Raw genomic sequence first — 54,447 nt, forward strand, 5'->3', positions numbered from 1 at the left:
TATTGCGAGTTTATTGATCTACATCCAAAAAAATATCCTTAATTGTTTGTTTGGTATTTCATCTCCTCGTCAAGGTATGCAACTAATTGAGGATATTCTAATATAGTGCTATAACGGCATTTTAAAATCGCATGTCTAATGTCTCCCCAGGGTGCAAATGTGTGCTTTGCATCTAGAAACAAATTTGAATTTAAACAGGATCCAAACAAATATTTCCACCAACTGCACGATCTGGAAGGCAGTGTATTAATGTGGAGTCCATATTGTAATAAAAAGTAGACCCCTTGTGGCGATAAAAGGAAACAGATGCAGAGAGCTTAACGTGCTTGTCAGCCTGCCGAGGGTTGCACGGTCCGAGCGCACCGAGTGGGAGGCGACAACCTGCACCGACTCTCTCTGAGACGCCCTCATAGTTGTTAGCTGTTTGTTGTGGTCGGAGGAAGACATCAAGAAGCCGCAGGGGGAAAAAAAAAATGGAAAATGAGAGCAGGAGGAAGATGAAGGATAAATTTGGCCTGAGGCGGGACATCTTTAAGGAGTTCCTGGCGGAATTTCTGGGGATATTTGTCCTGATAGTGAGTACCTCCCTCTGCACCTGTCATCCAGCTTAAACAGCCGCTTTAAAGATGTGAACCAGTATGCTAATAAGGTGTCAAACTGGGTCTCTGGGGACTCTGACTGCTGTCTCTCATATGTCTCTATTAACAGAGAGGATATTCCAGAAATAACAGTCTCTCTCTTTCATGTGCTCAGATGTAATTTGCTCCTGACAGACTGTTAGTAGGAATCATAATAAGATATGACTGATATGGGACTGTTTCATTTCCTCACCACTCACCCAAAAGAGAAGGCCAACTGGTCCACTCATTTTGAAGGATTATAAATATATTATATCTTTACTTCACAATTATGAACTTCTGAATAACAATAAATATGAGATTACATTAATTAAAACGAGTAGTTCACTTTGCAGGACAGTTCTTTTAACCTGTTTTCATTTCATTCATTTAAGGAGATGTCTGCTTTTAAATTATTGTGTTGGTAGTCTGAAGTGTCCCCGCCTCCACCTGTAAACCCTGATCTCCACCTGTCACTTCTGCTTTAATGCCTGTTATCCACCATCAGAGGAGGGATGCAGCTTCCAACAAGGAACCCTTTTTGTTTTTGGATGACTGCTCACGTCTCCACACTTTTCCCCCCTCTAAATTACTTGTGCTTTTTACTTAATAAGTGGGGGATTAATTATTGTTTCGAGCTCCAACTTGGACAAATTGTCTATGGCAGTCGGAGGCTCTTGGTGGACAAGAGGGCTAGTGTTAATGGCGGGTATAATTGGAATAATTAAAAACAATGAGCCATTCTACCTCCACTCTTTGTGTTTTTGTTCTTGTCTGTTTCCCAGCTCTTTGGATGCGGTTCAGTGGCCCAAACGGTGCTGAGTAAAGGGGTTCTCGGGGAGCCACTGACCATCCACATTGGTTTCACTCTGGGAGTCATGATGGCCGTCTACATGGCAGGGGGGGTGTCAGGTAAAACTCACTCACATGTGCAGCTCATATTAATTATATATTTAAACCATTCACTTTCTTAACTACTGTAACTACAGATCCTTTTTACTCTCATGTATTCTGTAGATTATTTTTCTTCATTCAACAACTCCAGTTTAAACTTAAAGATATGGAGTTTAAAGTGACAGAATCAAAGAAAAACACACATTTTCATAATAAGACATTAAATCTAAGACACATTTGGCATTTTGCTTGAAAGAAAACAACTAACAATTAATAAATTATTCAAGTGATTGCTGATTAAATGTTTGTCAACTAATAGATTAGCCCCAGTGTTTCAGCTGTCTGTCAGCATGCAGTTGCAACATGAGTGCCAATTTGTTGCCAGTTTGTCTTCTCATTAGTTCAGTTGTTTTTTCTGTTCAATGGTTTCTTAGCAAAAGAGATTCAAGAAAAAACAACAACCGTATAGTTCTTAATATTTCAGCCTTCAAAAAGGTACAAAAACAAGCTGGTGACAAAGGTCGCCTCTCAGTGTTTGTTTGATGGAGATGCGATCTTTGGTCATGGATGTCGTGTAAACTCTCTGCCTTTGTATTGCACTTTCTCTCCTCCAGGTTACTCTGTGTCACTGTTGTCCCCATCTTCAAAGTATAAGTATATAACTATATACTTGCATTTATGTAGAGCGTAGCATGTAGTAAACCTCCTCTCTGACCGAGATCGTAAGAATTACTGATACGAATGTGAAAATGAGTGAAACCTGGTAAACCTGGTGGCATTATTTAATTACTCGCTCTCTAGTGGGCTGAATTTCAGCTTAATGGTGGTCAAAATGTGCTTGAAGGCTGGAGATATTGTGTCCTGATGTCCAAATGGGACACGCATTCCTCGAGGATTACAAGAAGAGCACTCTGTGCTTTGCCAGCAGTGATAGGGATAGTGTTAAATGTCACCGTGCTTCTCATGGGCTTTCTGAGCCAAAATGGTTCATTTATCAGAAATTAAGGCATTCGGCATGTCAAGGGTTGTACAGACTCCACGAGGTGTTGTATAGCTATTTCATCACGCCTGTGAGGAGAAAAAGCCTCATCAGAGCTATAACAAGGGATTAGATAAATCTAGTGGTGTCTGATGGCATAATTACTTTTTTTAAAACAAGGGGGAGCAGTTGGCAGCACCCCTGAAGCTCAATTCTACTATTACTACTACTACTACTACTACTACTACTACTATTATTACTACTATTACTTGTTTGGTTAATCTCTGCAAAACCTGAATTATAAAAGTGACTATTTGCAGTTTTATTAAGGTACATATCTGACTGTTTCTTGATTGTAAGCGGTTATATGAATGTAGTGGTCCTGGACGAGATAGTCTGACAACTAATTCACACTTTGGGTTTTGCACAAATTACACAAACAAGCTATAATATGTTAATTGCTTCATTTGGATTTTTAGCCATAGTTGGATTTTTTTGGTCACTTTGGGCGGGCTAACCGTTTCCCCCTGTGTACATTCTTTGTGCTAAGCTACGCTAAAGCACTGCTGGCTGTAGCTTTATGTTTCACAGACAGACATGAGAGTGGTGTTGATCTTTTTCAAGTAAATAAGTATTCTTTTAAAACATTTAAAAGTCATTTTAATATAGACTTATGTCTCTGTGAGTGGTTTAGAAGAACTGGTATGTTTGGTGTGTTTGAAGATGTTTAACACTATCTAGTAAACATTTTCAGATTGACTGGGAATTGAACATTATTTTGTTGATAGGATGATGGTTGTGATCACTCCGGATCATGGTTCAGGATCACTCGGGCTACATGTTTAATAAGAGGAGTTGTAAAGCTTCAGAAGAGTAGTAGAAAAGCCTGAGGACAGGGAGGTTAATATATGGAGAGCTTTTGCTGCATGACTGGGCCATTCAGCCCTGGGGTCCACCGCTCAGTGGGAAGCTTCTGTCCAACGACATCTCTGAAGATGATCATAGGTATTGGACTAATGAGCTTTACTGGGGCATGGGTCTCTGGAGAGGAGGGGGGTCAGGTGTGGCAAGTCTGGCTTTCTAGGCTTCCCTGGCAGGGCAGCCCCATAGGAGAAGAAAACACAATTGTTTTCACTTTGTAGTCTGAGATTTTAGATGACAGTATACCGTAAGTGTGACACATCATGGTCACTCTAATGACCTGCAGTCTACGTGTGCCTTAAGCAGATTTGAGCAGATTATGTCAGATGCAATTCAGACAGGCAGGTCTGGCTGGTTGTCGTGGGCAGTGTTTGTGAACAGGACGGGGAGATTAACAATGGGCGCATGGCTGATACCCCCAGTGGTGTTACCACATCAAGGTCAAAGCCAAGATCCCAGAGTGTTAAATAAATGACCCCACACTGCCATCACAGCCCAGTAACAATTGGCTGGAATGTGTTCAAACACGGCTCTTTGGGACAATGCAGAATGTCGGAAAACAGATCGACTCTGAAGGCACACAAACCCAGTGCCCTTTGTTTGAAGGTATCCCGAAACTTTTAAATGAATCAATGACCATCAGAAGGTTTGATCACTGTACGACATGATCAGCCAGCCTGTCTCTGAATGTTTTAATCCTCTGCACACTGAGTTTATCTCAGCTTGTAAGAGAAGAAACTTTTAAAACGTCTACCTCCATCACCTTGGTCTCAGATGTTTTAGATTTGTTTTAGTGCTGAAATTATTAATCAATCAGTTAGTCAGTCGACAGGTTCTGCTGCATAAAAAAATGTCAATGTTGAGTACAAGAGAGTACTACTTTACAGTGAAGAGAGAATGCTATTTATTTAACGAGGTAGAAGAATGCATGAAATAAAAATATATGTCTGGTTCTGCTGAATTAACTTTTTTTGGGGGTGAGTCTGACAGTTAAGTAGGAGTTTAATGGTATGCAAAATGCCAAACATCTGCTTGCTGCCTTTCTTTGTCTGAAGGGATAATAATCTGAACGTTTTCAGGTTGGCCAGACAGCACTGTCCTCTCTTTTATGCGTTGTGTAAATTTTATCCAAACAGTACTTCATTTTGCTGCTTTTTATTGCATTGTTCCAGGGGCACACGTGAACCCTGCAGTCTCTCTGGCCATGGTGATACTGGGGAAGCTGCCTCTGAAGAAGTTCCCTGCGTATGTGGTGGCACAATTTCTGGGGGCGTTTGCTGGATCCTGTGCTGTATACGTGTTGTATTATGGTAGGTTTAAATGTCTAAATATTATAACTACCAAAAAACTGTCTCCAATGTTTGTTAAATTTGGATATATTTGTCAGATAATACTGTTTTTATGAATGACTCATAAGAGGATCTTGTTGCTCATAACTCAATAAATTCATATTTATTGTCTCATTTTCCACAGATGCTTTGATGGACTTTACGAATGGAGAATTTGCCGTCACTGGTGAAAACGCCACAGCCAACATATTTGCATCATATCCTGCAAAACATCTGTCAGTCCTAAATGGTTTTGTTGATCAGGTAGGGCTTAAGACTTACTTGTAATCTATTTCATGATTTACATTTTATTGACTTTAAAACATCACTTATAGATAAAAAAAATTGGTTTTCAACCAAAAAACATGCATAAATTGTGGATAAACAGTAGATGTATCTTGAGTATGTGCTATACCTGAATAAGATTAAGCATAAACTACCTTAGGGAGCACTTGGAAGTAAAGAGATGAAGTGTTTCACAGTATTGCATTCCTACAACCAGACACTACAAAAATCCAAAAGACAAAAACAAACAAAAAAAAGATGTAAATCAAGAAAACCAGGCATGATATGCAGGTTATACATAATATAAAACCTGGTGTCACAAGATGCTAAGCTATAGATATTATAGATATATATTTAAGGACCTACATTGTAGTAAAGAATTGTTCTCCATTACATATAAATCTTGTCTAACGTACCCGTTAAGGAAATGGACTGTCTTATATACTTTTACAAACGATGTAAACTGAACGATAACATGAAAGTAAAATGTGATTTTGAGTCTCACGTGAAATATTAACTTTGAAGGGCTTTCCGTCTATTTTATATTCAATTATTGGTGTGAGATAGCAAAGATTTCCCCAACAGGAAACTTTGTGTACATGGAAATCACTAGAGCATACAGAGACGTGAGCTCGCATTGAGTGCAGTCGTGGGCACGAGTGTGAGAAGAAATGGACACGTGAATTGTTCGCGGATGTATGAACAATTCTGCCTCGATGCTGAGACCATCTGCTCCGGATGTGTATGAGGCGAGATGAGCATGTTAGTTTTTGTATTTGTGATATATAGCTGCTTGTTAGGCCAAGCATAACAATATATATGCATAAACAGAAATACCATTAGAAGTATAATCAATAAATTTACAGTTTGTTGTTATGAGTTATTACGACATTTGTAAAGAATAACAGTAGGTTCTTATGATGTGTTTTGGTATTTGGGCATTTGGATCACAGACTGGGTGTCTTAAAACCGTCAAATTAGAATCTGTAAAATTAAACAAAATAAACATTTTTAACTCATACTTGATGTATTATAATAGGTGAAATTACGTACCTCTGTACTATTTTTTTTATTTTAATTTTTTTTATCAACAGCCATATGGGGCTGTATATTAAAGCTGTCTTATATGGACTGAAACCAGGGGAAAGGGGAAGCCCCTTAATAAGCTTAGATAAAACACATGGCAGATGAGGGAGCTCAAAACCATCCTTTCAAAAGTAGCAATAAAAATAAAACAAAAAAAACAAAACGTTTTACGCTGAATACAACTGATGTTATGCTGAATTCCTGATGTGTCTGTTTTTAAGGTAATTGCAACTGGTGTTCTGGTCCTGTGCATCCTGGCCATCACTGACAGGAAGAATATTGGCGCTCCAAAAGGCATGGAGCCTCTGTGCATCGGCCTGATCATTATGGCCATCGGGGTGTCCATGGGTCTGAACTGTGGCTATCCAATCAACCCGGCACGAGACCTTGGCCCGCGGTTCTTCACGGCTGTGGCTGGGTGGGGCATGGAAGTCTTCAGGTACTTTTACTGATTGAGAAAATTAAACTTGGCTGCTTTCACCTGTTCAGTACAGTGTTTGAAAGTTTCTACTATCCAGAGTCATGTTGAGATTATGAACAAGAAGATTCATGAAAAAAAGAAAAAAAAAAAGAAAAAAGAAACAACTCAGTCCGCCTGCCTGGTCCATCTTCTGCTGCAACATTTACACTCACCAGCGCCTGAGACATAGTAGATGTGTGATGTAAGAAACCAAATGGCTGCTCTTCCTCATCCCATGTAAAGAGCAGAATTTGTAGCACCATCTCTGCTCTCTTGACAATTTGAATTAATATTTCAAAGACCTTGCGTGTATTTCCTGCATTTTGAAAAAGGGCTGTGGGATTTCAGTGAACAGGAAGAGATTCCATGCAGATAGATATGAAATATTCAGCGCTTCATTACTGAAATGGCACAATTGTATGTTGCTCAGTCTGGTTTTCTTCCCCTTGACATCCCAGTTGTGCTTGTAGTCCTACTTTGTGTTGATGTTTCGTTTATGCTCGCTAAAACATCACATCTTGATCAGATTATCATAAATTTTGCTCTTGCAGTTAGCTACATAAAACTTTTTAAAAAAACACAAGTTAGAAATTTTAGTATGTATGAACTTTGCCATCTTTTGTTAAAGGCTGTTAAGATTTGGACCACTTGAACACAAAAGAGGATGTACTGCCACATTAACGTTGGTCCGTCCATTCTTTAGCTAGACCCACTTACCCTTTAGAGCAGTGGTTCCCTAAATGGGGCCCCTGGATGCCAAAGGGCCCATGACACTTTGTCATGGGGTCTGCAAACTATTTTTAAAAATGGATTAATAATCAATAAATCTATAGTGACTCATAAAAATGTAATTTATGCACATAAAGAGCACTTCTGCTTTGCTGTGCAATAAATGAAACAGATCGTTAACCATATTCTCTCATGCTAGCTTTGAGCCAACAGAAATTCTGATATGTTCTGAAACATTATATCAATGTTGCTATGGCTACCCTGTCAATCAATCAACACCATGTCAGCCGCTCAGTAAGCTGTTGGCTATCTACCTGGACGGATGCTCACCACATTCCTGAGCCACAGTTGTCATCAAGTGACACAATTCCAATGAGTTGCATGCTGAGTTCGGCTTCATTGGGAGGACTGATGGGAGACGACAATATGTGATCTGTCTTCTGTTGCTGGCAAAGCGAAGCGAAGCGAAGCCAGCCAAGCTAAAGCTCCATCTAACAATACAACACCCGCAGCATCCAATTAAATCCTTTCATTAATCCTGGAGACTTTTCCGACAGAAGGGCATGAGCCAGGAAAAGTGAACAGCTGAGCTTGCAATGGTTTCAGAAGAAACAAAGTTATTTAACGGTTCAGTGGATTGAAAAAAGGAAGAAGCTGCACACAGTTGGAGAGAAACTCTATCCGAGGAGGTTAAACATCCAACCTGAGTTATGCTGCAGAACAACAGAAGAGGGAGTCACGGACATGTCTCCCCAGCTGATGGATCTTTACAGGTCCACCTGTCTGTGGACACAGTGACCTCACTGTGCTGAGCCAGCACTTCAGCTCAGACTTCTCTGATATGAACACTCATGTTTCAGACTGGTTGATCCTTTTGCAAGTCTCCATCAGCTGCTGAGTTATCCTTTGATCGGACACTGAAAGTGAAATTTCAGCAGGTGTGTTTTAGCCGCCCCTTTAATGGGATTATAATGAATTCTGAGGCTGTGAAAATTTTGCTCCTTTGTCTCAATCTGCGTAATTCATTCACAGGACAGGTTCACATCTGGAAACTTAAGTTGCACAAAGAAATTGGGAGAGCTTGTTTTGTCTCTGCTCTTTCTTTATCACCATGGTAAAAAAAAAACAAAAAAAACTTTACCTCACTTTGACCAACACTCCAAACTGCAGCCACAATTGAATAAAATAAAAAAAAGCAATAACACAGAGGAGGAGCCAGTCTAATGCCACTGAAATGCACATTTCAGATACTTTCTGTGTGCTGCAAACAGAAGAGGGGACAAGTTGCACCCGTCTCACTTTAACTTCGGACTTTGTCAAGAGTGCAAACAAAGCTGTCATGCTACATGTACATAAACTAAATGGTTCACCACAGCAGACTTTTTATACCATACTTAAAGAGGTCGCCTCAGAGAACATATCCAAGTTATAAAATCACACAAAGGTTGTCCAAGCAAACTTATAGAGTCCTCAGGGCTTTTGTGAGACCTGGACAGAAACCCTGCTGTTCTTCTTTAAACTGAGTAACACAAAGCAGAGTCTCCCTTCCTCCATGCTGATTTAAGCTTTAGTACCTGCAGAGACAAAGTGTGATCCCAGGAAAGTTAGAACCTCTTCAGCTGGTCACTCTTTTCAGGCTCTAATGATAACAATGACGATTCTATCAGCTGGACGGGCTCTTGTGTCAGTTCCAACTTTCTTTCCCCAAAATCTCTATAATAACGAAAAGGCACGTCAACTGTTGTGCCCTAAAATATTTGAATCTTTTAACATTTCCATTTCTGATCTAATCATCTCCTGGCATATTTCCACTGAGGAGCTTTCTCCGGTGAACTCATGCCAATTAGATGCTGTCGGATTCGAGCCTCCAGAGTCACGTTTAGCTTCTCCAAATGTTTCTTCCACTCTCCTCCAACCTCAACTGGATAAAGTCGGCGCTGTCCTGGTTTACCAAAACATCTTTGATCAAGCTCAAAACATGTTCTCTGTCACCTCTTAAAACTCTGCAGTGGAGACTTTCCAGAAGTAACTTTGTAGTTTGATGGGAGCTCTCCGCGGCTCTATTACTGTAACCTTCACTACCTTCTGACCGTACTACTTTCCGGCAGAAATTATAACTTTTTGTGTATTATAAAGGCAGCATTTACCTTTTTACCAAACACAGCTTTGGTTTGCTGCCTATTTCAGTTTTGATTGGTGGAAAGTACATGCGGTTTGTGCCTTTGCCCTCAGTACCCCATCATTGTTGGCCCTGTCCTGGACCAATCTGTTTAACCCCTGCCCCTGAAAGTGTCTGTGCATGTCACTGCTTAAATGTATTGAGAGTGGCTGATGTGGTTGTCAAGCTGAGAACAAAACACTGCTTGGATAATGATGGTGCCTTTATAAAGACCGTTTTAAGTGCAGATCTGATTTAAAAGTTCAATACAACTAATAATTTTCAAAAGCAGAAGTCTTTTTCGAACTTGAAAGTAACATTTAAACAGTTTCTCAGCTGTAACTAGCGCCAGATGGCTCGTACGACTTTACAAATATAAAGAAAGACTGCTCTAATGCACAGATAAACTCTTAGTATCTAAGTATGCACTAAATCTGATGTAATCTTTTACATTTATTATATCAACACAGATACTTAAAATGCAGTGTAATGTAAAAAAAAAAAAAAAAAAGCTTGAGTGAGGCTGCAGGATTTCTGTACATTACATTTCTTTTCAGCATGTACACATGGTTTCAATGTGACCCGCTGGGTGTCTGTCTGCTGGCCTGATCATCTTAGCAGCAGCTGTAGATTAAAGTCTATAATCCAACCACCTCCTGCCTCTAGTCTACTTCCTGAATGCAAACAGGAGAGAGAGATGACCTGTTTGGATGCTTGTTTACGCTCAGGCTTGTGCATCAGCTGTGTTAACTGCAGCCCTTTCACCTGCTTTAAAGGCTCCGTGCAGCCACATTAACCAGCAAAGCTCTAATCTCCCTCATGCAAAGTTTAAGAGTCTGGTTGAGGGGGGGGCAGAGTGACAAAGAGGACACATGCAGGAGGTCTAACAAACCGAGCTCCTTAAGACTTTACTGTAATCTCTGACTACAGTGTATAACTTGTTTAAGGTGGGATGATAGAAACAGAAACACAGACACGGTAGAGGCAGTGTACATAACAGTGCCGTAGCAATTTAATAAACTATTGGAGGACTTGCGAGAGACAGATTCAAAACAGAAATATCAGATGGGTCAAAAGTGAAGCAGCAGTGGCCAAAACATCCTGTCTTTAAGTCTCTAGTAAGGGTCAAGCTGTACTCTACAATTCCAATGTTTCTTTTATGCTTTAGTTTCTGGACCAGAACAAATATTACATGTTAACTGGTGGGATTAAGAGCTACAGGTAGATTTAATTACCTTTGGACAGAGTCGGCTAGCTGCTTCTTCTGTCTCCAGTCTTCGTGCCAAGATAATCACCTGCCGGTTCCAACAAAAAAGTATGAAACTATTCCTTTAAACCAATAATCTTATATTGTTTGTGCATAGTATTTTGTAACTGACGTGAGCAACTCTACAGTCAGCTGTCTTGTGTTGTTGTTAACCTAAACGCTCACATTTTAACATGGACATTTCCTGTCTCCATCCATCTACTCTATGACATGAGTGTTACATTGGACCCCCACCCCCTCTCCCCCCGGTAAACCTTTGCCCTCCATGCCTCATATTTTGTACTGTACACTATCTGTTAAAGCTGTGCAGTCTGATGCAGCTTGAATAATCGTATACGTAGCAAAGCTCCTTCAGGGCCTGTGTGTTGGACCGCTCAGCGGTGGGTTAAGGGTTAAATTGGGCAGGAAACTGTGAATAACCACAAATATTTGTTGTTAATTTATATTTCATCATAATGATTTATGTTTATGTGTCCTACCTGCAGAGCTGGAGGCTGCTGGTGGTGGATTCCTGTGGCCGGGCCGATGGTAGGTGGAGCAGTTGGTGCAGGCATTTACTTTCTCTTCATCGAGTTGCACCAGCGTGAGCCTGAAAAGCAGGAGAACAACGGCCAGGACAAATATGAAATCATAACTATGAGTTAAAAATTTTAAGGGTTGTAGACTGAAGAAACACAACAACAAACTGATGTAGAAAAGCAGTTTGAGATATTTACGCAACAAAAATTTTTTTTATACAAACCATTAACCTGAGAAACAGTTTCATGGTCATTCATACATATACTATATATGCATTCATGTTTTATGAAGCCTTTAAAGCCTCTTTGTGTAAAATGTGAGGTCTATCTGTGTGTCAGGTTTTATCTTTAGACCTCAGGCTTTTCAGAATATTACACCCTTGTGAGTTTCTTCTGCATCATAGTTGTGCAGTATTCTTTTTAATTTCTTCTTTCCTAACTGGGATCATCCTCTCTTGTTAGAATTGTTTGCCAAGTTTCTGTACAGTGTTTATATTTTTACAACTGTTGACCTAACAAACGGGCATTAAATAAATGTAGCACTTAACAAACAGTCGATTTAATGTGAAAATGAAGCAACTTATAATATTTTTAGCCATTATTGCAGATTTGTTTTGTGGAGCGACTTTCTTTTTCTGTTTCACTTCATCCTTTTTCACGAGTGTAAATTTGATGACTTATTGCTTTAAAGTGTAGGTTTTTTTAAATGATGCATTTATGTAGAAAATCCAGCCTTAAATAATTATACTGGTCTTGCTTACTTTTTCCACTCATGTTAGTAATTTTGTGACACATGAACCTTTGTTATGAAGCTGGATTACAAAATTTCTCATTACAGACAATCTATACATTGAAAAGCCATAACTTGACATAAAATTGCTTAAAAAATGTTTACTTTGTTTCCAGCACAGTGCTCAAAGTGGGCCGGCACTCACCGGGACGCAGTCCTGCATTTAGCTCTTAGGTGTACCGGGACATTTGCTTGTGATACTTTTTCCTCCAAATCAGCTTATCTGAGCCATTTATAAGGGCCCTACCTAAACTACATTTCCCAGGGGGCTCTATGTGACGCTCAGCTGTTGTGGTTCTCACTGGCTGTTTTCTCTGTTAATGCCAGTCTAACTAACCTTTCAATAATGTTGGCCTGGCTCCAAACGGGCACAAAGAGAACAAGAACAGAGTTGGATAATGACACAGCAGAGCTTCGAACATTGAATCCTTTCCAACTAGAACTAGGCAGGCCGGGAGCAGCAAACCAACGTTAGCACTACTTGCTAGTAGCAAAGAGCCTGTGGATGTAACATTAGTGTCAGCTAAAACACCAGCTGCTACAACTAACCCCAGAACAGATTCATTTTTTTACACTTTGAGCACTGTTTCAGCAAATACTTCTGCAAATGTCACTGAATTCCTTGATGTACTTTGTTTGAGTCGGTGCACATGCTGTATCAGGAGCAATATGCAAACACTGACTGTAACTGTTTACATTAAACACTCATCAGAGCTGAGGTTAAAATGTCTGATAAAACATGAGTTCAGAAAGTTCAACAGTGGAAATTGAACGAGAAAAGGAACAACACTGCTTGAAAATAGAAGAGTAAAGCACAATTTTGCAAAGACAACCCCAGTGTCAAAACGCTGTTTTAGAGTGAAAGGACTTCAACTTAGCCTTGAGGAATGCTGCAGGCACCACTCTCAGAAAACAGGAAGCATGTAGAAATGTTCTGATGTGAATGTGGATCTTTGTTGTCAGTTGAATGCATTCATTGTGAGACTGTATTTGTAGCGTACTAAATGTTGTTTTTCCGCAGCACAGTGGTTATGTAAAACACGAGACACGTATTTGGCACAGAGACAATCACTTAAATTAAGATTTTGTTAGTTTTACTTTTGTGAAAGAGAAAAGAAATGTTGGCATAAACATCAAAGAGTGATTTTGCTGTGATGTCCGGGATTAAATATGCAGCGCATTAATTGGTCCTGATTTCACCAAAACAAGTTGGTGTGCCCAAACCCTGGACTGTCTGTGGCCTCCGTCTGAATCTGAATAATTACAGCCCCAAAAAGCAGCTGGACTTTGTTACACTGAATCTACTCAGCTGTTTTTCAGTGAAATCGCTAATATTTTGGTACTTTTCTCACTTTGTCCTACACTTTGATGTTAATGCTTTTGTCTCGAGACGCAGGAAGAATATCTTGATCTTTTCGTCATTTTTGTTCAGTTGCTTTTTCCAACATACAGTAGTGGTATCCAAAGATTATCTTCTCACCTATCTGTGTCTAAATCACCAGTTTTTCTTTTACACTGCTCAGTGTATCTTAATATTGAATGAAGTTTGTTTGTTGATGCTTGCTATGTAGGTGTTTTAAAGAATCAATGATTAGAGATGTTACAATATATGATGGCACGATATTTTATGATATGCAAATGTGGAGATCTGAGAGGTTGCTTGTTAATAAATGTTTTTCAATTGAGATCAATTTATTTTCACTGCACGCTGAAATCTGGATTCTGGAAAATATAAAAAAAACAACAACAAAGAAATATTAAATAAACCATTACACTATTTGAGACAATTCCTGTTTTAAATCTCTTTTTTGATCCAGATTTTTTCAAATTCTTGAACCTGAATTCATGTTCTCTCCAACAGATATTTGAATGAAACACGCACAAATACAAATACATTGCTATCTATATGAGGACCCTTACTGATATTCCTGATAGCCCCTAACATGAACTTAAAACCCTAAAACCGAGTCCTAACGGTCATACGGCTCTTTGAAGGTATCAGGAGATGAGGATCGACCAACATGTCCTCACAAAGATAGCTACACAAGTACACACACACAAACAAGCTATGATGAGCCAATTGCAGGCACTATTTCTACAAATAAAACCTTCAGTCATTCTCAGGTTCAGGGCATTCATCCACGTAAACCTATGAATGATCATCAGCCATTAATACAAGCAGCAAAAGCACAGCAGAAATACATACAAATTTAATAGAGGACAAGTGAGAAACTTACGTAACTTCATAGAGAATAGATGAAGAGTGTTTTGCGGTTCAATGCTTTCCAAGCCCCCGTGCCCAGACATATAAGCAAATACACACACACACACACACACACACACACACACACACACACACACACACACACACACACATATGAACACACATGGGTCATCATGTTCGCTGTTCAAAACTGTTCACCTGCAGATGCCACATCACACATTAGACTTCAACCCTTCTGCTGCTGGACTGAAACAAGGATTTAAAGAACATGTTTTCAGTTTAAAAGTGTATTTTGCTCCAGCTTAAACTGGCAAACAGAAGAGGACACTCACTGAAGTCTGAACTATGGAAACGATGCATCTGTGCGTGTTTATATGTGTGTAAACGTTGACCTGATTTGAGACTTAGCAAAAGGCTCTATACTGACGTATTCTATAAATATATCTAATAGGGAAAAATACAGTGATTCATCAGTACTGCCTTCTACAGTATAACCCATCACACAGACGTCATAATATACACGCCTTGGTGTAAATGCATTTAAAGCTTTTATATATTACCTTAATCATAGAAGTCGACATAAGAACACATATTGTACAACAAATAGAACAGAGCGGATTTAATTGTAATTTGACTTAAGCGTTAAATAATGACACTCCATCATAGGCGAGGAATAATTTGAGATTACTAAGAGCTTGGCTGCTGTCTTAGATTGTCTCTCTGACATTAACTGTTGGATGGCTCAAAACTTTCTTCAGCTCAATAACTCAAAATCAGAAGTCATATTGTCCAATTCCCCAAACAATAACGCCAGTCTCATTGAGAGTGAACTTGGTCCCCTGTCTGCTTATTTAAAACCTGTTGCCAGAAACGTGGGAGTAATGTTTGACTCTCAGTTAAGCTTTGAAACACAGATAACAAAAAAAATGGTCCAGTCCTGCTTCCTTCAATTAAGAACCATCTCCAGAATCAAACCCATACTGTCAGACTCTGACCTGGAAAAAGTAATTCATGCACTCATTTTCTCTCGACTCGACTACTGCAACTCCCTCCTTTCTGGCATAAACCAAAAATCGATCTCCCGCCTCCAGCTAGTCCAGAATGCAGCAGCCAGGCTTCTTACTGGTTTTAACAGACGACATCACATTACTCCAGTTCTGGCCTCTCTCTACGGGCTCCCGGTTGGTTTTAGAATTGATTTTAAGATTTTGTTGATCACTTTTAAGGCCCACCTCGGTCTGGCCCCGAGCTACATTACTGAAATGTTAGCCCCATATGAGCCAACTCGCAGCCTTAGATCCTCTGGTGGGGCCCTTCTGGCCGTTCCAAAGTCGACACTTAAATCAAAGGGTGACCATGCTTTTGCCATTAGCTGCCCCTCGACTTTGGAACGACCTACCTGAGGAGATAAGGCTTGCAGAATTATTAACTTCTTTTAAATCACTTCTTAAAACACATTTTTATAGAATTGCTTTTAAGTGATATCGTCCTTTTATGTCCTTTTATGCAGTTCTTTTGTTCCCCTGTTTTTGTTTATTTTATTCATTTATTTATTTGTTTGTTTTCTATTCCATTTGCTCGTTTTGGTTATTTGTTTGGTTTTCTTGTATTCATTACCTTTGTGGCATGGTCTTTTTTGCCTCCTGTTTTCTTAAATGTTTACCGGTATTGACATTATGTATGACTATGCTTTGCTTCTCTGTAGAGCACTTTGTAAACTCTGTTTTTAAAAGGTGCTCCATAAATAAAGTTATTATTATTATTATTACTGTTTAGAAGAAATTAGAGCTCCATTTTAGATTTCTTCCTAGTTATTATTTTTCTTTTTCAAATTATAGAGCAAGTCAGAACAATTTAAAAGGCAATTCTCTTCAGGAGCTATAATTTGCAAAGTAACTTTCTGACGGATTTCTGACAATTATCAGACATAAAAACGTCAAAACAAGGTTAAAAGTCAACAAAATACAAGACAGTCTGCTGCTTAAACACCCAGTACACATTAAGATAATTTGATTCAATAAAAAAACAAAAAAAACAAAAAAATAGATGTTGATCCAGTTAAATTTGAACAGGTTAAGCCCAGCACAGAGGCGACTGAGCGTCTGTGTACTTGTTTGGAAAAACAGAATTCAGGTTTTTTTTTCTGTCCAGGAATTAAAAAGTAGTAGCAGACCTGCTTCTGTGTTGTCGAAAGGTCTCCGTGACCACTGGGCGAACACTAACCTTGTTTGTGTAGTGTTCTTGCTCACACCATTTACCGCACACAAACTGATATTTCAAAACAGTCCAGTTTAAGGAGATGTAACCTGTAACATGTAATTCACTGGTCATAAACACAGATGAGAATTGGGATTGAATTTATGAATAATTTCCTGAAACAGAATGCCCGAATGTTATTTATCATTAAAATGATTGATTTTCTGATCGCTGGATATAACTATTTATTCATTAGAGGTCAATGAGTTCAAACTGGAAATCCTTGTAGTACTGATGCTTTACTGTGTTGTTATGATACAACATAATCAGATCTAAACGAGTCAATGTCTCGGGTGTTTTTATCCACACTGTGTGCAGCACTGATCCATTGATGAATCACTTTTAACCCAGTTATTATTAGTTTGCACATGGTACATTAAGAGCTGCATTTCAACTGTTCAAACAAGTGTTGCAGCAATGGGAGAATTCCCACATTTAGTTCTTGGATGGACTCACTCGTTCATGTTTTGTCCACCGACTAAATTTTAGTCTGAAACAGGTAGTCCTGTAAATACTACATATATAAATATCACATATGTAAATACTACATATCACATAAAGAAAGGCATTTCTTGTACTAATAGGTGGACTTGGAAAGGGACTGAGTCAAGGATCTTAGGTCATTTTCTACCTTTGTGGCACACTCAGCACATTATACCACATCCCTCCCTGTCCATACCTCTACTCTTTCACAATGTGTTCGATCTACACAGCCCGGCCCCCAGCCAATCAGGATACGACTACATCCCCCTTATCCATAAATCGTTACTGTGGCTGTGCCCTCTCTCTATCTAAACAGTACAGTAAAATGATCTGATTTCAGTCCTTGGGACAGAAATGCTACTTCTTTGAAAGAACTTCTCCATCTGCAGACAAAAAGATCTCCCCTTCATAATCCACATTACCTGCAACTCCTGGTTCAGAAGGAGTTACCAAAGTGTCGGCATGTCAGTGGCCAAAATCCTGTTGTGTTTGCTCTTAATGTATCATCTCAATGAGGGGAAGAAAATCAAAGGAAACAGAGCTGGTAAGTATATATCAAATGATCATCCAAAAAAAAAAATGGGAAAAGGCAATTTGTTGCATTGGTTAAACTTCTTAATGAATGAATTGATAGATAAATGAAAAACCTAAAAATCAAGAATATAGCTGACTGATTGACAGTTTGGTGTTTTGTATGGAACTGGACTGGCAGATTTGAAGCACTTGGAGTGACAGACTTACAGTTTAAATATGAAAACTTTAGTACATTTTAAATCTAACTGTGTACATCCCAGTCAGCCAGGCCTTGCTGCCAGTTCATTCATTAGTTACATAGTAAATTATGTCATTTAAATCAAGCTACTGATGACAGTTTCCAAAAAGGGGGAAACAGACTACAAAGTAAAAACTGGGATTTTAGCCTTTTGAATTTAAATTTCACCTTTAAATTTACAAAGAATTAGTTTTATTTGAAAATGTTTGCATCTTTTTTTATCTGAAACTATATAGCACTGAGTTAAGTATTTACTATGAGATTTCAGTATTTCATGGCTTAGACATTACTCAGAAATATCCAAGATATACTGTCTGCTCTCCTCTACAATGCAAAACAAACCTCTGGTTTATATGAAGCACAGCTGCACAACATGTGCTTATCTATGACCTGACCCAAAACCTAACTCTTATAAAGATGAATTTTGACCCAAGTTGCACAGTCAAACAGTCCCACACTGTTTTTGGTTGTGAAAAAAAAAAAAAAAAAAAAAAAAAGTTTGTTTAAAACATGGTGCCTTGTTTGAATTAAGTGATATTCTGTGATTTCCACTTAGCTGTGCTTGACGTCCACAGCTTAAATGTATTTCATCTCAGGGACAACCCTTTAAATTAGATTAGATTAACAAGACTAAATCAAAACCTGGTAAATGGCTGGACCTTGTGTCAAAGTCAAACAGAGGACAAACAGTGTTATTAATAAAGAATACGATGCTGTAATACTTAGTGTACAGTGTGATAGTAGCTGTGGCTAAGATACATCCACAGGCTCAGTGGTGCTAACGTTAGCTTGTTGTTTCTGGTTGGGAAAGATTGGACTTTTGAAGCTCCGCTGTTTCATCGTCTGTTCGTGTTATCCTTGTTCCGCTTTGGAGCAAAGCCTGACATTGTCATTATTATCGGTTTGAAGTAAGGCAACAGAGGAAAGACAGGCAGGCGGGAAAGGAAATAGGTGAGCGTCGCGCAGTGCCCCCTGGGTAATGTAGTTTATTCAATCACTCCGATAACCTGATATGGAGAGAGGGAGGAGAGAGTGGCGGCAGATTGGTAATGTGCAAGAAAATCTCACATTCAACCAAAGAGTCAAATGCAGAAGGGCGTATCCTGCACGTATTGAGTACCGCCCCACTCAGACCACTGCTTTTTAGGTTGTAAACATGTTTTTGTCTGCCTTAGCCTCACCCTATATATATTTTGTGAGTCTGTTCAATGCCCTTGATTCAGATGGCATATCAATCAATTTGTCAAATCTTGTCAGTGTGAACAGTATATGAATAGCTGTTCTTTCTGTGGTCTCAAGTAGGTCTATTTTAAATCTTGAAAAATATATTTTCATGCATTACTTTAGAATTTTGCAAAAAAAAACATTTGAAAAATGTGTAATAGGCCTACTTGAATTATTATTTTTTTTTTTACAATTGCTGGGATTTATATTTCAGATTAGTTTAAATTTATTTCTCTAAAATTTCTTACAGTTGTCATTTTTCTTTAATTCTGTGTTTGTTACTCCATTTTGTCTCGTAACTCTGGGGTTATTACTGTGCAAATTTCACGAGCCATTTAGTAACAAGTTTTCCTTTAATCAAGTGTCATGTTAAGTTAGGCTACTTTTCTCTGTACTTAGCTGAGTTAAACAGAGAGCCGCTCCTCAGTCACCGCACGTAACACTGCTGCGTTTGTTTTTTCCATTAATGGCAAAGTAGCACTGTGCTAATGACAGTAAGCATTTTTTAAAGTACACTCAGTGTTTAGTCAGTACATGTTTTTTGAATTATAGTTTGTGTGTGCTCTGTTAGCAATGAGTCAGACTCTTTTTAATCGCTCTCCATGTTCATATTTGTTCAACCGTCATCACAGTGAAGAGAAGAGACACACCAAAGAAAATGTGGGAGTTATAAGCAGAGGGATGGAAGATGGATGATGGCTTAATGATAACTTCTATTACTTTCACTGCTGAGACGTTTTTATCATATCAACAACCAAAACTCATCTGAAGGCAAGTGTATCACTGGGTGTTTAGGCGCCTGGGTTTCTGGCATTCTTAACATTATCATTGAAGAAAAATAAATATGCTGAACATGAATCATTTACAAACCAAAGGAGATGTAATGATGAATTTCTTTGGATACGGATCTGTGATGTTTCCGTGGGAGCTTTCTGAGCTGTGGTTTCAGACATGGTGAGGGCGGAGAAGTTTATGTAAGAAATTTGGAGAAGAGTCTGGCAGAGATTCACTTGGAGAAACTTCTTGTGTGTCATCTGTGTGTGTCTGCCAAAGAGGTCTTCATGACCTGGAGGCACAGCAAAGTGCCTCTGAATGGGCGTTAGTCAGTTGAGAGTCCAAATTGGCCTGAGCAAGAAGTGGCTGTTGGGATTTTTTTGCGCATTTACTGTCAGATAGTAGTAACAATGCATGAATTAAAACACTTCTGCTCTTGAGTGGACAGATTAAGTGAATTTATTTGTAATTATTCACCTTAAAATAAACATAGCCAGTACCTAGGGATGTTCTGATATGCAGAGTAATCATGAAGAACAAACAGATAACTCTTCTGCTGTTTGATTTCTGCGTTGTAGTGGAAACAGAGCAGAGAGGAGTCCAGAGGGTGAACGAGCCGTACATCAGCGGTTCAATCTTCAGGCTGTTTTTGGGAGGTGAGGACACCTGCACACTGGACCCTCTGCAGCTGCACACTCTCACCTCCTGTGGCTTCAACAGCAGTAATCCCCTCATCATCATCACTCACGGGTGGTCGGTAAGGTCAACTCCCGCCTTCCTTACACTTCACTGACTTTAGCCACTGAATACAAAACATGGAGCTTGACTACAGGAAAGGAAACTTGTTCAAAAGCCTCAAATATATTTATATAAGAAATCATGGAGTGGACCAATAGAGGCATGCTGAAATACATGCAGAAAGTTAGTAAAATCAAAGATTAATGAAGGTACATTTATTTTTTTACGCTTTCACATTTTTAATACATTTTAATCTTTGCCTCTTGTTCTTAAGGTGGATGGTGTGATGGAGAGCTGGATACTCAGGCTAGCCACAACTCTGAAGACAGTTCTAATAGACGTCAATGTGGTGATCACCGACTGGCTGCTACTGGCTCACCAGCACTACCCCAAAGCAGCACAGAGCACCCGCACCGTTGGAAAAGACATAGCTCACATGCTGCATGCTCTTCAGGTCAGAGGAAAATTATGTACATTTTTGTGCATTTGAATGAAGAAAAACCTGCCTTATTTTAATCTACTGAAGAACCATGATAAACCACCTTGCATGTAAATAACCAAAATTTATTGTACATTTGATAAATCCCCAACAGGACCGGTTTCAGTTCCCAGTTAGAAAAGCTCATTTGATTGGCTATAGCCTCGGCGCTCACATCTCTGGATTTGCTGGAAGCTGTTTAGAAGGCGCCGAGAAGATTGGAAGAATCACTGGTGAGTTTTTTTCACAGTGTAAATGTATTAATTGTGCAATATTTCACATTTAGAATTTACTTGCCAAAATACACATAATTTGCAAAAGGATTATTTTTCAAATAACTAACGTATATGTTGTATTCGAAAACCAGCGGATTCTTGATTGCATGTTGCATCTGTCCAGGTCTTGATCCAGCTGGGCCGCTGTTTGAAGGCATGTCTCCCACAGACAGACTGTCTCCCGATGACGCAGAATTTGTGGATGCCATCCACACCTTCACCCATGAACGTATGGGCCTCAGTGTGGGCATCAAGCAGGCTGTGGCACATTATGACTTTTACCCTAATGGAGGAGATTTCCAACCAGGATGTGACCTGCAAAACATTTATGAGCACATATCCCAGTACGGGCTCCTCGGTATGATGAATACACACACTACAACACCTAAGAAAACGATGTATGACAGAAATATATGAACTTAAAAGCTGAAAAGTACACCCCACATATAATGACGTTTTATTGCAGTAGTGATGCAATAAAACAGTGCAGGTGAGGTTGGAGGAAAAGGTCCTCTGGTTTATCCTCTGGGGACTATATATATATATATTCACAGCAGCCATCACAGCATTTCCTTTATCGGTTTTTGATATTTTCACAATCCAAATGACATTGTGGAAAGTGGAGATTTGAGCTTAATGGCAGCATTAGAAAGATCAGCTGGCAGCTAAAATATCAGGATTCAATCTCTGTAAACCGGTTGTGGCTTAATTAGCATCTCATCCACAGCACAGGATCATGATATTTGAAGATTGTATAATTTTAGGTTGGTTGTGAGTGATTCCATCCAGTTACTTAGAAAAAAGAAGAAAAAAAACTAAACTTAACATTGTGATGAGACTAAACCTCAATAACTTTTTACATTTCTCCATTTTTTTCTAAAACAAATCCAGATAAAAACTGACAATTTTAATGAATATTAAAGTTCATTTTGTGTGATTAAGGTCTGTAATGAGGATTTTTTTTTTTTTTTTTTTTTTTTTTTTTTTTTTTTTTTTTAGATTAAAGGAAGTTCTTGTTCAGTCTTTTTCCTGACTGGTACCTCTGTGCCATTTACAACCCACCTTCAATCAGAGCAGGGTGTTCTGCTGCCTAAAGGCTTACTGCTTTGCCTCTTTGTGCTCTATCATAACACTTTTTTTTTCTTAATTGGTCTTGTCACCTCAAAACACTGGTTTAGAAGCCATATCTTGGGCGGCTGTTCATCTTTTGCTTGTTGACAGTTTCTCGTTCTGTGTTCAGTCAGATGCATTTAATTCCCTCCAGTCTAACAGAAGTGGCTCTGGGATTTTATTGCTTCTCAGTCCAAAACACATCCTCATAATGTGACAGTGAGAACCACATTAAAGCATCTGTCATCCTCAGGAGTTAATGAACAACATGTGCCTTTACTCTGTCCGTCCCTCTGAGCTGAGCTGCCTCCAGGCTACGAGGCTCTACTCAGACGAAAGGCCTTGAAGAGCAGACCAGTGTCAGGCATAATGAGGCACTTCTCAGAGATGTGACAGGAGAACAGGCTGATAGATGCCAGGATTTGGTGATAATGAACTCAATCCACAAATAATGGTCAGACACAGGGATTAAAGCCACACCATGCTCTGTTGAAAGTCAGATCCAAGTTGTTAAAGAAAATCAGTTTCAATTTTCACCATGTGTTTATTTCTTCCCGCAGGTTTTGAGCAAACAGTGAAATGTGCTCACGAACGGTCTGTCCATCTGTTCATTGACTCCCTGCTGAATAAAGACAAGCAGAGCATGGCCTACAGGTGCAGCGACAAAAACGCTTTTGAGAAAGGTGTCTGTCTGGACTGTCGCAAGAATCGCTGCAATACACTGGGCTACAATATCAAGAAGGTCCACAACGGCAACAGCAAGAGGCTCTACCTGAATACACGACCCCGGATGCCTTACAAACGTATGTAGCTGTCCTGATCAGTTCAACCAAACAGCCTAAACATACATTTATAAACGTCTTGTCATTGATAATAATCTCACTTTTTAGTCTTTGTTGACACCACAAAAATATTCAATATCACCTAAATACATGATTTGATTTTTCTAAAATATTTTAATAAAATATGTCCTCATCTTGTGCAGCCTTCTCAGACTTTGTAGCCAGAAAATAAGCCAGTAAAACCAAACAACAAGTGAATTCTAACAAGTCTTAACAACACAATGATTGTATAAAACAACCACAAAAACAAATTAAAACAGGATATTAAAAAAAAGAGCAAAGGCTCTCTGATAAAAGTATTTTTTTATTTTTGCCTGTGTAATCAAAGCATTATATAGCAAAGCATTCTCCTGTCGTAGAGCACCGTTGTTTTCCAAACATTTTCGAAACACCTCAGTGAGCCTCATCATGACATTCAGTGACATGTTGCACTATTATGATGAACATGGACATTAAAGTTTAGCTCAAGTCAGTCCTCCATACACTGTTATTACCCGTTTATTACTCCTACAGCAATAGATGCATATTAATGCGCTACTTACAATAGTTCCCAGTATATTAATATATGTACTATTTATAATATATGTAATATGTAATATGTAATAATATATATATATATATATATATATATATATATATGTGTGTAATTATATATGTAATGTAATGTAATAATATATGTACTTTTTTTTTGTTCTGAGTGACATTTGCTAACTGCTACACTAACATGCAGTAAACTATATATTGCGTGTGCATGTGTGATGCAGTTTACATCTTTAGTGAGAACACCTGTCTGGAGCTGGAAAATTCAGAGACGCACCAAAACACATTGTTAGTTTTGGTCTTTTGATATCATTTGCAAACAAAAAGTAAAATATAAAACAATATCAGTGTTATCCTGTAAAGCTGCTGTGTTGGTTTATAAAATGTAAGGCTTTGGTGCCCCCAGTGTTAGAATAAAAAAAATGCACTCCACACTCAGCCTCAACAGACCTGACCTGGGATCAGCAGTGGTGCAAAGCAACCAAGAACATTTACTAAACAACTGTTTATAAGACCAGTTTTGAAGTATTTGTATTTATGTTAGTTTACTCCAAGATATTTCTATGATTACTTTAGTTCATGGTTACTTTGCAGATTCATAACGATATAAAATATAATCAATAAATACATTATATATAAGGTCATTAAAGCCACACCTTAAACAGCTGCAGGAGAAAAGTATTCACATTATTGTATCAATAATTATAATCCAATAGTATAATACATTGCATTGTTCTACAATTGTCCAATCTGCATAACTCGCACATATATTTTTGGTACTTTATATTTTAATGTTGATTCTTTTGTACTTAAGTAAAAACATCCTCGTGTATGGGCTTTACATGTAATAGAGTATTTCTACACTGAGAAACAGTGAGATAAATGGGCTGAATATATAGAACATATAGATTACAAGTGACTCTTTTTGTATTATGATATAAAGAGATGTGACAGTGTGGCTTTTTACATAGTTTTGCAAACTGGCTCTCCGGCACACATCAAAACTTCGAGATTTTAATTCATATATTATGTGCACTTTTTAAATCACTGCATATGTCAGATTGACAAACGGTTCAGATAGAAAAAAAAAAAACAACTCTGTGTTGGCAGTCTTTTTTCTGTGATCATCTCTTTTTATCCTTCTGCTTCTGGCTCCTTTTTGCAGTCTATCATTACCAGTTCAGGATCCAGTTCATCAATCAGATGGAGAGGATCAAGCCCTCGCTCACCATCTCCCTCACTGGAACAAAGGAGGAGAGTGGAGACCTGGCCATCACCTTGTGAGTACTGTACCACCACCCCCCCCCCCCCCCCCCCCCCACACACACACACCCATCAGGCTTACATCACATCACATCTACACACACTCCTTGACACATGCAATATGCAGCTGGGCTCTCAACTCTACAAACAAAGAAAGCCAGTTAAGGAGAGCAGCTGACACACATGGAAACAACTCAAGCTGCTGCATGAAAGAGAACTATAAATGGGGATGATGGAATAAATAATTTAAACAAGACACTATTTCCTGACAACTGTATTATCCTTCATGTTCTGTGTAGCAAAGAGCCTCAGGCAAACCAGTGCAAGGAAGTCACATCTGCTGTCCTGCTTTAGTTGCTGTCCACCACAGCAGCAGGATTATAATGATAATGAAACTGTGATAAACAAACAGTGATGTCCAATTCAACTCTAATCGAACTTGCTCTGTTTCCATCCTTCCTTTTTAAACTCCCCACCAGCACTGAAAACATTTCAGAAAACACAACGTTCACCTTCCTGATCACCCTGGACCGAGACTTGGGGGAACTGATGATGCTGAAGTTGCACTGGGAGGGACCGGCTCTGTGGAAGAACGTGTGGAACCGGGTGCAGACCATCATTCCTTGGGGCAGGCAGAAAAGAAAACCACAGCTGACTGTGGGCAAAATCAGCATCAAAGCAGGAGACACGCAGGACAGGTACCTCTTGTTGTAACAAGGCAGCAGTGGGGGAAGAAGTGAAAACCTTTTACTCAATGTAAAAATACTCCAGTACAAGTTAACGTCTCACATTCATAATCTTACAGGTACAAAATCATCACCAATAACTGAAAATTTGCTTTACTCCACACATGCTGTCAGCTATTCAGCCTCTTTGTTGTGTTATGAGGATGTTTCTAGTTTCCTTTTTATACTATTTGTCAATTAGTCGTTTGATAATCTCTTTGAAGAGATGCTTGTTAAAGCTGTGTGTGTATTTTAGAGGGTGGTCATCAAAAACAAATGAAGTAGACATAATTATATTACCACTGTGATATGTAGTGGAGCAGAAACGTATAGCGTCACAACACAGAGCGAGTCACGTACACTACAAGTATCTCAGAAGTTCTCTATATGAATAAATGCCCTGTGCAGCAAGGCGGGAGGGCACAGAAGCAGCTGGAGTGACATTATTAGACCACAGGATCATCACTACATGAGTATTATTTATGAATATATTGAAGGCGGTGGTCACATTTCATGTAGAGTAAACTAATATATTGCTTCATCCAGATGCAACACGCCCTCTACAGTACAGCCACACCATTACGGCCTTTTAATGCCATCTAGTGGATTGTTTCCCCACACACAGAATGTGAATGGTTCATTATCAAGGCCTGACTCACTCCACTGTTCTCTCTTTGTTTAACCTGCCACATTGTCTTTGTTTTCTAGGACATCTTTTTGTGCCATGGCAGATGACGGACATGTCGAAGTATCTCAAGATAAAGCGTTTGTGCGCTGTAAAGAAGACACACCGAAACAGCGCAGAAGAAAGCACAAATTCAAGACTGATTTATCTGTGCAACAGACTGGAGATCTCCGGTGAACGGTCTGGAAGATCACTGAGGTGAGGCTGTGCAGATTCAAGGAGGAAATTAGAAATTATTGTCAGTAAGATTCACTAAACTGTGAATAGTGTAAAAGTTTTGGAAGAGAATTGAACCCTGGAAAAATGAGACTGGAAACAACAAGCAACTATTGCAAACTGCGTTTACAAAAAACATAATTGATTATGAGATCAACTTCTTAATAAGCCATGTTTTGTATGTGCATTGTTTTCTCACCTGAAGCAACCAGTGATGTTTTAACTACCAGCCCAGATTTCTGTTTGTCCTCAGCGGTCGCAGCTGAAAGTTTCAAATCAAATATTAACCACAGTCAGAAGTTCAGTGACCCTCTGATGACGTTAATTCTAAACGGTGTAAATGTGCTATTTTTAAATTATGTGATGTTATTACTTAAAAATCTACATTATTTTTTGAAAATAACACCTGATAAATACACTTTTTGATCAAACTCATGCCAGAGCAATAAACATTCACTCTGTTCTTTTCTATACTATCTTGTGTTTGATTTTTTTTCTACACATGCATCGAGGTTTATGTTTCTTACTGACAAAATGATTCGGCCCCAGAACAGTGAACACAGAACTCAGGAAGAAACCTTCAAATACAGCCAAATATTTAGCAGGTGGTGACTCCACGGGGCAGATAGCTTCAATGAAAAGCAGTAAACTCAAAAGCTAATGTCAGAAAATTCATTGCAGCTGGATCTATTTCTATTGAACCAGGGGAGACAACAGCTCCAAACTCTGGCCAATCACAATCATGGCTGTGAAACCTCCAGGCAGTAATAAAAATAACTTGATGAGTAACCTTGGCTTAAAAATGTACTCAAAACTATCAAACCATCACAGTGTTTCCTTCTGCTACTACGACAAACAGCAAACTGCAACCATTTCATAGATTCTGGTTTATTAATGCATTTCAAGTAGTTCAAAAGAAATTATATCGTTGCACAATAGCTTTGCAAATTTAGTAAAATGTTCAAAGTAAGCAGGATGGGAAACAGAACAAAGAAAAAGTAAATAAAGACAAAAAAAAGGACTATTGAAGACAGTGTATAAAACAAAAGACAATAAATCAAGACAGTAGTACTGAATCTACACCATTTTGGATGCTCTGTTCACGTCACTTACACTTCAGTGCACATTTTCTCAACATCAAAGCAACATGTGAAAGACGGACACATTTCCCAGAGTATTAAACACCCAACATACCCACATCATACCATGTCAACTAAAAAAGGGAAGGATGATTCCAGAAAACAGTCCACGCTCTCTCTCGCTCACTCTCTCTCACACACTCAAGCTTTAAAAGTTGCCAAAGACAATTAAAAACATACTCAGACCCACAAAAAGCACTACCAGTAGCACCAAGAAGACAAACAAAACAAAATCTGTAAAAGAAGCAACAGAGATTTCCTTTCTTGTCAGTTTAGAAACCTTTCTGGAGCACATTGGAGTAACTATTTTGTGATGAAAGCACCACAGCATTTTCAATGTACCCGTTCGGGAGAACACATTGAAGGCATTTCTCTGTGAAGCGGCCGACTTGTTCACTGCATAGACTCTGTCTGATCAATAATGCAACATCCTGGCACAGAAAACAACGTTGAGTTGCAAGCTGTGCTCGATACAACTCTTTTGCAAGTGAGTAAGGGTGTCTTTGCTCGATAACAAGTTGTTCCCTTCTAAAAGAAAATGTGAAGAAACTATAGATATACATTTCTGTCTTTGCCAGTAATTCAGCTTGGGGTACTTCGCCCTCTTATCCATCTGTCAGCGACGTTGACCTAACATTACCCTGACTAAAGATCAAGTTAATGCTAATTAATTAATCTCAGGACAATGTGTAGAATATAGTTATACAACATTTTTCAAATGTTGGCTGTTATAGTATATGTGTATCAATAATTTCCTATAATTATCAAACATGGCTACGCCCTAAGTGACATCACTTACAATGCATTTCTCCCAATTTCAGCAGTGCTCAGATAAACTGCCACCTCATGCATTGTTTCAGCCCTGGTGAAGACTACTGACACTCGTACACCAACGTCTGTCACGCTGCTCTGAGTAGGCACATTTTTAATGCAATTACACAAACCACAAACCCCAAACAGCAGGGAAACAAAAAGGGCAGAACAGTTGTGGAACACAGTGATTGTTCGCTCTGATAAAAGGTTAAACAGCAGCAATGAAGCAACAATAAAATTAAGAGTCTCGTTCTCCCCAAGTGATTCAGTTCCTCCACATATACACAGTCATGTGAACTGCAATTCAAATCAATGAAAGCATAAATCCACACTCACATTAAAAGCAGACACCTTTCATATTTGGCTGCAGAGGCCTGGAGGATCCAACTGCTTCCGAGTGGTTATATTTAGTCTTTTTTTTTTTTTTTAATGACTCCAGGTGTATGAAATTGAAAAGGTACACAGGTCGCAACAAGTGAGAACATAGATGGAACAATCACACCAGAACACTTCTTTTCTGTAACAACTCCTCGGCTATGTCGGCTTCTTTGTCCGCGGAGTTTCGTTTTAACACGTTCTCCTTTTATACTTTGGCTATTCTCATTGTGAATGTAAAGACACATATATGTCGCACAAAGCGGCTGCTTTACAAATATGCCACAAATCAGTGCCAAAGGAAGGACTCTGTGGAAAAACAGCTGTGACAGAATCAAAGTGTGATACAATCAGGTTGATAAAAAGCTTATTTTCTCACCATTTCTTTCTGTGCCACACTATATACCTTCATATAAACGCAATCCCATATCACAACAAGAAATACACATATCCAATTATTTCTCCCCCTCCATCTCATAACAGATACCACTATATTCTTATCAAGCTCATGTGTCTACATTCCTTTCATACAACCTGTCCTTTGCAGCGCACGGCAGCTCATGTGAACTCTTCTGTACAGGCTTCAGCCAGGAGGGACGTTACCCTGAAACATGCATGGAGCCATCTTTTACACTTATTTGCTGTTGTTGTTTTATTGATCCTGAGAAGGTGAATTCAAATAGTAAATAATTATCATACAGAAAATCTATTTCATTTGAAACACTGAAGAAAAAAAAAAAAAAAAAAAAAACTACTGCAACATCTGTACAATTGCACGCGTAAAGAACATGTAGGCCTTAGAAATGAAAGCTTCTTTGAACTTTGATTAAAAACAATCTAATCACATTGGCAAAAGACAAGTTTTCCTCCGACACAATGTCTCCGCTGTTTTTGATTGGCAGCAAAAACTAATGTGACTTGCAGTCCCTGCTATCGTGCTGATGATGGCAGCATGTCAGAGAGGAAGAGCAGGAAAGAGAAAGGTTTGCACAAATGGAGGAGAGAGGAAAGCAACTCTGACAAAGCTGCTTCTCTCTCTACCACTCTGATACAAAAAAAAGCATTCAAAAGAAAAATGAAAAGATTAAGACCACATAACAGAGATCAGTAAATTTCTCTCCCTGTCCCTCCTTGGAAAAATTATTTATTTCCTATAAAAGCTATGTGAACCACTGCTAAGCTGGCTCTCAGAGCAGAGTTGCGTGAGTCTGTTAGGCCCCCAAAAAACTTTGGGCTTTGTCCATTAAAATTGTTTCAGTTGCAAGTTCTTTGCATTTTGCAATATGTGATAAAAGTAACTCTTTGGAGTGAAGTGCTCCTATATTGTAGGCACTAAGAAGAACCAAGGCAAAGAGCAGACCAGCGTCTCAGCGTCTCATCTGTCCCATTTGATAGTTCTCTCTGTGCTGACGGTTGGACCGTTGGCCTTGTGACTGCTGGTTCGCCTGCTGCTGTCTTCTCCTTTTCAGTGTACCTATGAGACATTGACATCTCCGTTAGTCTCAAAAACAGGACTATGAATTCTACACACTGATGATACTCCTTTTGTACACTCTTAGAAGCGAGCCCACAACAGAAGACAACGCCATTACATGTAAAAAATGATTATAACTCAGTTCTTTTGATCCATTGATCTTTGTTTTCTCCATCCCATAAAGCTGCAATCAGGTCTTTCTGTTAACAGTGAAATGTCATTGTACTGTAAGCATACGTTTAGAATGCACTGTATGAATAAATGAAACAATGAGGCAATAAATGAATGAATAAATTATGAAATAAATATTTGCAAATGTATTACATGCAAATATAATATACAAATGTACGCTACTTGCATTGAAGTCCATTTACTAAAAGCGATTGTCGTTTGTCCCCGTCTTATTTTGATCTCAAATTGAAATGGCTGACGTAGCAAAAACATGAATTTCACTCTCCTGTAAAGAGCCTTTTGGAGAACACTGTTCTATGTACTGTACCTGGCAGTGGCTTTGGTGGGGGAAGTTTGGGGTTGCTGCTGGGTGTGTGAACGCTGCAGATCTTGATGAAGCCAGCCATTAGCATAATCAGAGCGATGCCCATCAACAGCACTGCCCACCAGTGAGCCTGAACAACACAGAGCAAGAGAGAATTTTTTTTTTTTTTAAAGGCGGAAATCACTGCAGAAAGAGTATCTTTAAGTGTTTGCGTCATTCTGCGGACAGACGTTTATTGTCAGCTTCACTGCAAATATTCCTCTAATAGGACACTCACCACTATCCACTCTGCAATGTTCTCATAGAGTTCTGCATTGAAGATGGCTTTCTTCAGCCTTGCCAGCGGCCCGTCGGCGTCCACCAGACGACACCTCTTGAACACATCACAGTAGCCCTTAAAGTCGTTGCAGGGTGAGCCGGGCTGCAGCGTGGTGATCTTCTTGTTGAAGAATTTAACCCATTTCTCTGAGCCTGTGCTGCTACAGGTGCTGGGATTCACTGAGGGCAGAGGAATAAGAAGCAACCTCTGAAACACTGACAGGAACCTCTTATTTTGAAGAAGTGCAAAACACAAAACTAACAGCCACTGAACTGTATCAGATAATTCAAGTTTAAAATTCCTACAGGTGATCCATGAACAGTCTCGCAGTATGCCACTCACTTTTTTCCATGCAGCACACATGGCACAGCTCAGCTGCCTCATCTGGGCCTTCCTGGCTGGCGCAGGTGCAAACCTCCAGATTGTACTTCTCACAAATGGAACCGGAGCACACCTATCCCAAACAAGCAGGAAACAAGAGGAAAAGCTTTTGATGTTTTCTTTCACTTAAAATATAAACTCATGACATGAAACAGCTAATGGGCAATAAATATCAGCATACCCCATTGAGGCAAACTTGTGTTTCTGAATGGCAAGAGGTGAAGTTGTCCTTTGGCTTTGAGGAAGGACACATGGCAGTAGCTCCATTGCAGTAGCCTTCGTTGGCACATTCGGACTCAAATCTGCAACTGTCTGTAGCACCTTTGAAAATGCACTGTGGTGTACAACATGGGCCTTGGCTGGGACTGTGCAAAAAGAATCGCAAGAGTGTATTCAAAAGTCAGTCAAATGTCAAAGTTGTTTTGTGCTCAATAGCTCTTTCACAAATTACTGAATGTACTCTGACCTGCAGATTTTGCCAGGTTTAAGTTTGCACTTTTTCCCATCCTCTTCATTGGCATTAAAGCAGCAGGGGTCTTTACACTGATCGCTGTAGCCACAGTCACACTCCTCTCCAGGTTCCACAAGTCCATTACCACAGATAGGCTGGCCAGACTCTGCACACACAGACACAACAGATTGAAAACAATCTCTCTCTCAGGCAAATAAAGGGGAACAGATATGTTTATACGAGGTAACTTACCGACAAAACACTCGTCTCTCTTCTTTGTCAGAACAGCACTGATATTGCGGATGCTGCAGATGGAGAACTTGTTATTGTTGAGCTTGTCCCCTGATGTAGCTCTGGCATACATAATGTAGTTTCCCCGCTCCTTTTTGTCCTGCAACTTAGACTCTCCAGGGGTACATTCGATGCCAGAGTCGTGCTGTAAAATAGTAGGCGAGTAGAGGTGAGAGGTTTGAGAGAAGGTTCAACATAAAACACTGCAAGGTTTAGCAAGAGAATGTAGATTACTAGCAAAGGGTTGGTTTTTAAATCATAGTACTTACAGGGGAGCCAAAGTTGTGCCCGACCTCATGAGCGAAGGTGATGTGTGACACCTTGGGAGGGACATGGGAAGCATAGTTCTGCACAGTGATGATTCCAGTGTTCAGAGACTTCCTCTTCCCATCAGAGTACAGTTTGCTCTTTTCACAGATGCCCCCAGAGCTTCCTGTGGCACGAGTATGAAAAATAAGAATGCATTGTTATTATTTACATACTGGACACATCTTCCCAGTTGTTTTGGTATTTTAACAGTAGGAAGTTTCACTGTTGCAGATAAAAGTAAAATAAACAGGAAATAACTGCTTCAACAAAAAGCATGTGAACTGAAGGGATCAATTGAACAAACATTGTTCTCGCTCTCTCTCTCTCTCTCTCTCTCTCTCTCTCTCTCGCTTGCAAAAAAAAAAAAAAAAAAGGAAAAAAAAATATTTCATCCGTGTTGTCTCATTATCACATACTACACAGGAGTGCCCAGGAGAGAGCAGGACTGACTCTGGTGGTCTGGTGTAGAGCAACTCTGCATGTTGAAATGCAGGATGATGCAGAAATCCGTTAGATGTGAGGATTCAGGAAATGTCTGGTTTTCCTTTGCCCTATAGTAAACCTGAATATACGGAGTCCTTTTCACCTCAACCACTAAGCCAACTGATTAAATGATCTTCATTGGTTGCAGAAATGCAAGATAACATCGAGTAGCATTAACGAACTGAAAAACAGAGCATCAATACGGTTTCATATTTTCTGATACCTTGCATGTGTCACCCAGCATTTGTTTTCACATACTTTTGGGGTTTAAAAGTGCTGCAAGAACCCGGCTCATTTCCATTCATCAATATTCATGAGTTGCTTTGCATTGACTATCTATGGTTGAGTGTGAGTGTTTAGAGGGGGGGGCAGGGGCTATAAGGCTGATCTACATGTGCACATTTCCAGGTGACCTTGTGGTGTATAATAGGGGAACGTTGCCTGCAGGTGGTCAATCAAACGGTTTTATGAACCCGATATATTTTTTCACATATGGATCCTACACACTGTCTAATAAATGAGGCTTCTGGTCCCTAAAGTTTGTTGCTTTTCTGTACTTTGAATTATCTAAAATAAAAGTGCCAAAACCTAAATCAACTTAAAAAGCACAGCGAAACACTGAAAACCACTTACAAATCACTCAATAAGCCTGCCTGCAGTGCTGCTGCTTTTCCCGTAATCCAGTCGTTAAGAGGCAGCTTCTAGCCGCACACAGACATGAGACCAGAGCGCTTCAAGCAATAAACAAACTGTCCATTATGTGTAAGTGTACATAACTGCACATTTCATGACTCGTATACATTTTTCAGTTTGTATACCACATGTATGTATAACCCCTCCACTGAAACCACTTGCGTCAACAAACGGTCAGATCAAAAAAGACACACATTAGTTGTGCTTCACCAGTGTGCCTGAAAGTCATTTGTTCCCTCTGTTCAAACATTGACCACACAGCTCACTACCACCCAGCTCCTCTCCACCTCTTCCACACAATCAATACGGGCAAATTAGCAAAGCTGTAAGCTAAAAGAATCGATTGCGTGTGTGTTGCTGTATTCTTCATGTCGAGATTGTATCTAAGCTTATTCAAAGGCATAGGAAGAAGGGCCCGCCATGACTATCTGTCATAAATGTTGATAGAAGATTTCTGGGGGATGAACACTGCATGAATCCTTACAGAGAAGCAGAGATGAATGCCTGCTGGCATTCACTACGACATAAAACTAAAGGGTTGCCCCTGTGTGTAGCTTCTGATGGTATCGTATAATATGTGAGAATAGGTTCAGTTAAATGTTCCCACTCAGATTACACATTGTAAACTTCAGAATAGTTCGTAACGCCTACAGCACAATTTCCTAAATACTCAGTTATCAAAAATTAAGCAGGTGATTATCGACTCAAATATAAATGACTTCTAGTGTGTAAAGTATTAGGTGTTTCTTTGTTGCTGGACGGACAAACTGACAATGATTTTGCAGTTATACACATTGCTCAGGAAGTCAATTTTTTAAAGGGAAAATGTTATATTTGTTTTTTGACTCACTTTGAAGTGAGGCTGTGTTTGTGTGTCCATGCAGGCGGAGGGGCAGTGAGATGGTGATGTGATAAATGAGATAGTGAGGATTATCAGGGTCTTCTGGGGTTAATGGAGACACAGTCCTATTTGAGATTTGTTCAATTTTTCAGGGAGCATCAAAGCCCTGATAAGAGAGACCAGACTATGTAACCAGCAGTCCAGACTCTGCTTCTTCTGCTCAGCGCAGCAAGTCTGCCACTCACGCTGAGATCTGGGGTCTCAAACTAAACTCATCTCAAGTTAAAAATAAACTGATCAGACTAATCAAAAATGTGTAGTATCCTGCATGACTGGTATCTGGTCATTGTAGAAAAGACAGTACTGTTAAACTCCAGAAAAACGTCCCTGCGTTGCAAAGCAGCCAACCAGTTTACATGCTTCTAAGTAACACAGGAAGTCAGGCAGGCTCTGTGTGTGTTTGTGTTTGGTGCCAACCTGAGGGAGCCCCAACCCAAGCCAAGCCAAGAACCCCATCATCAAAGTCCCTGTCAGTGAAGACGTAGGCCAGGCAGTAGTCATCATGGTTCTGCTCAGAGTTCAGCTCCAAAAACTTCTCCACTCCGATGTTGGCAAAGCGGAAAGGATTGGTCCGGTCCTTTTCATCGTCCGTGCTATTTATCTGAAAGAAAGAGAGTTCAACAGTTACAGGGGAAAAAGAGAAAGGAAAGACACCTCTACTCTACTAGAGGGAACTCAAGTCTGTCCCACAATGTTCACTGCCAAGCAGACAGATCAACAGACTTGTCCACTCAAAATATTGACAGGTTGATCTCTTTCAGGTCAGTTGTCATATAACCTGATCCTGCAGCACAGCCCACATGTTCAGACTTAAAATGGATGCCGACATGCACCAATATAGGTTCCAGACACTTTGACACATTGAGAATCAACTCACCCTGATCCTCTTAACCATGAAGCTGATGTTTCGTATGCCCATGAAGTCTGTGGCCTGGTAAATGGAGTCGATGGCCTTCACATGGCTGGAGATCTGTAGAGAGTGTCATTGTTTATTAGCATTAAAGCCAGTACAACACTAACATTATGGCTATTTTCTGTCATTTCCATTCCAATGCGGACAACCGGCTTTTCCACATTCTGCTACATTAAAGGGGAACTCCACCGATTTGACATGTCACAGTTTGTTTACAGGTCTCGGGCAGTTCTACTGTGTGAAAATAGTGGTATTAAGACTTCGTTAAATGACGAGTTTCCATTTTGGAGACACAAATTTGAAAAAGAAAACCTGTTAAGGTGATGTTAGACAAAAATGAAGTCACCAGATGAAGTGGATAAAGACTACATTAACTGCTACTAGAATGACAGACCTGATTCTCCAAACGAACTGTCAGAGATGTGGGTGCATTGTGGATAATGTAGGTTTTGTCAAGGAAGAAGAAGTCTTGGAATAATAACCACAATATATGTAGTTTTTCTGTATAAATGTTGACCCTTTTTTTTAAATGTTTATAAGTCTAACAATGGTAAAGGAGTTCATCCATCTATTTTCTGCTGCTTATCCAGAGTCGAGTTACGATGCCAGCAGGCTCAGCAGGTTAGTCAAGACGTCCATATTCCCAGGTGCGTTTTAGTGTGATGGTTCAGCATGTGGGGGCTGCGCCTTTACTCTCGGGTCCCGGTTGAGCACAAATAAAAAAAAAAAATGACCGAGCTGCTGCTCTGGAAGCCCACCACCTGTGGGATAAAGGCTTTGAGGTCGGGTGTAGCAGCCAAAAGGCTGAGTCGACCGCTGGCATCAAAGATGGTACAGCAGTGCAATGCTAATCAGCACATGAGCACACTAAGCTCAGGAGTAAAGCATTCTTTTGCAGCCTCAAGTGATATTTACATGCTGATGTATGTCTACATACCTGGGCAATGACAGCCTCTCTCGTGCCATAGTATCTGAAGAAGAGGTGGTCAGTCTGGATGAAGAGCTGGCAGGTGTTTTTCTCTTTCCCTGTTGCCCTCTTCCTTCTCAGAATGACGGGACCACGAGAGCTGTCCTCTTCCAACATACTGTTCACGCCCTGTACAAAAGAGGACGGTTAACGCATTTCCCAGTAAAACAATCAGTTCTGTTCTCATCTTTTTCTTTCATCACATTTCCCTCCTATTTTGCAAGGCTATCGCTTTCAGACAAAAACTCCTGGAGAAAAGAGTTTACATGTAAAATGGTTGAACATAACTGATAATCAGGTGTTAGATCAAAAACATGTACACCAATGCTAAAAAGTAAACATACTGTTTGTGTGAGGTAGGTTGGAAATGAGAAAGGATCCATTAATCTCCTGAGCCTTGCCCATCTGTGTGTTTAATTATGAGTGCAAAGGAGGGGTGGGGTTTTGATTTGATGCTGGCACTTACTTCGACTGGCTCCTTTATCGCGGACGCCTGTTTCTTCCTCATCCTCTCAAACACAGAGTGGTCAGCGCAGCCGCCCTCTGAGCCATACTTATGAGGATAATCTGGCAGATAAGGGGGAGAAAAGGGAATGATTGTGAAGAGCTTATACTGCATCCCAGATCTATTTAGAATTATATGTGGTGGACTGGAGGAGGTGAATTAAGTGCGAGTTTGGTGCCAGAGTAGCTGCATTAAATAAAAAGCTTAAGCGACCGGGTTTATCTCTCTCTACAAATCAGTTATCGCTCTCTCGCCTTTATATCTTTCTTTCAACTCATCGTCTCAGCAGAGACAGGAAGTACCCATGATCTGCCGCCACTAACTGAAAAAAATTGCTTCTCTGTATGTCTCAGGTTTTTTCCAATTTATCAAGAAATTCAGGTCAAGAAATGTCAAACAATGCTATGTTACAGCGAATTAGGGAATTCTCACAGTAATTACAATCAAATTCATAACAATGTACATGTCAACAATAATATATGAATCGGCGTCTCGCTACAGTATGATCATTTGGCAACAGCAGCTATCTTTAGGGGATCACAGAAACAAGATTTACAATCCCCACCATAGATAGTTCAAACACAGTCCACCACTGGCCGCACCCACATTAAATAATGTTTGATTTCCCTAACGTCCCTGAAAAGCAGTTACAGACAACAGCGGTATGAATAAACAGACCGGATAAACAGAATGACTGCTGATTGAATTTTAACCTATGACATACTGCTGGTAAAAAGGGCCTTATGATTACGCGTGTACTTTTTTAGCCAAGCAGCTGGTGTAACCCTAACTATAAAATTATGCTATAATGCTACCAGCAAGAGTTTCTGCTAATAGTGAAAATAATCAAAAGGAAGGCAAGTGTGCTGGTGTTTTCTATTAACTTAAAGCAAGTGATATACAAAATGTGTTTTGGGAAATATAATCAGATTTTTCGGACGAAATATTTGTATTTGTTAGACCTGCAAATCAATGTGTTCTGAAATTGCTGGTTTAACCAAAGTGCTTTAAGCTAGAGGGTCACTTGCTTGCGAGCAGCTTGCATTTGTAAAACTCATGATCCCACTAATAGCGGTGCAGGACATCAGCCTGGCTGTGTCACAACCATCATTGGTCATTCAGCAAAGAGAACAGTGCTGTGCTGCTTACTAAACTGCCTGAACACACACTGAAACGACACATTCAACCTCTGACAATGTGTTTTTGAATTTTTTCTGAGAAAGACGCCTTTGTCCCCACAGTGAATGCTGTCTCATTCAACTGCTAATCAAAAGGCCTTTGCATTTTAGGCAGAAGTACAAAAAAAAAAAAAAAAAAAAAGTTGCCAAAAGTCAGAAGCAAGGACTCCTGTGTCTTGTTAAACATCATCCCTTCAACTTTTTCCACCGATACCATCATCAAATACGAGAAGAGTTCCACAACAACATTTCAAAGTTGGTCTGAGGCATTACTCATTACAGGCAAATGTGAGTTGAATTTTGAAATGGAGTTTTATTCTGAGAACTATGTTTTATCTGTAAAGATTTAAAACTATCATAAGAAAAAAAAAATAGTTAGAGTGAATTTCAACCATCTTAAAGAATGTGTATAAAATAAGCAAAGATTTTGAATTGATTATAGCCTAAATATTATGGTACATTTGAGAAAACATCCACGCAAGTCTGCACGCCCACCACACTCCACTCTTACTCAGCAATGATTCGCAAAGAAGTCTAACAGACATGAAAATAAAGCATTCAGATCTGACTCTAGTTGTAACAGGTAAGGATGAAGGCCAAATCTCTGACAAAATAACATATGTTCGAAAGAAAATACACAAATCTTGATGTTCTGTTTCCTATGGGTAATAAGAAGTCCTATATATTCTGTAAAGGTTTAATTTTTCTTCACTGTCCCAGCCCTCCAACCAGCCTCTTCTCCCTCATTACTGACAGATGGACATGCTCCTGCTGTGAGCACATGACTTAAACACCTCATCAACCCCTACTGGAACATTAAATTAGGTGCTTTCCTCTAAATCGAATCTGCTGGCTGGTTTCAGATACATATGCTTAAATAAGAACATCTCCGTGTGTTTGTGTGTTCAAGAGAACAAACCAACAGGAGGGAGTGCAGTGAATATCAGCCAGCCTTAAGCCAGGGCAGGGCTCCTATCAGACTCCCTGCCTGTCTGCTAAATGCACCTTCTTGGGCTGGAATCATGAGCGTCAAGTTACTGAATTGTGTTTTGACACATGCAGTGTTTGCTTCACTGTGTTTTCCCCACAAACACAGCTTGCCTGAACTCTACCAGCTACTTCCAGACATGTTCAGAGTTGTCTATTGTTCAGGAAAAGTTTGAAAAACTTGCAGTCTCCTGAGACTGAATCTCTGAATCAGTTGTAGTCTGGCCATAAAAATAGCTGAGTCATGCCCATGCTGTATCAGGCTCTAGTCCTGCTTCCAGTATAAATAGTGACCACCGAGCCAAATCCTGTTGTTGCCAGTCTGTCAAACATAACCATTTCTCTTGAACTAATTTACCATCAGCCTCACATTACAATTTTGTTGCTGGTGTCAAATTCAAAATAAGTATATATTTTTTATAAAACAATACAATTTCTCAGTTTCAACATTTGATGTTGTCTTTAGTCTATCTGCAATAAAATACAGATTTTTGCAAATCATTGCATTCTGTTTTTATTTACCTTTTACACAGCGTCCCAACTTTGGAACGGGGTTGTACATTTCTACAAAGACAGATTTCAAAAGGTGCCAGTAAAACCACTTTACTGTGACTTCTAGTCCAAAAGCTAAATGTATGATTATACTGAGCCTAAGAAATCAACCCTTTTCCCCTTGTATTGATGTAAATGTCTTGCCTTTTCATTAATAGTATACTTACTGATGTCATCCTCATGATAGATAACCGAGTGGAAGGGAACATCCTTGTCCTGCAGGTACCTCTCTGAGGGTTCAACATAGTACGTTCCTTGGTGGGTTTTAATGAAACCCTCAAAGCGCCCATCGACCACAGAGCCGTGGGTCAGTGTGTCCTTTTCTCCTGAAACACAGCGGAGGAGGAGGTTGAGCAGAGGCAGGCAAAACATGACATAGTGTTTGTCTGAAAAGAAAGATCAGAATTTTAACAGAAGTAATATTGTTGCACAATGAATAGATGATACAAAACCTCTGGTCTGAATATTCAAGAAGGTACCTGTTAGATAGGCCCACATTTTGAGTTACAGTGGTATAATATAATAACTCATAAGCACTTCATGTCTCTCATAAAGACCGTCTTGATAGGTTTTACCTTAAGCTACTTGAAGGATACTTCAAAGTATTCTTTCTATCAACTTAGACAGTGTTCTCAATGAGAAAAATATAATCGGTCCCACCGGGATCTCATGTAGATTTATTTTCTGCGATAAATGCTTAAATAAAATATATATATAAATGCTAAATAAAAAATGCTTTATTTTGGTTTTCCCAATGTTTGCAAAGCAACTTGTGGAGTTGAGATTTTCTTGCAGCAAAATTGCAAGAATTAAAATTAGTTCTCATCTCTTTATTCTCTAAATTTAAAAAACTTTTAAAGCTTCAAGTTACAAAATATAATCCTGCGTGATAGTAGTCATGTAACTTTACAAAACAGTCTGTGACTGTAACATCGAAGCCACATCTTCTGTAAAAATATATGCTTCTTAAATAATATTAATTCCACTAATTAATTTCCAAAATAAAAATGAAGGGCAATTTCTTACAACTAAAAGAGTGTGTAAAACTCAGATATTTTTATCACAGGGAAGTGCAACAATTGAAGGCCTAATGCCCATGAGAAGACCACATTTGCAATGAACCCAGTTACTTCCTGTTAGGCAGTTTTTTTTCCCTGATCAACCAGCATGTGGTTTTATTACTGATAAGAGGAAAGGCTGAAGAGCAATGTTGACTGTGAATTGAGTTGTTTTTTGTTTGATAAAGTGAGTTTTGTTTGAAAAGGCAAATTTTTTTTTGCTTTAATGCCTTCAGCAGAACTTCTCTTACGGACCTTTAATGCAGAGAAATTGCACGAATTTTGCAAAACTGTAAGCTTCCGCAAATATCGTGGAGTTAGATTTTTCATTTGTATAATTAGTGATCGTGAAATTGCGAATTCCAGGAGGTACTGATATACTGATATACATTGCTTTGCTCCCCTTCTCTTTGTTTTACACACACTGATCTTAGCAGAACAAACAGCCTTGTTATTGGCCATGTTCATTTGAACTCTGACGGAGACGGGCCACAGGAAGATATCCAGGAAGGGAAAGGAATGAGAACGGAAGGAAGAACAGCTAAAAGCAATTCCTGTGTGATTTGGGTTGTGAGCTGTGGAATCTTGTTCAAAAACATTTGATTTCGCTCTCCGACAAACTGCCATGTGTGAGATGTTCGTCAAGAGATGACTTGGAGTTGAAAAAAAGAGAGGTGACAATGCAGACTTTTCAGCTGGACTTACCAAAAATTTCCCCACTGTAAATATGTGATGTATCAATGGGTAACTCCTCCCCTGATACATCAACAGTGAGATCTGGAGAAAATACAGTTGTATCCCTCTTCAGCCGCAAGTTAAAATACCTAAAAAGAAGAACAGGAGATAATGTGCTGTTAGATAAATCATTAAACACCAAGTGCAAAGTTTTACTTTGAAGCATTTACACGTGGGCAACGTGAATCCCAGTCCTGCTGACAGTTTCACACTCAAACCCTCCAACCTGGCACTCCTGAAGTCCTGCTCCCACCACAGACTGTTAGTGTAAATAGCACACACACACTGGAAAGCTGAGACAGGTCACAGAGAACTTAGCAGAGAAAGCAGCATCATTTACGAATCTGTACGGAGCTTCACCCTTCAGCTGTGGAGGTTGTTGCTCAGTACTGCCGTGGTCAGTCAGACAGAAGAAGAATTACGCCACAAGGAAAACTACACGAACATTGCTCCACTGTCATCGTGCAATTTTTCAGAATTCGTGTTGATGAAATTATGTCAAAGACAAAAGGGCAAGCACCACGAGTTGCACATGAGCCACAAGCTTCCCTGGAACCCGAGGCAATGTAGTGCGGGAGTAGTTCAGAGGAATGTTGCCACTCACCAGAAATCTCTGAAGGAATCACATGGTTAGGTTTCGAGGTGTGACGCTTCCTTGTGATGACTCATTACTACCTCATGCTAGACCCTTTATGGATTGTACCATTTTAGTTTTGTAATGTTACATTACATCAACGCTGTCTGCAAGAAGGGGATAAGTAGACTCTTTTTCTTGAGGAAACTTCGATCCTTCAATGTGTGCAGCAAGATGTTGGAGATGTTCTACCAGTCTGTTGTGGCCAGTGCATTGTACTTCGCTGTGGTCTGCTCGGGGAGCAGCATTGGAGCCGGTGACACCAACAGACTTAACAAACTGGTTAAGAAGGCCGGCTCCATCATCGGCTACAATCTGGATAGTCTGGAAAAGGTGGTGGAGAGGAGGACGCTGAACAAACTATTATCCATATTGGATAATCCTGACCACCCTCTCCACCACCTGCTGCAGGGACAGCGGAGCACTTTCTCCAAAAGATTCCTCCAGCTCCGCTGTCACAAGGACAGATACAGGAGATCATTCCTGCCGACCGCAACAAGACTGTACAATAACTCACCTCTGGCAAAATCCATCACATAACAATAACACTGTTGACTGTGTTTCTTGGTTGTTTGTATATAATACATATAGATATATACTGTACTGTATATACTGTGCATTTTATATTTTATATTTTTACTGCTATTTTATTGCTTTTCTATTATTCTATTATTATCTTATTGCTTCTGTATGCTGCTGTAGCGAAAAAAAAATTCCCCTCGGGGATTAATAAAGTAACTACCTAACCTAACCTAGCACAATCTGAAAAAAGGAAAAAAAGAAAAGCTGGCACTCTCTAAGGCTTGGCACTTTATGACAGTTTACAGGTAATCAGATTTTTCCCTACTTATCTTGTAAGTAGGCTACAGTTTGCTCATTTTTTTTAAATCACATCTTTTTGTAGGCAGGTGGTAACCTCATTTAATCAAACTCTGCAGCGTCAGTGCATATTTTTCATCCCCAGAGTTTGTAATTGAGATTACAGCCTCCAAGCCAAAGTTTTACAAATGAAGGTGAGTTTAGGAGGAAAAATAGTAACGCTGTATAAACAGAATTACGACTCTGAATGCGTACGTGAAATCATTAATGGATTAAAACAAAAAGAAACACAAGAGGCACAGGAAACAGATGATTGTGGTGAGTCTCACATGGTTAGGAGAGTGTTTGGGAAAATATTCGGAGGCAAATAATGTTTTATGGGTCAAACACAGAGCAGGATTTCCCCGTCCAGCATGACTCTCTGACCTGTACCAGCATTCACACTTTCCTGTCATTTCACACCCCTTTTTACTACCAACAAAATGTTCCATTTATATGTTTACTGACTCCAAAGACACAGATGATTATTATCATTATTATTATGACTATTTTGTTCCATCGAATGACTCCGCATTGGTTTACTTTGATTTATATTCAGTTTGTTAATGATTAGGTATCGAGTGTTCACAAAAACTCTCTTTTTTATGTATTTAGTGCTCGATCTGTTTTTCAAAATATAAATAAAAGGATCAAGTGGATTTGCAGCCTCACACAAAGTGATCTCATCGAATAATTTTCTGTCCAAGGACCACTTCAATGGAAGCCAAGAGAAAGGTAACAGAGAAAGAAAAGGGACTTTCAACAAACATGAGAAAGAAGACTAACTAGAACTGCTGAACAAAGGCTGCAGTATTACCTGCTGTTTGAGGTCAGCGTTGTGAGGTCAGCAACTGGCAATAGATAGAATATAAATTCCTCTTCCTATTATGCATCCTGGCACAGCCTTTACAGTTCCTGGCCTCTCGCCACCTTATTAATGGCCCCTGCAACAATCAATATGACCTCATACCTTCATCTTTACCCCATCAAAAGCTTCATCAACCCATAATACCACCACGCCACTGTGGTCACGGCCACAGATGAATCCTTAAGATTATTTAGTTAGAAATGTTCTACTATTGGGGATCTGTAGAGCATTCAAAATGTTAAGAGATGTAATACTGTCCATGAGGACAGTTTCAATTAAATAGTTTTGATAGAGAAGCATCTCTCAGAAAATGCAGTTTATGAAACAATACCCAACTAAAGGCACCAAACCTCCATACCTGGAGACCATAATTCAAACCTAAACTCCAGCCCTGTTTTAAGAGGCAATTCCTCAACAAGAGGCCAATAAGAATGGACACCTACAATGTGAATACAGGAACAAAAGTTGAAAATCCATCCTGTCTGACCGTTTCAAAGCTTTTGAACAAAACAACAATAAAGACCCTGACACACAACTTGGGGTTTCACAGACTTCTCCATCATTAATCAATGTTTTCAAAAGCCTTGTTTTCCACTTGATTAAACAGAAAGATTTCACTGTTTAGGGTTTACGCTATACTTTTATACCCAGTGGAAGTTATTACCCGCTAAATGCAAACTCTATTTTTCAATGCATCACTTTCCAGACAGAAAACGTGCGGACGAATAAACATGGCATACAACCGACAGGAAGAGAGGACGCTGCGGATCAAGTCAGTGCTGTTCATCTCACAGAAGCAGCTGACTGATAAATTATTCAGACATATCCAAAATGCTGAACATACTGACTCCAGCATCTGACAATCATATACTTTGCTCAGTAACAGGTCAGCCTAAAGAAGAAGAATGCCCTCAAGCCACATCCAGAGATGGTGGCCCTACAATATCTACATGATGTATATCTTAAACATGTTTTATTTCAAATATCAAGCAGTTGACCATCTATGAAAACCACAGTATGTCGACATTACTTCTATTACCACCTCAGAATATCTTGTGTTTATACTTTTTGCCTGCTAACTGCACCTGTGCTTAGCCTGCGGCACTAAACACACAAGTTCTGTGTGTGAGATCCAGTCATTTCTGATCTTACAGTACAAGTATGATAACAAATAAAGAACAAATTATTGGTGCGCACACACGTGTATGTATGTTTGCTCCCAATAGTAACTCAATTTCAAAATGCGTGAGGGTCCTGTTATGTGAGCCTGGACTTTCCTTATGTTTGCCAAATATTTTCCAATCCTGATATAATGCAAAGGAGAAGAACACATCTCACAAATGAGTCTTGTTTTTGCAAAGTTACACACCTAACTGAAATGAGAATTGTGTCACCTGCACCAGCATTGTATTAGCAAATGATTGGGTACATTTTTGGCACCTCTCATTGTAAAGAAGCCCTCCACTGAGACCCTGAGCACTGCCTTGTTCTGTCACCTGATCCAACCACAAATACTCATGTGAGTGGGCATACACAAGAAAGCTTTTCTCTTGTTACAACAAACCTCTATAGTGCAGCTCTGCCTTGGGTTCTTGGGTTCTTACAGAAGGGAGAGTGTTTGTCTTTGTTTGCGCGCGCACACACGCGCACGCACACACGCACGCGCGCGCACACACACACACACACACACACACACACACACACACACACACACACACACACACACATATATAAAACTTAATGAATTCAGTGAGGTGAGGATATAAAGAATAAGATAACCTCTAACTCTAACCGCCTTGCCTCACCCTCACGGTGGCCGTGAATCTCGCCGCTCTCTGGAGTGTTTGTGTGTTTGGTTTGTCTGTTCTGGGCTACTGTAGAAACATGGTGGAAGAGGACCCACTCCTATGTAAATATTACAGGCTCATCATTGGGTTATGAAAACACAGTGATTGTTAGTTCCAGGTGATTACACACTAATGAAAACATAATCATGAATATCATGTCACATTTCAGCTAATAGATATCATAAAATATTACAAATTGAATCTTTAACTATTCACAAATCTCTCGTTGTGTACTCATTGCACGTTCAGTGAACTGAACTTAATTACACTATATTAAAAACTGGCCTGCTCCTCTCAGAAAAGGAGCATTATCCGTGCAGTACTAACACTTTTTCTCCTGCTACTTATTGATCCCACGGGAGTTTGTTTACAGCAGGTGTGCTGTACTCCTTTTTAGACACTACATTAGGCTCAGACATTGAAAATGATTAGTTCACCAATACAAGCCTTAAGGTTGGGCGATATATCAATTCAATTCCAAGTGTTGTTTGAGCAAAATGTGAAAAACATGTAAATTACAAAACAGATATGTTCGAAAACAACCCCAACACTCGCAGTGAGGATCTTTGGAGATACCCACAAGTTTAAGCTTTGCTTATACACACTAGAACAATAGCAGCAGGAACTGAGGACAAAAAAAAAGATCCAAGTCTAATTACTTCACAAATACGGTAATAGTTCCTTTTTTTTAAGTCTGATGCCGAAAAGACAACTGTGCTGTGTAAAGTTTGTAAAATCACAGTTCAAACTAAAAGTGGCAGCACGACCAACCTGTTTCAGCACACGAGACAAAAGCACACAGTGGTGTGAGTCTCTTCACGATGAGAAGCCAGCCTACATCCCAGTTCTACAACCACAGTTAAAGAGCAGCTAACATTAGCTGCCTGCCTTTCCACAGTCATTCTGTATAACAAGACAGGGCGACAGTGGAAGGACATCGTCATTGGCATTTTATATAGGCAAAGACATGGTAACCATTAACAGTTAGACAGCTCTGTTTTACCGGGATACTGAAAACCCTAATGGGGTTTTATTTACAATGTTTGCTACATGTAAAAGGATAATAATCGTGAATCTAAATTCGATATGGAATCTTTTTTGTCCATGTCATCCAGCTCAATGAGGCTGTTTCTCCAACAACAGGTAGGAGCACAAAAGCAAAGGAAAGGGATCTGTTTGACAATCCACAAGTGAAGAGAAAAAGAAACAGTGCGGCTGAGGTAAACTATTCTTACACACTTCAATGTGGCAAAAAAAAGGAAAAAGAGCAAAAAGGAAAAACAGATAGGAATGAGAGTGAGGCAGAGAGGGACCAAAAAAGGGACATTTCCCATTAGTAAGAATAGCCCAAGTGCTGCATTGGGATTATAAAACAGTATATTAGGATATATATATATAACTACAGCAGCAATATTTGTGTGCAAATTGAAGGCAGCAGAAAACAAAATTCTATTGTATACGAGTGAAGACAACTATAGTCATGAAGACCATCACTGCATTCCTTCTTGATGTTGAAATATGCTGCACAAATACGCTTTGCATTACTTTAAACACCTTAGAACAGGGGTGTCAAACTCATTTTAGTTAAGGGGCCACATACTGCCCACTTTGATCTCAAGTGGGCCAGACCAGTAAAATCATAGCATAATAACGCATACATAACGACAATATTTCTCTTTGTTTAAATCATTGGTGAAGGTTTTTGGATGATAAACCCTGTTTTAAGGTCTTTCTACAATAAACTAGAAACATAAAGACCAAAAACTCAGAAAAACTTGCTTTGTGACGCATTTGACGTCAAACGCGTCACAAAGCGAGCAGCGAGCGCGGCTGCCTGTGGCCCCGAGCGCTTCTTCCCCTGGAGCAGACGTCACATTTACGCTGTTTTTGAAGCAATTTCTGGATCGATTAAAAAAAAAAATAACAAAACGTTTGTACTCATAAACCTCCATATTCTCATAGAAATGCAATTTATGTCTTTCTGTAATTTTCACACTTAGCAAAGTCATCCGGCGGGCTGAGCTGGACCCCCTGGCAGGCCGGATCCGGCCCGCAGGCCGTATGTTTGACACCCCTGCCTTAGAAGAAGAACTGATCAATTAGCAATCAGCTAATTGCTGGAGCTCAACAATAATATTACTGTTGCTTGTTTTTAATGTTAAAACCTTGCAGATTTGAACTAACAGCATTTCAGGTAATTTAATTTTCCTGCTCCAGCACTGCAAACAGTTTACTTTATTCACACACTCGGTTGCAGCCTCGTCTCCTTTATATACAAAGTGTAAAGAAATCAGCAGACACTAACCTGAAAACATTTAAACAGTGTTACTGCCTGAAATAACCTGTTTCCAAAAACAGGGTTGGCAGTAGTGTACTCAGACAACTAAAATGTATTCTCAGCACAATGACATTTACTATACTTTTCTAACTAACTACAGGTCTGGTTTAAAAAGGAAAACAGCATAACCAAGTCATAAATGATATGAAATGCCACAACTGAAGTCATTAGGGAACAGAGTAATCCTTTCCAAATCCATTTCACAAGCAAATACATTGCTTGCTGATTATTAATGCAAACAGTTATATAATCTTTTGGAGACGATATGGTAAGTAACTGAGCGCAGTGAAGCAGAGCACAGCACAGCACAGCCCATAGGTGAAATGAGTGGATAAATGGCATCAACCCAAAGGCATCACATACAATTAATGAAAAGAAATTGGAAGTATTTTATATTATTCAACATATTCTTGAGTAAAAATGAATATTTTCTGATGTTTATTCTTACGTCTATATATGAGAGCAGCCTAATTTGGGGCCGCACTTTCTTTGTTTTGGCCAACCACAGCATTTGACAAGCTTGTACTTATTCTCATTATTCTTAAATGCGGTAAAGCCTTAACCATAATGGCTATGAACAGTACATTTTGTGTAGCTAAAAAGTACATAATATGAGTTTTACAGCAATGTAAAGCATAGTACTGTTAAGCTTCCCTATTAAATTACATTGGCCTACGTCTTAGCAATGAAAAATTATGGTTTTCTCTCTCTCGTGCTGATGCTCATGTGCTGCTAGCGTGTCCTGCATCACTGACTTTGGGCTGCTAGTCAAGATGAGAGATCGATTCAGTGGCACACTGACAAGACAAAATTTAGAAAAAAAAATGGCAAGACGACTGTTTTTGACATTAATTTCTCCTAAATAATCAAATTACTACTAAGCAGGTAAAAGGGTAGTGTTTCAATTATTCTGAAATTTTATTTTAGATTTAGAACCTTAATTTTCTGTAAAATATATAACATTTTAATAAAATTTATTTTCACATAACATAAACATTTATTTTTGACCCAAGGCCTTTCATTTAGATTCCTTTTTTGGCCTTTCATAGGAAAGAATTTGAGCATCTCTGGTCTACATTATGAGTTATTGTTCACTGCAAGAGTGCATGGAGCCGGACACAAATTTATAGAGCAGAGTAAGAAGACAGAGAGAGGGAGTGAATAAGTGAGGATGTGTGTGTGTGTGTGTGTGTGTGTGTGTGTGTGTGTGTGTGTGTGTGTGTGTGTGTGTGTGTGTTTGTACTTAAACTGACCTTCCGTGAGCGTGGAAGTCCAGGTGAACCATCCTGTCCTGAGAAGAGAGCGCCCTCTTGGCTCTCTGGTGACTGTTGTGCAGGGCTTCTGTGTCATATGATAAACCTTCATAATGGCGAATATATTTGCTCAAAGGGTTCCCAAACTGACCTGAAAGAGAGTTCAATGGATCATTAATACTTGCCAACAACTATTTGTAACTATGGGCCTTTTTCACAAATATTTTCAAGTCTCATAGGAACTATTACTATTTTTGTAGTCCTTAACTATTATTAATAATAACAATAATAATTATGGCTTCATTCTATTCAAGTGTTCGTGTAAGTCATGACAGGACCCTGAAACTGAATCAGCCAATTATAATTCAACCATATTACATTTGTTTTATAGTTTACCTGTGCTTTTCCTACATCTGAATGTCTTAATGGAAAAAGGCCTACAAAGCCCTGCTGGGAAAACAGTGATGAATCTCTACAATAGTGACCGGCTATAGTACAAGCCGTCACTCACTCGACATGCTTAACAGGCTTATTCAGCTTATTGCCAGGACCCCACAGAGGTAATCCAGCCAGCTTTCATACCAACCTTTTTTTTTTTTTGTTCTTTTCACAAAGACAAAGAAAGTGCTCAGTTTGAAGCACAAGTGAGGAACACATGATGCACATCAGGTGACTGAGTTTCTGTTTCAGTAGTACTGGATATCATTGTGTGAGCTGAGCGACTCAGTTGGTTGCAGCCTGTTTAAATGCGGTTGTACATTCCAAGGGACATTGAACGCTACCAACCAAACGTCAGTCTGAAGTGTTTGGGTCGTAAAAGGAAAGACTAAGACTAAAACAAAGTTCTCACTGAATGTGAAAATAAATTCTAAGGGAAGTGCTCCATTTAAAGAGTGGGGACTGGCGCTGAGCTCTACCATGTATCATATACCATGTATCATGTATCATGTACCATGTATCATGTATCATGTATCATGTGCCATGTATCATGTATCATCCATGATCAGCTCCACCTTGCCTGTACTTTTACACTGTACTGTTTTGTTCATTGCTGTGGGACTTCCATTTGGTGGGAGTCACAACTCCCCAAACAGGGAGAGGCTGTACCAAGCTAGCAGCAACTTGTCCATGAACGCACTTGGAGAATATTCCAACAATCAGCTTCTTTAGCCCTTCTTCAACCTAAAATAATGACAGCAAACCAGATTGAGACCAACAACCAACCTGAAGAACAACAAGATGGCTATGGGATTTAGGGTAAGCGTGAGGCTGTAATGAATCAGGGAAAATGTTGATTTTGGACAAAAACAAACACTGGTGGCTCAGATTGCCCAGATCAGCCTTCTCAGGAGGATGTTACGACTCTATTAATGTGTAGTTGTGACAGCACAAAGCTGATTTGTCAACAGAAAGTCATTTGAATAGTAACTTGGCATGCAGCCTGATATCTCTAGGAAGCGTTTTTTCACATTAACTCAGAAAGAATTAACATATATTCAAAAAATTAGGAAACTACGGTGTAATTTCTTGTTTTCAAATAGAGTACAGTTACATGCACATTCTTTGTTGTTATTATGGTACTAAAACGAGAACAAATGTAATCATGACCTGACAGAATCATCCTACTGTATTTGGAGCTAAATTGATTACCTCATTGGGATAGATGACATTTCTGGGAAGACAGCAACAAATGCTGAAGAAAACTGGCAGCCAGTTTTACTGTAAAGACGACATCATCATAACTGCAGTGCCATCTGTTTCAGCCCCGGTGGAGTGACGGAAAGGAAACCACTGACAGAAACGGAGGAGGTGGTAACAGCATGCATCAAAACTGATCTGAGCCTTGCATTACCATGCATGCTGGGTGGTGGCACGAACAGCCTGGAAACCCAACACACTGAGCACCCCACAGCTCAGGGCAACTTAAATGTCTCTCCTTAACATTGTGTGCTACACAATGCTGGAAAAATAACAGAAAGAATGCTGCCTGAAACCTACAAGCATCAGGGCTGACAAATATGGTCAATAACAAAACTCCATGCTACATTACTCAAGACAATTCTCTGCAGCAAGCCAACCCTGTGAGCTGGCCAAGTAACAGCAGCTGTGCCAAAAGTAAGATAACGTACTTTATCTGAATCACCAGCTCCATCAGAAATGCCTGGGCATGATAGCAGAGAGAAAAACTGCATTGTGTGTCATGTCATCATCACTGAAACACACCAGGAAATGAATCCAAAACCAGCCATAAAATAACTTTTTTTTTTTTTTTTTTAGCTTTATGATGAGTTTAAACAAAAGTTATAGCTGCTACAACAGTATTTCCTGTAGAACCAAGTCAACATCCAAGACTTAACTCAGACATCTTGTGACTTTTTTATGAAAAAGTGATAAGGAAATTTGCCTGTGAAGTGTTTGATGGAGGTGATGAAGTGAAGCTTGTCTAATAACCTATTGCCTAAGCTGCTTGTTCACTGCCTATGAAACAAGTAGGTGCTCTGTAGACATATACATGGTACAAAATTAATGCAGGAACAAAAATAGTAGTTGGTTTTCCTGTCCTATCTTTTGTTGACTTGTGCTGTTCGGTTTCTGAATCTGAAAATCATCCTTTGAAAAATCTGAAAAACATCAGTGTTCTCAAAAGTTAGAAGAAAATAAGGAAATACATTTAGTTACTGGTATTTTAGCATATTCATATTGTTTACTTGGATTGCCAATATCTATTTCTCCACAGTTTAAACAAGGAGCTTCAGCTGTCACTCATGGCTGTGTTTTCATGTTTTGAAATATATGTAAAGCACATTGGTGGTGTAATTGAATAAAATCGGGAACTAAAGTAAAAAAAAAAAAAAAAAAAAAAAAAAGATTAAATTACTTCATTTGTATTTCTTTTCTTCTTCTACAAATTAGGACTCATTGACGCTTGAAACTATGATTAAATTCATATCTATTAAAGTTTTTTTCTCCACTACAGAACAGTCCTAGTTCACATTATGACACTGTTACAAAACATATTGAGAGTTTAAGTAAGGTGGTTGAGCAGTAACAAGCACCCAGTCATACCCCATCTTTCAGTACGACTAACGCAATACACCCCAAGTTGTTACTCATCCCAGCTGAGAACAGGAAAACTGCATTAAGCCATAAGACACAAGATCACGGTGGATCTTTTTCGCCGATTGTAAACAACAGCGGACCACAAAAACCTTCTGCTGGGGGTCAATAGAGGTCAGCGGTGGGAGAAAGGACATATATTTTGCTTTTGTTTCTAACAGATGTTAGAGCTGTCAAACGGAGCGCAGCATATCATATAACCACTGAAGTAACCTGCTTTCAATGCATTATCCCGCGGGCTAAACTTCAGCGTTGAACTAGTTTGAAATGATCCAAACACTCCTAAACACTCCTAAACACTCCTGCTACTTCCGACTCTCTCGGCTGAACAATCGCCATTCAGATTTATGTTTGTGGACGTAAAAACCTTGTAACGTTAAGTTTTCCACTCAGGAACTGTCAAAACCACAAGCTGTTTTTTTTTTTTTTGTGTTGTTGTTGTTTTTTGTTTCTACCGAAGAGTATTTAAACATTTATCACCCAGACGTAATTAATTAAACTGATACAAAGCCAAAGCAGGCTGGCCAACCTGGCCCGGGTCCGCACTGGCACGAATAAACACCGCTACGATCACTACGGTGAACATTAACGTTAGCCAGCTAGCTAGCAAGTTACAGCCAGTAGTACAACTGCCTGATCCGATTAGCGCCGCTGGTGAACACTGAACACTTTCCTTTCCCTCGGAAGTCAAAGGCAAACTTACCTGTGATATCCTGTAGGCAGCAGACCATCAGAAGTAGTCTAACAAATATCATATCGAAATCCCCTGTAATCCCAGTGAACGAGCTAAGCGACCCAGCGACACCGCTGACTGCTGCTTCTTCTTCTTCTTCTTCTTCTTCTTCTTCTTTCGTTTTCTTTCACTTAAAGCTGTAGTCGCTCTTCGTCGTCAGCCAGCTCCCATCACAGACACCGGGCGGCTCAGCCTGTCTCCAGCAGCGCGACAGACAGACAGACAGACAGACAGACACATACACCGACAGACAGGCCCTCCTCCCTTCCGGCGTATTTCTGCAACTGCAACCCGGACACACCCATCCCTCCCCCGGGGGAGTCACAGGTCGATGAACTTCTACAAAAACAACTACAAATCGCCTCTAAAAGCACCAATCAACGTCACACGAGAGAGCATTAAGTAGATGTGGCGCGCATGTGTCCGGTCCCAGGCTGAAAACACGCACTGTGTGCAGGCACTGTTTTCATTTATCAAGTTGTTCACCTCCGCGAATGAGGACTTCCGGCTTTACAAGTGGAATATTTTTTCATAATAGAGCGGCTATAAAGGGGTCATCTCCACTTTATTTTAGTCTATATTCTTTCCAGTGTTACTTTAATGTTTTTGCATTACTTATTTTTGATAGGCTAGATGTTCTTATGGTTTTCATGAATGAGTTACGACAGTTTTAGAAAGGTTTGAAATATGTAAAACCAAACCAGCCTTGTATGTTTACAAAAATATGTACGTATTAATTTCTTTCTTTAATTAGACCTCTGACCCTTTTATTTATTTATCTTGTATTGTTGTTCTTTTTGATTTTTCTGCCAGATTCCTATTTGATATAACAAGATTTTTTTTTTTTTTTAAATACACATATTATTTAATAGCTCTCTTATTATCATGTGTACAAGCTGGGTCCCCATGTAAGAGACATACAGTGCATCCGGAAAGTATTCACAGCGCTTCACTTTTTCCACATTTTGTTATATTACAGCCTTATTCCAAAATGGATTAAATTCATTTTTCCCTCAAAATTCTACACACAATACCCCATAATGACAACGTGAAAGAATTTTTTTTTGAAATTTTTGCAAATCTATTAAAAATCAAAAACGAAAAAAATCACATGTACATAAGTATTCACAGCCTTTGCCATG

The 54,447-nt window shown here is 39.4% G+C and overlaps 3 protein-coding genes across 3 annotated transcripts; 2 read left to right on the forward strand and 1 right to left on the reverse strand.

Annotated features, from left to right (window-relative positions):
• The first annotated feature begins 410 nt into the window (after nucleotides 1-410).
• On the forward strand, nucleotides 411-13,819 carry aqp9b (aquaporin 9b). Its single transcript, XM_069174323.1, has 6 exons — nucleotides 411-575; nucleotides 1,403-1,529; nucleotides 4,584-4,721; nucleotides 4,885-5,003; nucleotides 6,332-6,549; nucleotides 11,210-13,819. The coding sequence occupies exons 1-6, from the start codon at nucleotides 474-476 to the stop codon at nucleotides 11,367-11,369; spliced, it is 864 nt and encodes a 287-aa protein (XP_069030424.1). The 5' UTR covers nucleotides 411-473; the 3' UTR covers nucleotides 11,370-13,819.
• Nucleotides 13,820-17,457: 3,638 nt separating this feature from the next.
• On the forward strand, nucleotides 17,458-27,075 carry lipca (lipase, hepatic a). The gene is made up of 9 exons (XM_069173807.1): nucleotides 17,458-17,539; nucleotides 20,344-20,522; nucleotides 20,778-20,957; nucleotides 21,097-21,214; nucleotides 21,381-21,614; nucleotides 22,927-23,169; nucleotides 24,914-25,028; nucleotides 25,491-25,709; nucleotides 26,445-27,075. The coding sequence occupies exons 1-9, from the start codon at nucleotides 17,458-17,460 to the stop codon at nucleotides 26,596-26,598; spliced, it is 1,524 nt and encodes a 507-aa protein (XP_069029908.1). The 3' UTR covers nucleotides 26,599-27,075.
• A 434-nt stretch (nucleotides 27,076-27,509) lies between these two features.
• On the reverse strand, nucleotides 27,510-54,203 carry adam10a (ADAM metallopeptidase domain 10a). Its single transcript, XM_069173698.1, has 16 exons — nucleotides 53,276-54,203; nucleotides 49,456-49,606; nucleotides 41,628-41,746; nucleotides 40,032-40,190; nucleotides 37,109-37,209; nucleotides 36,613-36,771; nucleotides 35,640-35,732; nucleotides 35,180-35,363; nucleotides 32,646-32,809; nucleotides 32,338-32,521; nucleotides 32,101-32,251; nucleotides 31,816-31,999; nucleotides 31,596-31,707; nucleotides 31,212-31,432; nucleotides 30,938-31,064; nucleotides 27,510-30,438 (listed from the first exon to the last, which is right to left on the reverse strand). The coding sequence occupies exons 1-16, from the start codon at nucleotides 53,325-53,327 to the stop codon at nucleotides 30,332-30,334; spliced, it is 2,268 nt and encodes a 755-aa protein (XP_069029799.1). The 5' UTR covers nucleotides 53,328-54,203; the 3' UTR covers nucleotides 27,510-30,331.
• Nucleotides 54,204-54,447: the final 244 nt, after the last annotated feature.

The sequence above is a fragment of the Embiotoca jacksoni genome, unplaced genomic scaffold, assembly GCF_022577435.1.
Source record: "Embiotoca jacksoni isolate LCO1_2020_lvr unplaced genomic scaffold, fEmbJac1.0.p SCAF_6, whole genome shotgun sequence".
NCBI lineage: Eukaryota > Metazoa > Chordata > Actinopteri > Embiotocidae > Embiotoca > Embiotoca jacksoni.

Bases quoted from the DNA above. Each gene is read 5' to 3' on its own strand.
- adam10a (XM_069173698.1), bottom strand. From the start codon at position 53,327: ATGATATTTGTTAGACTACTTCTGATGGTCTGCTGCCTACAGGATATC. The intron at 41,747-49,455 runs GTCAGTTTAAGT...TCTTCTTTTTAG, and splicing joins GACTTCCACGCTCACGGAAG to GTATTTTAACTTGCGGCTGA. The intron at 35,733-36,612 runs GTATGTAGACAT...CACTCTCTACAG, and splicing joins GAGAGGCTGTCATTGCCCAG to ATCTCCAGCCATGTGAAGGC.
- lipca (XM_069173807.1), top strand. From the start codon at position 17,458: ATGTCAGTGGCCAAAATCCTGTTGTGTTTGCTCTTAATGTATCATCTC. The intron at 17,540-20,343 runs GTAAGTATATAT...TCTGCGTTGTAG, and splicing joins AATCAAAGGAAACAGAGCTG to TGGAAACAGAGCAGAGAGGA. The intron at 25,710-26,444 runs GTACCTCTTGTT...TTTGTTTTCTAG, and splicing joins GCAGGAGACACGCAGGACAG to GACATCTTTTTGTGCCATGG.
- aqp9b (XM_069174323.1), top strand. From the start codon at position 474: ATGGAAAATGAGAGCAGGAGGAAGATGAAGGATAAATTTGGCCTGAGG. The intron at 1,530-4,583 runs GTAAAACTCACT...GCATTGTTCCAG, and splicing joins CATGGCAGGGGGGGTGTCAG to GGGCACACGTGAACCCTGCA. The intron at 5,004-6,331 runs GTAGGGCTTAAG...TCTGTTTTTAAG, and splicing joins TAAATGGTTTTGTTGATCAG to GTAATTGCAACTGGTGTTCT.